Below are 72,089 nucleotides of genomic sequence, written 5' to 3' on the forward strand. Positions count from 1 at the left end.
AAACCTCTATAAATTTACTAATTAAAACTATACTCTTTGATCAAAGATTCAACTCAATCTTTCCTTTATCCTGATGGACAGCTGATGGACAGTTGGTTGATACTTTATCAATACCATTATAACACATGGCCACATTCCAAAAGCCACATTTTTATTTTTCCTTTGACAGAGCTTTATGATGGCTTGTTTTTTGCAGGATGAGCTGTAATCTTCATTTATCCAATTTTTGGGAACATATAACATTTTGATAATTTGTTTTTCCCTTTTTTATAGATGAAAAACCAAAGGGAAAAAAGAAAATTACCAGCGCTTCGATGTAACCAATATCGGAAAAGGTAGCAAGATGTAGCACTTACTTTACAGGGGTGCCGTATCACCTGGCACCCCTGAATCCCCGATAGCAAATAGTGTGGCAAGCGTGGCACAAAAAGAAGTTTTTTATTCATCCATAACATATAACATGCAACGCGTTTCGGCTTACATGAAGAGCCTTTCTCAAGCACGTTTTACTGTTTTTTTCTAGATGGAGGATAAACAAAATCTGCAATTCTGGCCTTTTTTTCTGTTTACGGTGTTAAACGTGCTGTTTAAGTAAAATGTTCAATTAATTCTATGGGTCAGTTGAATACCAAATTTACCAATTTATGTTAAGCAACTTTTTCATCCTTATTTTTTTTTAAATGTATTTTTTTCTATCGCTGCATTTCAAAGACTCCTAACATTTTTCTTTTTTCATTAACGGCGATGTATACTTTTTAATGGTACATTTTTAGTGATTTTGAAAATGTTATAAGATTCAAAACTGGAGATGAGCGAGCATACTCGCTAAGGCAAACTACTTGAGCGAGTAGTGCCTTATTCGAGTACCTGCCCGCTCGTCTCTAAAGATTTTAGGAGGAGTAGAAATATAAAAGGAGTAGAAATATAAAATACTGAAATGATTTGCCCGGTCTGTAGAAAGCATTATCCTAACCGTGTGGGCAATGATGTTAATCATCTACTTCTCTGGTTGCATAATGTGTTAACCCCACATTAGGGTACATTGTAACTGAGGAAACGCATCGATACTGATAGATACTGACACTAGGGTGTTGGGACCTGTCATTAGGATCCTGAACATCTAATACTGAGAGTTATAATACTCATCTCAGTTATCAATTAAATTAATTGACATTTTTGTCCACGATTGAATACTTTCAATTTTATTAGACAGACCATTATCCCTTGAGATACTACCATACATACTATGGGGGAGAATTGGTACGTGTAAACCACTATTGGAGCCACAGCAACAGGAGTGGAAATCATAAACATCCTGCTGGGAACATCTTAATCCTTATTCACTATACATATATATGAGCTTGGGAGGTGCCTCAATAGATAAAAGTGATCAATACACCCCCTGCTCAGTACTAAGATCTATAGTGATCTATTCATCATTAGCTTCCTAACAGGTAGCAACAATAAGCACTTTAGTAGCTTAATTCAATCTACCAGGTGTGTATGCATTACACCAGTATTTAATGTTTGTTTTGTCTTTGTCTTTAGTAGTGGGTCCTGTAATTTTAAATTTAATCAATAAAAGTTATATTTTAGTTAATGATTGGGTTCCACACAGTGAATTCTAAGCTTATTAAAGAACCTATCTGTGCCAGTGAATATTTTTTTGTGTGTATTATATTTTATATACAAATGCCACTTTCACACGGACGAGCATCTTATGCACAAATCTCACCCACAAATCTCGCACAAATATAAACCCCATTCTTTGAATAGGGGCATACACCGTCATACGAGTCCTATACTCGGGCTTGCCCACACATTGTTTTCAATGTGGCTGGCACAGCATTGCACTATGTGCTAAGTGCGATGCGAAGTTTCCCATTGTAAACAGTGGAAAGCACCCTGCGATCCTCCGTGGTCAGCCATATCGGAGGATCACTATTTCCCTGAAGTGATGCAAGACGTTTTTCATGCAAAAACACCTCGCATCTGTGAGGAAATCACACCTTAGTGAAATTAGGCTAAGTAGCGGAAAGGTGTGGTTTTAAATTTTATACTATTTTTTCATTTTTTGCTTTACTTTTGTCCTACTAGGGGACTTGAATTTCACCACTTTTGATTACGCGCTCAGTGCGATCTTTTTTACATGCGAATACACGCATGTAAAAATGCCCGTCTGACTGAGCCCTAAGTCTGCGCATGGACGGTGTATTCAGAGTGCGGGCTATGTCATCCACTGGTGTAACCATAGTGGATGCGGTTACATCCGGGCCCAGGAGCCTTAGGGAGCCCATAAGGCCTCTCTTCTCCATATCGGGAGCCCAGTACTATGAATAAAGCATTATAGTTGGGGGCCCTGTTACAGGTTTTGCATTAGGGCCCAAAAGCTTCAAGTTACGCCTCTGGTGTCATCAGACTCAAAACTACAGGTTGTGTTCCTGCGCTCCCTTAGGCTGGGTTCACATAGGGTGGGTTTGCCACAGAATTTCCCTGTGGCAAATCCGCCTGCGTTTGCTAATCCCAGGATTAGCCAACCATGTGGATGAGATTTGTCAAAAGTCTAGTCCACAAGGGGCAGACAATCCCTCCCGGCAAAGCCGGTGTTAGCCGGTGTTGTGGCGCGGATTCCTGGAACGCAGCATGTCATTTCTTTTTTTTTCAGGTGCCGCCTCATTCCTCTCTATGGGATTGCGGACCTCAATGGAAAAGCATGCGGCAAAGCTGCTCCAAAACCCACAGCCATTTGCCATGGGTTTTGAAGCTGCACTTATCCCGCAGAAATCTCGTCCTTTTTCGTTGCGGCAAAACCGCAGGATTTCCACAGTGAAACCGACCAGTGAAACCCAGCATTAGAGATCAATAGGAGCATACACACACAGCCTGCAGCTTTGAGTCTGATGACACAGTCCATGCGCTGACCTTTGAGAGCCACCCTGCAGGCACCCAGAAGGTGGATAGGTACAAAAAAAATACCTCCTAGGAACCTGCTCTATGATAACATAATCTAGATCATGATGCTCATAACTAGTGACAGGTTCCCTTTCAGATAACACAAAGCGGTGAGATAATATAAAACTGATATGGAAGAACACAAAATCGTAAGAAGTGTCAAAAGAATGCGATATTGTAATACAATAATCACCAAAAGGCAGTATAATGGCCCAAGCTATCAGCTCCACATAATACACTTTTCTTAAGTATCTAGAAGCTATAATCATTGAGAATTTGCAAAACTGTATTACACCGTACTATCTTTTTTATCTGTCTAACCCGAATATTTACCAAAGTATTTCAAATATACAGTGCATTCCCATTGAGAAAGTAGGTGGAACAAAATGTGTTTTTATATGATGTTCAGTACAAGTCTTCCCTATGGGATTGAAGTTTTCATCCTGCTGATCTCTTATGCCTTTTCAAATCTTTTTGACTGTCTGTTCAAGTTTCAGTTCTATCATTCTTGGATTCTCTTTAGTTTGTTGAGCCAATTTAGAACAACAGAGTAAAGAAATTTGTGACCCTGCTGCTCTGTTTAGGAAAGAAAGACGTCTTGTCTGCTATAAAGCCTGTTACACAAAGGCGTTTATAAAACATTCATTAGTTAAATGTTCAACAGAGCTCCTGAGGGCCAGAATGAAAGTAACAATGGAAGGAGCTTATTAAAAGACAAACTGAAAGGGCTAAAATAGAGACACAACAGGAACAAGACATCTGATACCTGCAAAGCTGGAATTTCATAGTAACCGGAGGAATAGAATTATGTTTTATACAATGAAGTGCATTTTTAATCAGGGATATTAAGCGTATTGCTTCAAGTACATTTGATTGGAAATCTATGCTGATTCTGCATGTGTAGTACTAATTTTATATTTCAGTTACAATTAAACTTTCAGTATTTTATCAAATGATGTTTATAGCTGGATATATGCTGAAGTCTACTGTGTCAAAAAACGAATCAAGACCTGCTGCTCGCTGTGATCTGTGGTTGTACAATCATGAAAAAGAAGGTCTGCACTGTAGCTTCAGTCTGTCATTCTCTCTAACCTTTAGTCATTGTCCTGGGCTACTGGCATTCCTGCGGTTTGTTATAGTTCCATTATATTTGTCTATTTAGAGGATCCTCTCTATCTTTAGTATTTACTCTATTGCCTAAGGCTTGTTTGCCAGATGTAAACCAGGGACATAGCTAGGAGGGCAGGAGGGGTATGTGCCCCGCCTGTAATAAGGAGAGGGGGTGGGGGTGACAGCTCAGCCTATTGTCAAAGGAGGGCACGCCAAAGTGAGGGAGACCATGGGGATTGCAAGATGGTTGTCACGGGTGGCCATGTAATCTCTCCTGACAGTGGCAGTAACTGTGCTCCACTTGGCAGTGGCACAAGTGACATATAAGAATATGTTTAAACTGAATGGGGGTTTTGTCACGTGACGCCAGTACTCCAGTCTGAACTCTGGTAGACGATGGTAAAATAATTAGAAACTAGTCCAGTTAGCTTTTTGTAGTAAACCAGAAGTACACAGTTTTATTTAAGCTTTTCAGTCAACAAAGGTTACGCTTCCACAATACTGCAGCAATACAGATGATATAGCAGGGTTAACGATGATGCTTTTAATGACCCCGATGAAAGTAATAAACTGGAAATAACATACAGTTTCTTCAATGCTCTCTGTCTATATTCCTAGAGAGTAATGATTCCCCACTGTCCTGGAGACCTAATGGGCTTATTGGAAGTGGGTTGGAAATTTAGAAGGCCTCTGAACTACTCCTGGCTTTGAGTTCACCGGGTTAGTTTTAACTCACTGTTTAGTGGAAGGATGACCTTCAGACTCTTTTCTCCTCACTGCTGATAAAGCTCTGGAAGCGGAAAGGACCTCACTTCCCTGAAAGCTTGATAAATCACTGTCTCCTTTGCTGCACTTCTGCCCCACGCCCTTCTCCTCTGACGACTCTTTGCTAACTCCTCCTCCACTTCCTCCTTTCTTCCCGCACTGTCTTTCCTCCCCCTCTGCATACTAGCTCTCTGGAGTGTTTTTTGCCCTGGGCTCTCCCACCAATCAGTGGATGCATGACATATAGCCAATAGGCAACCAGCTATTGGCAGCTCTAAGCTTCTAGCTTAGTAAAAAGGGGGGAAACAAGGTTTCTCAGATGTATGGCACATTCTATGCCTCCTGGAAGCACATATACAGGTGTGACAGGACAAATGAGTATTCTGGAGGACGGTCTGGGCCACTACATAATCAGCTGTCATTACTCCAGGACAGCAGAGGAAGGGCTTTAGGGCTAAAGGACCATTGATGTGATTAGCATGTGACCAGTGACATGTATAGGAGGGCTGCAGGACTGTTGATGATATCATGAGCATACGATCAATCACCTGTGTGAGTGGAGTTGGACTCCAGGCTGTGCTGTCAGGGGAGCTTTTTGCAATCTTTTTCTACAGTGCAAGAAATGAAGATCCTACTGAACAGGTAACATTGGTCTGTGGGGGCACATAGGAGGACACTATCACTGTAGAGGAGGCATAAAGGGGGGGTTATTACTGTGTGGGAGAAGGAGGGGGAACATAAGTCTTTGGGATTTTGCCCTTGATCTCCTAAAATCCCAGCATCATCCCTGGTTGCTAGTGCTGCTCTGACAAGTCACTTAATACCATATTTATATGGTGCCCTTCACCGCGCATTTGACATCCAATCTGCGCTAATTCCACATCAAATTCAAAGTCTTTTACTTGTATTAATGGGAATCGACTCTGTAGTGAATGTGGCATGGATCTTTTCAACCCACGTACTTGAAATCCATATGCGGAAGAAAAGGTTGTGACTTATCACTTCTTAAGGCCGGCTGTCCATGGGTGTTGCGAAGTCCCGCGGCAGATCTCCGCCGCGGGAGCCACCGCCGAATCTCAGCCGGTCAGCCCCATCTGATAGATAGGCTGGCCGTGGAGAATCGGGGCTATACTCCGCTCGTGGACAGGGACCGGCTCTTTCCATAGCAATGCTATGGATATTACTGCTGTGGACAGGGGGCCTAATGCAGGTTCTACCTTGAAAAAAAAAATTGCACACTGATTTTACCCAAGGACTGTGCCAAATCCACATTCAGATCTGTGACTCTAACAAATGAAAATCAGTATCTGTAATCTGTAGCAACCGTGTGGATTTCTGATCATAGAATCATAGAATGGTAAAGTTGGAAGGAACCTCCAGGTTCATCGAGTCCAACCCCCTGCTCAGTTCAGGATTTACATTTAAATGCACCCTCTATGAACAGCCTAAGAAACCCAGTGGTGCAGTGGAAAGTTACAGATGGAATGTTGTCAACACCCATCAAAAAGTAGTGCACGGCTGCCCAAGCTGAATTATTGCGCCAGGGTCTATGAGCATTTAGCTACACTCTTCTACTGCATTGAAGCATGTCGAAATAATGTTTGGCGCAATTTCAAATTTATTGTTAAATGGCTGCACAATTTGTAGGTAAACATTAGCTTTCCCTGCAAAACCTCACAGCCAATAACAAGCAACTCAAGAACTATGCCAACATGCTGTTCAGCTCATTTCTCATCTTGGTTGCCCAGAAGGCATACCGTGAAGGGGTTTACCCTCAGATGTCCAGTTATCAAACACGGTAGAAAAAGAAATTACTAAAAAGTCATGTTACATTGATTCATTAATTGGCTGGGATGGTGTGGAGCACCAAATTGTATCTTTACACCGGGTATAGGAAAGCCTAGTATTTACACCTGTGTACAATACTATGTCAATTAACTGTACTCATGGTGTCTGATGGAATATGCTACATTTTTTTTTTCATATTCATAAGGAATCTGACAGAAAAACCCTCTGTATGTCTCTGTCTGAAGTCAGCATGGCCCAAGAGTAGGGCCATATAGACGCTAAGGCCTTAGTCAGACGGGCGTTTTTTCGCGCGATTTGCGGATCGCATGACGGATGCGCATCCGCAAATCGCGTGACCGGTGCCCGAAAATCACCCGAAAATCTGCTCCTAGCCGCGTTTCATTAGAAACGGGCCGGAGCTGTCCAGCGCATTGCATTCAATGGAGCCGGCAATGCAGCGGCTCCATTGAAAGCAATGCACTGCGGGCGAGTGTGGGATGAATTGTCGGGAAGGGCTTAAATATATAAGCCCTTCCCTGCAATTCATCCAGAAAAGTGTTAAAATAAAAAATATATACATACTCACCTGCTCCCGGCAGTCGGAGTTCCAGGTCTGACTCACACCCCCTTCACACTCACTGCAGGCCGGCCGCGGGGAACTCCGACTGCCGGGAGCAGGTGAGTATGTATATATTTTTTATTTTAACACTTTTCTGGATGAATTGCAGGGAAGGGCTTATATATTTAAGCCCTTCCAGACAATTCATCCCACACTCGCCGGCAGCCCATTGCTTTCAATGGAGCCGGCTGTATTGCTGGCTCCATTGAATTCAATGGGCAAACATCGTTCTTCTCTGCCACAGCTGTTACAGCTGTGGCAGAGAAGAATGATTTGTCTTCTATATGTTCTCAATGGGGTCGGCGCTGCTGCCGCCGGCCCTATTGAGCGCATATAGAGAAGAGAACAGGAATCGCAGATCGCAGATAGGTGCGATTTGCGATTTCTGTTCTATAATTTATTGGACGAGCGCATAAAAAGCGCTCATGTGTCCGATACCATTGCAAAGCAATGGTTTTAAAAAATCGCCGGACGCATGCGCAAATCGCGCAAAAAAACGCTCGTCTGACTAAGGCCTAATAGTGTAGGTGCGCCTTGACCTGCATGCTATGCGCATGGTGCAACTGCTGTAATTCACTTTGAATGGCACATGCGCTATTCAAATAGCAGAGGCGCACTACATTATGGCAGTAGTGTGCCTCTGCTATTATCTTGGCACTTGCTATACCTGTATGAGTAGGGGTGATGGATGGTATAAAACATTATTGATGTGGGAATCTTTTTGGATTTAAATGTTGATATTCAGGCCTCCAAGAGTCTAAATTTCAGAAAAGACCTAACGTCCCTTTATTGATATTGCCTTGTTTATGTTTACACATAATTTATATTTGCAGGATATATTGGCATGTTTTGGGGAGGAAACAGACTGCGGTTTTTTTCCAGCTAAATTGATAAATTCCATCACTTTTTGTATTTTCAAACTACTGAGTAAGAACCTGACCTAGGGTCTGAAACACTTAGCATGGTTACTTTTTTCTACATGTATGCACATTTTTTGTCTGGGTTTAGCATGATGTACTCATAAAGTATGGTTTTTTAAGACGCTGAAGATTTGGTGCAGGAACGTTTTTGCATTACCTTATAACTGTATGAGTGCCATATTATGGCTTAGTACAGCTCAGAGGTCGTATGAAACTATAATATGCAAATGTATATATGGTAGTCACAGATGCTTTTTCTGCTGAATATATTGCCATGAATATTTGTTCGATATTTCAGTGGATAAACAATTAGTCAGATACACTCATTGTTAAAAAAATCAAGCACCTAGAACAAGTTGTTGGTAATTAAACAAAACTTTATACGTGTGATAGTAAGGTTGATATAAGTAAGTGATTACAAAATCAGAGCAAAAGGATCATTTATTGCGAAAAGCTAAACACTTGAAGGTAGGCTCTAGTACCCTTGGATGTAAGATGTGATACAGGCGGGCATGGAGGCATACAGGTTCTGTATGGAATCTTGATGCATATTGGTCCACAATTAATGTAACTGAGCCTCTAGATCATGTAAGCTGTTGAAGTTGGCATCCCAGATGGTCCCGTACATGTTCTATTGTTGATAAATCTGGCCATCCAACAGGCCATGGAAGTGGGATAATGTTGTGGAGGCATTCCTGTGACACCCTTCCGATGAGTATTATCCTGCTGGAAAATGCCTCTTGGAAGCCTCCATGAGAGGCAACATATATGGCTGCAGGATGTCCTGAACATACCGCTAAGCTATCATTATTCCTTGTACCACTACTAAGGTTGACTGACTGTCATATGTAGCAGACCCCCATACTATCATACCAGCAGCTGGGGAAGTGTGCTTCACAGCTGAGGAAGAATTGAGAAGCTCACCCCAAGTCTCCATGGTTATTGTATTGCCCAAACTAAACCTGGATTCATCGCTAAAGACAATCCGATTCCACTCCGTAGCAGTCAAGTTTTGTCGCTCATGACACCGCTGCAAATGGAGGTGATAGTTGGTGGGTGTCAAAGACAACACACGTAATGAGCACTGTGATACTAAACGCCCTTCATCCAAGTGCATGGAAATGGTTCAGATATACACAGGGGCCTGTAACGATGGTGCCATCTGTCTCTAGATGGCAGACAATGAAACAGTTGGAGCTGCTCATGCTTGTCAGATGATCAGATGATCTTTTCTACTAGTGGTCTGTCAAAGAAGTCCTCACGCACCCACTGGTTCCAACACCTAACAATCTTGTCAGAACAGCCCAGGTGGTTAGCAATTCGTTAATACAACCATCCACCTTTTCACATTTTAATAATGTACCCCCTCTCAAACTCTATTAACCAGGTGAAATCTTTTTAATTGCATCATACAGGCACGTAGTGATTAACAAGCTCTACACAAGTGGAAAAGAGGTCAACTACACACAAGTAACCTCTTTCTATAGGGCAAGGGTGGGACCATTTTAGGGCTTCAGATGGCAATATCGTTCATATAATCAGGCCATAACTCTAATCATTTGTGACTTCTAGGTTTGTGGGCTCTGTTCCATGGTGACATCACAGCATCGTCCCCAGACCACAAGACAAACTAGGTGGCACATGCCCAGTGTCATTCAGCTCTGGACACCAAGGGAATCACATGTCCCTTTGGTTCCAGTGCTGATAGGATGACTGGGCTGTCTATCTGTGCAGTCATCCTATTAGGTTAACTGAGTATATTTAAAGCGGCTCATTTTTCACTAAATATGCCAGTTATACTGCTTGTGTACTGGCCACACTGTGCCAGGTTATATTTAAGTCCTCTTTCATTCTAGCATTAAGCTGCAGTGTTTTAGTCACTTTAGTACATATGTATTACATAGAAAACATAGTATGCTAGGCTGAAAAAAGACATTCAGTTCAGCTTGGTTCCACCCCACCCCCCCTTGTTGATCTAGAGAAAGGCAAAAAAACAGAAGCCATTTTACCCCATTTGGGGGAAAAAAATCCTTCCAGACTCCATAATGGCAGTCAGAATTATCCCTGGATCGACATTTGAAAGTTCCTACCTGACTCCAAGACCAGCACTCAGAGGATACCCGGATCAACAACCCTTTTGATAATTTAATGTCTAAATCCTGTAATGTCGTAGTGCTCTAAAAAGATGTCTAGTCCCCTCTTAAACCCCTCTATCGATTTTGCCATCACCACATCCTCAGGTATAGAGTTCCACAGTCTCACTGATCTTACAGTAAAGAACTCCCTTCTATGTTGGTGATGAAACCTTCTTTCCTATAGATGTAGATGATGCCCTCTTGTTACTGTCATAGTCCTGGCAGTACTCCATTTAGTGTATATTGGTGATATCCATTTTTGGTGAGATCCATTTTCAGCCGTACATTATTCTCCGTTGTATTATCTTGCATAATTTTGCATCATCTGCAAATATTTATATTTTACTGTGCAGTCCCTCTATCAGGTCATTGATAAATATATTGAACAGCTTGGGGCCAAATACTGAACCCCGTGGTACCCCACTAGCAACGGTGACCCAATCAGAGTATGAACAATTTATTACCACCCTCTGCTTTTTATCTCCAAGCCAATTCTTTATCCAGCTACACATGTTATCACCCAGACCGAGCTGTCTCATTTTATATATTAAACTATTATGTTGCACGGTGTTTTAGAAAGATCCAGATATACAAGACCAATAGACTTTCCCAGGTCAAGCCTGGAACTTACTTTATTGTAGAAGTTGATCAAGTTGGTTTGACATGATCAACCCCTCATGAGGAGCTATACCGTTGTTTTCCTTGAGGTATTCCAGGATGACCTCTCTCAGAAATCCCTCAAATCTTTTTTCCAATTATTGAAGTGAGACTTACCAGCCTGTAGTTATCAGGCTCTCTTCTTGATCTCTTTTTATATATGGAAACCACATTGGCAATGCGCCAATTCAGTGGTACAATCCCAGTCTAAATAGAATCTCAAAATATATGAAATAGTGGTCTGTCTATCCCCATCACTTAATTCTCTTAGAACCCTTGTGTTACCATGCAGCAGTTGCTGGTCCTCCCGGGGCAGTGGTGAGCATGGTCCCGTGGTCAGGGCACTTCCCCCCGGCTTGTTGTCCGGCCGGCATGGTGCTGGTGGCGCGCGTGTGCACCTGTGAGTGCAGCTGCCATGCATGGGCTCCCTTTTATTATGTTCTGTTGGGAGTTGGCTGTCTCCCTCTCTCTGCCCCTGGGTGGAGGCTTTTGTTTAAAGGTCGGGCAGAGACTTGCAATCACTGCCAGTTATTGGTTTCCCTCAGTGTGCTAACTAGTCTGTCTCTGTTGGTCTCCTGCCTCTGTCATCTTGTCTGCTATACTTTGCTATTGTTCGCCTGGTTTTTCCATTTGCTTCAGTTCTGCTTAGTATTGTTCGTGTTAGTTAATTACATTTGCCTTTTCTGTCGGTATTCTACGCTTTCCATCCAGGTACACCAGCGTCCCTTTTCGGTCCCTAGTGAGAGTAAGGACCGCCACCCAGTTGTCCACCTGGGGTTAGCCAGGAGTGGAGGCAAGCAGGCAGGGGGGTTGTTGGTGAGATCTAGGGTACCCGGGCTGGCTGATCAAGAGTAGTATACCGTAACATAATAACTGGCCCTTAAAATCGCTCTCCAATGGAGGCCATGAGTACCCTCACAAGTCAGTTGCAGGATTTAGTGGTCATGATCCAAGACCTGTCTGGTCGTATGGTGGCCCAGGAGCAGCAGGAGTTAGTGCATGTTTCTACTGCCCCTTCTATTCCCAAGCCCAAGTGTCCTCTTCCTGAGGTATTTTCAGGGGAGAGGAGCAAGTTTTTTGTTTTTCAGCAGGCATGTAGATTGTATTTTCGGATGCGGCCTCACTCCTTCGGCTCAGAATCCCAGAAAGTTGGATTGATTATGTCCTTACTTTGGGTTCCACCCCAGACATGGGCCTACTCCTTGCCTGAGAGTTCGGCTTGCCTGCAGTCAGTTGATTTGTTTTTTCAGGAACTTGTAGGTATTTCTAATGAGGCGGACCATGCGGGGTTGGCAGTACCTCATCTCATGTCTCTACGTCAGGGGCTGCAGTGGGTTGAGGACTATGGATCTAAATTTAGACTGTATGCAGGTGAAACCTCTTGGAACAATAGCGCCCTTAAAGATGTGTTCTTGTTGGGTCTTTCTCACGCTGTCAATGATCTACTTATTTCTCATCCCGCTCCCGTGACACTCAATGATGCGATGGAATTGGCGATTAAAGCTGACAGGAGGCTAAGATCTAGAAAAGAGGAACATTAGGCCCGTAAGGCTAGGGAATCCCGTACACCAGCTCCCCCTTCTGCCATACCATCTTCTGGTGCCGAGCCTATGGAAGTGGATCAGCTAAGTCCCGAGGAACGGCGACGGTTCCGGATGACTCATTGCCTCTGCCTCTATTGTGGGAAAGCCGGACATTATGTAGCGACCTGTATTCAGAAGCGTCTCCAACATCAGTCTAAACCGGCGGAAAACTTCAGATCCTAGGCGATCTTTGGGAGCATCGCCTAGGATCACAGGTACTCCCTAAGTTGTTGGTGCCTTGTCAGATTGGCTTTCGGAATTTCACTCGGTCCAGTCAAGCTTTTATTGATTCTGGTGCTGCCGCCAATTTGATTAGTTTAAGTTTTGTCAGACCTCTGATGACTGAATTCTCGGCGTTAAAAATTCCCACATGCTTCACTAGTATTGATTCTACCCCTCTGTCTGCAGGGGTTGTACAATGGAGGACTTCTTATGTTACAGTTCACTGTGGGTGTTCTCCATTCTGAGAATCTGTCGTTCTTGGTAATGGAAAGGATGTCTGTTGATGTAGTGCTTGATATGCCATGGTTGGCACTGCACAATCCCTGATTTGATTGGTCCACTCGGGAATTGACACATTGGGGGTTGTCCTGTCATAGTCACTTAGCTACTATATCCCTGTGTTCAGCAGATACCATACGTATTCCTGAGTATTTGTCCGATTTTCATGATGTATTCCAAAAAACTGTCTGAGACTTTGCCTCCCCATAGGGAGTGGAACTGTGGTATTGATTTGATCCCCGACAGTCCCATCCCTAAGGGAGCCATTTTCAATTTGTCTGGGCGTGAGCACGAAGCCCTTAAGTCCTATATCTCAGAGTCTCTAGCCAAATGACATATCAGGCCGTCCAGTTCCCCTGCCGGGGCAGGTCTCTTCTTTGTAGAGAAGAAGGATTGGACATTGAGGCCTTGTGTGGATTATCGGGCTTTGAATAAAATTACAGTGAAGAGTGTTTCTTGCCCCTGATTCCTGATTTATTGAATCAGGTGGTAGGGGCCCACTGGTTTTCCAAATTGGACTTAAGGGGGGCTTACAATTTAATTCGCATCCGAAAGGGAGATGAGTGGAAGACCGCATTGAACACCTCGTTCAGACATTTTGAATGTCTATTCATACCCTTCAGACTTTGTAATGCCCCTGCTGTGTTCCAGGGATTTATGAACGCGGTCTTCCACGTCTTCCTGAGGGTATTTTTGGTCATATATCTCGATGACATTCTGGTGTACTCCCCAGACTGCGACTCACATGCGCGACACCTGAGGCTGGTTCTGACCCGTTTGCGTGAGTACCAACTTTTTGTCAAGTTGGAGAAATGCATTTTTGGTACTAAACAAGTGTCTTTCCTTGGTTATGTGATTTCACCCACGGAGATTCAAATGGAGTCTGATAAAATGGCAGCAATCTCCCAATGGGTCAGACCAGATAACCTGAAAGCTCTCCAGCGGTTTTTATGTTTCACAAATTTCTACCGTAGATTCATTAAGAATTATTCTGTTATTGCTCGACCCCTGACCGATCTTACCAAGAAGGGTGCCGACTTGGTAAGATGGTCGCCTGAAGCCCTAGAGGCTTTTAGTCATCTCAAAAGGGCATTTTCTGCTGCCCTGGTGCTAGCACAGCCTGACGCACGGCGACCGTTCTTCATTGAGGTCGATGCATCTGAGGTGGTGGCAGGGGCTGTATTGTCTCAGGAAGTCAGCAGGAGACCTGGGTATAGACCATGTGCGTTCTTCTCGTGGAAGTTTAGTTCAGCGGAACATAACTACGACGTGGGTAATCGTGAGTTATTGGCGATTAAGTGGTGTCACCATCTTGAGTGGATAAGGCATCCCATTACCGTGACTACTGATCATAAAAACTTGGTATATCTCGCCAATGCTAAGAGACTCATTGCTCGTCAGGCCAGGTGGGAGTTGTTTTTCGCCAGGTTTAATTTCGTCGTTACATATATTCCAGGGGAGGAGAACATGAAGGCAGACACCCTCTCAATGAGTTTTGGTTCGCCGGAAAGTGAGACAGTGGCTCCCGAGAATATCTTGGCACCTGGGGTGGTGGTGGCAGCTGTAGAATCTGATATCATTCCTCATCTACAAAATTGTCAGCAGGACGCTCCCTTGGGGGTGCTAGAGGGCAGATGGTTTGTGCCAGAGACCTTGCGTCTCAGAGTCATTGAAAAGTCTCACTCATCTGTTCTCATAAGCCATCCAGGGGCTCAGGGGACTCTGGATCTTTGTACTAGACTCTACTGGTGGTGAGGCATGTCTCGGGAGATCCGCGACTTTGTTAAGGGATGCTCTGTCTGTGCATGCTGTAAAAGTCAGTGGTGGCATCCGGAGGGGCCTCTGAGACCGTTACCAGTGCCTTTTCGTCTGTGGTCGCATTTATCGGTAGATTTTATTACCGATCTACCCGAGTCTCAGAAGTTCACCACTATCCTAGTTGTTGTAGACCGTTTCTCAAAGATTGCACATTTCGTAACGTTAAAGAAGCTACCTTCTGCGATAGAATTTTACAAGATTTTTGTAAAAGAAATTATTTGTATACATGGGGTTCCCGAGAACAATGTATCCTGGGAACGGCGCTTTCCTTCTGGTCAGCATTCCACCTGCAAACTAATGGTCAGACTGAGCGGAAGATCCAGGATTTTCTGCAATATTTACGGTTGTTTGCTAGTGAAGAGTGGGCAGTGGGCAGAATTGCTGCCATTGACAGAGTTTGCGCTAAACAACTGTACTTGTTCTTCCACTGGGGTATCTCCATTCCTTAGCGTATATGGTCAGCATCCTCACTTCCTTACAGCTATTTCTACTCCGTCTGCCTGTCCTACAGCTGATGTAGCCACAGATGCGCTGCAGGGGGTATGGAAAGAAGTACAGAAGAACCTGGAATCAATGGGGGTCCGTATGCAGTTGCGTAGTGGGAGGAGTCTGTCAGTATCTGAACCTTACAGGATGGGACAGAAGGGATATTTGTCTTCTAGAAATCTCAAATTAAAGGTTCCATCATTGAAACTGACGCCACATTACGTGGGTCCCTTTGTCATCACGCGGGTAGTAAATCCACTTGCTTATGAAATTGATTTGCCAGCTACATGGAGGGTTCATAGGGTTTTTTATAAGTCATTATTAAAACCTTTTGTCCCTTCGGTCAGTATTGGGTGTATCCATAGGCGTAGCGTCAGGGGGTGCTGGGGTTGCCATGGCGACCCGGCCCGTGAGCTCAGGGGGCCCCGGGGCCGCCCTCCCCCATACCCCCATGCACATTCAGTGCATTAATGGCTGGCTGTTCTTTCCCCCGCATGATGCGGCAGTCAGAACAGCCAGCCTGAGAGAAAAAGCAGGGAGGTACTCACATGGGCCGGCAGGGGAGGAGGGAGGAGGTCACATGGGACGGCAGGGGAGGAGGTCACATGGGACGGCAGGGCACAATGATCATGTGCTGCCCCCCCTGCTTCCTGCTGAACGGGGAAGCTTCTGAGTTTACCTCTCCTGCTGCTGCTGTCACATGGAGGAGAAGTGGACCGAGCCCTGGGGTAAGTGTATATATGTGTGTGTATCTGTCTGTCTCCCTCCTCTATCTATCTCATATCTACCTATCTCATATCTATTATTCTATTTATCTATCTATCTATCTATTTATCTATCTATCTATCTAGATTTACTGTATTTATTTGCACCCTTTACACGCAATTAAAAAACGCATCAAAACCGCATGCGGTTATTAATTGTGTCTGCAGCTCCTTTACGGTGACTACCCACTACATTTTTTTTTCACGGCGAAATTCGCAGCTTTTTTTTTTCCTCCAGGGGTCTATGGGACTTGTAATGTTAAAATAGTGATCGCGCAAAATCGCAATTTACCGCAAAATCACGGTTTTGCGCGATCGTGATTTTAACATTACAAGTCCCATAGACCCCTGCAGAAAAAAAACTGCTGCGAATTTCGCCGTGAAAAAAAAATGTAGTGGGCAGTCACCCTAATACCGTACGCGGTCTTTAAATACTGCATGCAGGTTTTTTATGTGTCTTAATTGTGGTTCTAAAGTACAACAAAAACATGACCCCCCTGAGGCCGCTCTCACACGTGTTCAGAAAACGCAGCTCAAAATCGTGGCATTTTTACCAGAATTTCGAGCAGCGTTTTTGAACACAGGTTACAGCATTTGACAGCACTCTTCAATGCACCCCATCATTGTGATGGGTGATGAGATGTGTTAAAAACCACAAAAATGCAGGAACAGAACAGACAGCTTTCGAAAATCACAGTGTTAGAAGCACCATGTTCGAGCACAAATTTGAGTAACCTCATTAAAATCTCTGGGAGTGTTGTACCGCGGTTAGTACGGCACTCGGGGCGCTGTGCTAATAGCGGTAAAAAGAGGTGTGTGTGTGTGAGAGTGGCCTGGGGGGCTACAAACAAATCTTCATGTAGTGCAGGAAATGCATCATGTTTGGAAAGATTAGGCCAAGGGACAGATCATGTATGCAGCACGATCTAGGTATGGGTACAGGGGCGTGTGGGGTGGAGGCTCGGGGTGGGGGGGCCCCGAGCTGAACTTTTGCACTCGGTCCCCTGAGCCTTTAGGTACGCCCCTGGGTGTATCCATCTCGACCTGGCGATTTGTCGATTTTAATCTTTTTTTAGCTAACTTTGCACTCCCTCCTGCATTAGGCAGGTGATATTTAGTGTGTGTGGGGGGGGGGGGGGGGGGGGTTCATTCTGTCCCCTTGCATCTCGTGTGACATTTCTTTTTCTCTCGTGAATATACTTTTTTGTTAAAGGGACAGTGCTTTTACTGCAAATCCTTTTACCGTTTATATAATTAAATAGTTTAGGGTTTCTGTTCGGAAATCATTCTCTCTTCCTCTTCTTTTGCAGTTTTTATCTTTTTCTTACATATTTTTTCTTCCTTATATGTTTTTAGCGCTTCTTCGCTGCCCTCTTGTTTTAGTAATTAACTTTCTTTTTTTCCCCTTTTTGCCCCACTTGCAGTTTTGTTGAGCCACATTGGTTTCCTTCTATTCATAGTTCTTTTGTTTTTGAAGGGTATGAACTGCTCACATGAGGTATTTAAGATGTTTTTTTAAGCTTCTCCCATTCGTCACTCATATTGCTTTTTTGAAGATGCTGTCCCATTTAATGTTACCAAGAGTAATTCTGAACTGATCAAATTTTGCTTTACTAAAGTCCAGGTTGTTTTGGCACTCCCTGCTATGGCTTACTACTGAATGACAACTGGAAATTAATTATGTTGTGGTCACAATTTCCCAAATGTCCCTCAACCTGCACTTCTGTGATTCTCTTCAGTCTGTTGGTTAATAAAAAGTCCTGAATGGCCCTCCCTCTACTTGGCTCTTGTACAAGTTGGGTAATGTAGTTATCTTCAATTATTCTCAAGAACTTATCGCCCTTGTGAGTTTCACAGGCTTCATTTTCCCATATTATTTCTAGATAATTAAAGTCACCTATAATAATTACTTCATTGCAGTTTGACACCTCTTCTATTTCTTAGTAATAAATTTTCAATTTCTTCTTGTATTTTTGATGGCTTATAAAAAACTCCTATCAGGATTTTATTAGTTTTCTCTCCCTGTATTTCTGCCCGTACATATTCCACATGTTGATCTCCTACACCTATATCTTATCATAGTCTCTGCATTAAGTAGGATTCAACAAACAGACATACCACCCCCCCTTTCGGGTTTCCACAGTCCCTTGTGAAGAGGTTGTAACCCTGTAAATTCAATGACCAGTCGTGCTTATTATCAAGCCATGTTTCCGTTATTCCCACTATATTGTAGTTTTCATTAGACATTCTTGCTTCAAGCTCACCCACTTTACTGATCAGACTTCTTGCATTCGTTACAATACACTTTATACAGTTGTATTTATTGTTTGTATTTATGCTACTTATGGTCCTATTAGCTGCTCCAGGTTCTTAGGTTTAGTAATTCTGGTAGTAAGCACCAGTTTTCTTGGACTGTATCCAATCTCTCTCCTATACTGGGGACGCACTTTTCAAAGTGGGTGCTTGAGGGGCCGGTCCAGTTTGGGTGGTTCAGACAAATAGACTTGTAGAGTTTTCTGTACTGGCTTATACGCTATTCTAGTACTTTCCGTCAATTCAAATTGACTTGTATTCTCAGCTATTAATACTTCTTCAGACGGCCATATGTGCAATTGTGCATGCTTAAGTGCAACATATATGTGCAATGAATGAGGTTTCATGAGATGTGGGGCCAATTCACATGTGCGCGACATACCTACTCCTTGATTTAAAAGGCTTTTTAGCTAAAAAAAGGTTCACATATGTTCTTTTCCCCAAGGCATTGTGCAGCGTACTGCACAATTACATGGGTATTGAGTGTGCATTTGCGCACCCCCCCCCCCATAGACTTCTATGGAGCCCTTGGTGTACAAATAGTGCAGGCACTATTTTTTTGCACATGTGAGAAACACGTGCTCAAAACACGCATATTCTACGCATGCAAAAACACACACAAATACAGTCATCTGAAGAAACCCTCAGTTGGATCCTGCCTGTTACTCTATAATTTGCCACCTCCAGTTGCACATACTTGCACGAGATGTGACATTATTACTCGTGTTCCAGAATCTGTGCAGAATCTCAGCCATGTGTACCTAACACTGAAAAGGCAGTCACCGTAAAAGTACAAGTACAAAATGTTTCACATAGAAGCTCTGGCTATGACATCTGAAATTACAGAAGAAAAATATAATCAGAAATGATAGCCACCTAAGAAATTGTTTCAGAATAGGAAAAATAGGAAAACCAACACAAATCGGAATTGTAGTTGAAAGTCAAATGAGAACAATATTCACAAGCATCTAAAGCGTTCTACTACACCAAAATATTCACTTTCTTATTGTTGCTCTTTGTTCAATGCAGATCAATTGTTTTTCTTTTTTTTTCTTAAATGTGCTTAAATTAAATGAGTACAATTAACAGATGTGCGGTAATGATCATTTATTTATATCCAGTTAAGCATTAACATTTAAAAGAATAGAGGATTTAAAACAAGATGTAAAAACTATGATTCTACAAACAAAATAACAAGCTAGAAGCAAGAAAGGGCATTTAGTTATAATTGATAAAGCTGTTTGACTTCGGGAACAATTACAAGTAATCCAAAAAATATAGGAACATAACTAAGCTAGAATGGCTCATTATTTGCAAGTGATAGGGCTTTCTTTTTGTAGAAAAGATGAAGAATAATGCATTTTATGTTTTACATTCCTAAAGCATATTTAAACCATTTCTAAACAATGAATCACTCTAGAGCCCAGTTTACCTCTCATTTTTAAAAGATTCTGCTATGCTCATGTTCAGGAACATTTAAACTATTAACCCTTTCCAAGCCACTGTCTGACGTCTAAAGACATTCTGATTGAAGCCTGTACAGCTTCTGATGTCGGAAGACGTCCGGCAGGGTATACACACTGTATATTACTGGCAGCTCTGTTGTCGGTGGCCTCTTCGGCATGTCACATGCTGCAGTACTGTCTCTAGCCAGCAGGTGGCGCCATTGTATAATGGCAGAAAGAGAAAAACCCCTAGGAAACCCTGAATCCAAAATTGGATTGCAAAGGGTTAATGGATTCTTAATAGAGTCTTGCATATTGTGATATGATACAGAAATTAAAACAGCTTCATTTTGTAGCAAGAGGGCAAAAGCAGATGACCCACATGTCCAGCGGGGTGTATGTAGCATACCATAAAATAAACTACTGAAACTACTATAGGATTCCAGTTTAGGTTGGACCCTATCTGTAGATTATGTGATGCCCTGTAAAGCTCTTCCTCTTAAATAGTAAACCTTTGCAATCAAAGTTTGAAAAAAAGTTGACTGATATAGATTTAAAGGGCTGGCCGGCATCTGACTTCTGCAGTTTCAAAAGGCAAATTAGCTGTCTGTACAAATTGGCAGAGCCACAGATTGCTGCAACAATAAGGCTGCTTTCACACGGGCACCAAAATCGTGTGGTTTTCTTGCGATGCGACAGTGCTACAAATTGCATGTATGTGAAGCCCATGCTTTCCAATAGGCTCCTTCACATCAGAGATATTTTGTAGGCTGCTACATTGCAAGAAAAAAAATTGTGGCATGCTGAATATTGCTGCACTGTAGCCCAAGTTTTCCTATGGAGTCTATCTTTGTGTTGCATCGCACAAAAACGCAGTTTTCACGCAGTGCAATGCAACTTTTACAGTAGGAAATCCTACTGCTTCCCCTAAAATAACCCCTAGCTGTATTTAAAAAAAAAAACACAATACATCACTATCAGGCGCTGTCTGCTCAGCTGCACTTCTTCTCACAGGTCCCCAGCACACTTGCTTGTAGTTTTCCCCCAGAGCTTCCTGGACCGGGGTTCAAAAACCCTGCCTCCAGGAAGCAATGCCTCTGATTAGTTCTGGAGCTCCGCGGCCTAGCCAGTCACTGCAGCACTGGATGAACGAATCACAGCCATTCAATGCGATGGCCAATCAGTGCCAGTGCTGGAGGTGGGGTTTTTGAACCTCTCACTAGAAGGCGTTGGCTGCAAACTACAAGCAAGTGTGTCGGGGACCTGCCAGAAGAAGTGCGTCTGAGCAGACAGTGCCTGATAGGTGATGTATTGTGGGTTTTTTGCCTTTTTTAAAAGGCAGATGGGGCTTATTTTCAAGGTAGGGCTTATCCCCCCACCCCGAAAATCCCAGCAAAAGAGTGCACAGAACACAGATGCAATACTGCTGCGATTTTCTTGCGGTGATTTCACTGTTGCCTGTATGAAAGAGGTCTAAAGCTGAACATTAGTTTCCACCATTATTCTTCAATAATTTTTTAAGTTTTATTGGGATTTGAAGAAAGAAATACAACCTCAGTGTCTTCTTTTCATGCAGTATACTAAATAGGAAATGTACAGTATATACTATAATACACGTTGTAACAGTGTAAAGTGGGCATAAAAAACATTCTCTAGGATTGTACATCCACTAAAATTTGGCAGGGTATAGTATGGTCATTTTTTACACAATTTGACTAAATAGTACTTTGGAGAAGCATCCCTGATAGTATGTACCCTGTTTCCCCAAAAATAAGACAGTGTCTTATATTAATTTTTCGCTTCAAATGATTTCACTTTTTTACATGTAGAACTGCCTGGACACTATTTAAATATACTTTTTTTTATTAACTACCTAGGGCTTAATTTTGAAGCAGGGCTTATAGTTTAAAGGGGTTGTCCCGAGGCAGCAAGTGGGTCTGTACACTTCTGCATGGCCATAATAATGCACTTTGTAATGTACATTGTGCATTAATTATGAGCCATGCAGAAGTTATAAAAAGTTTTATACTTACCTGTTCCGTTGCTGGCGTCCTCGTCTCCATGGTGCCGACTAATTTTCGCCCTCCGATGGCCAAATTAGCCGCGCTTGCGCAGTCCGGGTCTTCTGCAGTCTTCTATGGGGCTCCGTGTAGCTCCGTGTAGCTCCGCCCCGTCACGTGCCGATTCCAGCCAATCAGGAGGCTGGAATCGGCAATGGACCGCACAGAAGAGCTGCGGTCCACGGAGGAAGAGGCCATCTTCAGCGGTGAGTAGAGAAGTCACCGGAGCGCGGGGATTCAGGTAAGCGCTCCGGTGAGCTTTCTTTACCTCCCTGCATCGGGGTTGTCTCGCGCCGAACGGGGGGGGGGGTTGAAAAAAAAAAAAACCCGTTTCGGCGCGGGACAACCCCTTTAAGCATCCTCAAAAATCCTGAAAAATCATTCAGCATCCTCAAAAATCCTGAAAAATAATGCTAGGTCTTATTTTAGGGGTCGGTCTTACTTTCAGGGAAACAGGGTACTGATCAGAGCAGAAGAACTTAGTTGGCTAACCATAGATACTTGAAGTTTGAATCCATACTGCCTGTTATAGGATTGCAAAACCTCTGAACTCTTCCACACACCAGAGCTAGGGTGTGGGAAATAAAGAAAATGAAGAAGGCCAGGACTATCAATGACAGTTAGATAGACAACAAAAACCTATGCAAAGGCATGACCTTCCCAATATAGAATTAGAGACATGAAGGAGTGAAATCCAACTTCCCCTTTATTTAGTAGCCAGCAACAAAATGCATTTTGGAGCAGAAGACTGCTTCTTTAGTTAAGCTAGGGTAAGTACAGTGAGAATAAATGTGGCATTCAGCTGTGAATGCTTCTCTCATCAGATAACCAGACAGCACACTTAGCTTTTGATGGTTACTCTCTGTTCTCCATTCACCCTTACATGTACAGTCCAATCCCACTTTTATTCTGAGTATACATACCCCAATTTCACTGAAGGACCCTTGAGCCTCAAAACACATTTGAATAAAAGAAAAGTTAGATTTCACTCCTTCTTATCTCTAATTTTATCTGTGAAAATGTGTGCTTTTGCACCAGTTTTGTTGTTTTTCTACTTGTCTATCTCTTATGCCCTCTTGATCTTTTTCTTCCTTCTTCCTCCTCCTGTTTCTTCCCCTGGAGAAGATGGAAAAGGAGAAGAATATGATTTCCCATTCTCCCTCCCATCCTCTGGAGGAAGAAGCAAGAGGAGTAAGGAGGAAAAATGAGCAAGGGGAAGGAGAAGGAGGACAGACGAAAGAGCATGGTGGTTAAGTGGTTAACAGTGTTGCCTAGCAGTGCTGAGGTCCTCGGTTCAAATCCAATCAAGACAGCATTTGCATGTTCTATTTGTGTTTCTTCTTCTTTTCCTCCCCTGGAAAATAGCCGGATGGCTCAGTGGTTAGCACTGTTGCCTTGCAGAGCTTGCGTCCTAGGTTTAAATCTGAGGAAGGACAACATCTGCATGGAATTCTACAGAGAACCACAATGCTGCGAGCTGAAAGTACGAACCACTGAGTCACATCCATTGAAAAACCACCACCTCTTCAGGGCTTTTAGTGTCTAATACTAGTTTAAAGGGTTTTATGAACTTCCAGTTTGGCCAAAAGGAAATGTCTAAAATTTAGGTTCTTGCAAAGCACTTGTTTAGCAAAGGTCGACACAAAACATGGTTCTACTGGTTTGGTTTGCTCAACACTAGTTACTAACTTAGTTCCTCATTATGTACATAGGGCTACTCATGTGAGGCAGATGGGCTTATTAAAAAAGTTGACCACATTAGGGCATGTTCCCACATAGCATCCACCGAACAGCTGAGACTCAGCTTACAGCCCACATGGACATACATGGTTGCAAGGCTTTCAAATTGACTGTTTAACAATTCATTCTTAATTGATCATTAAGTGAGAGAGGCCACATCCCCGTAAATAAGCCAGCAATATGTTACTATATGAAGTAACAGCCACGTGCCCCTAGAAATAAGTTTTAATAAATCTGACTTATGTGGAAAGGAATGTAAAGGAAAGACAAAGTACACCAAATCAATACTTCACAAACCTACATTTACTATACATGGAGAGAATAGCAGCAAAAGGTAATGTGCTTGTCTTTTTATCTTGACTCAGGTATCATCCCATGCTATTTTATTGAACCAGAACAAATACTATATGCTAGCTTTGGTCAATAATACAAGAGTTTGGTTCCATATGTTATGTATTTTTTGCTTCTCTTTTAAAGAAGGCTTTCTCATAAATATAAATACATAACACTGTGATATAAACAATAATTAAGGCAAAAAACAGAGAACTTTAATGTGCATGAGTATTCACCACCTTAAAAATCAATACCTTGTGGAGCCACCATTTGTTGTAATTACAAATGCAAGTCTCCTGGGGCGTGTCTCTGACACTTTAATTTTTGCCTATTCTTCCAGGTACAATTGCTCTAACTCAAAGTTAGATAAGTTGCATAGGTGTGCAGTAGTCCTCAAGCAATGCCACAGATTCTCAGTTGCATTGAGGTCTGGACTTTGATTAGGTTATTCTAAGGCATTTCATGTTCCCCCTGAGATCCACTCAGTGTAGCTTTACCAGTATTTTTAATGTCATTCTTCTGCTGAAAGGTCAACCTCCATCCCAGTCTCAAATCTCTGGCAGACTGGTACAGATTTTCCTCAAAAATTGCCCTACATATACTATCATCCATCTGCCTTCAATCCTGACCAGTTTTCCCAGATAAAAAGCATTCACACAGCATAATGCTACCACCACCATACTGTTTTCACTGTGGGAATAGTGTTCTTGGGGTGATGGGAAGTCTTGAGTTTGTACCTCACATAGTGTTTCCCATGATGGCAAAAATGTCCAGTTTTAGTCTCTTTTGAAAAGAGAACCTTCTAACATGTGTTTGAGGAGTCCGCCACATGCTGTTTGGTGAACTTCAAATATGTGTTCTTATGTTTTTCTTCAAGCAATGGCTTTCTGTTTCATAAAGTCCCACTCTGGAATGTACAGCTTATTGTGTTCCTATGGGCAGATACAAATTCTTGCTGTGATCTTTGCCATTTTTTCAGATTTATCGTTGGTATCTTTGTTGAGCCTGCCCTTGCTTGGTCTGTGCATTTTGGTGGGCTCCTTCTCTTGTCAGATTTGTAGTTGTACCATGTTCTTTCCATTCTGTTATACTGGATTTAATGGTGCTCCTTCAGAATGTTCAAAGTTTGGAATAAATTTTTTTAGAACCCAACCGTGATCTATACTTCCCCATAACATTGCCTCTGGTCTGTTGTGGAGAGCTCCTTGGTTTCCATGTTGCTAGCTTAGGAGTTTTGCAGACTCGGGTATCAAACAGGTGTATTTATGCAGTCATCATGTGACAGATCATGTGACACTGTGATGGCACACAGAGGGACATTATTGAAATAATTATGTAACTTATGAAGATAATTTATTGGACCAGAGTTTATTTAGGGGCTCCCCAGCAAAAGGGTGAATGCATAACTACTCACAACTAGAGATGAGCGAGCGTACTCGGCCACGCCCCTTTTTTGCCCGAGTACCGCGATTTTCGAGTACTTCCGTACTCGGGTGAAAAGATTCGGGGGGCGCCGTGGGTGAGTGGGGGGTTGCAGCGGGGAGTGGGGGGAGAGGGAGAGAGAGAGGGCTCCCCCCTGTTCCCCGCTGCTACCCCCCGCGCTGCCACGCCTCCCCCGGCCCCCCGAATCTTTTCACCCGAGTACTGAAGTACTCGAAAATCGCGGTGCTCGATCGAGTAATTACTCGAAACGAGTAGGTTCGCTCATCTCTACTCACAACTGTTCAGTATTTTTTCATTCAACAATTTGGACTATTTTGTCACTTGCATTACATAAAATCTATTTAAATTTCACACTGTAATGCATAAAACAGGATAAATTACCAAGGAGGTGAATATTTTTGCAATGAATTGTACTGTATACTTTATAAAATGTAGGACACTGGAATGGAAAACTGAGTGGGACAGAGGACCAGATTGCAGAAAAAGCTTGTAAAATAAGAAAGAATTAACCCTCTTCAATCCACTGTCTGACATCCAAAGACAATCTGATTGAAGGCCGTACAGCTTCGATGTCGAAAGACGTCCGGCAGGGTATTCTTACTGTAGATTACTGGCTGTTCTGTTGTCAGGGGCCTCTCCAGCATGTCCCATACCGCAGCAATGCTCTAGCCAGCAGATGGCGCCATTGTATAATGGCAGAAAGAACCCCCTAGGAAACCCTAAATCCAAAATTGCATTGCAAAGGGTTAAATGTGTGCAGATAAATTTTTAATAAAGGGCCGACTTTCAGCTAAAGTACAGTTTAAGTATAAATATATAACATAATACAGTAATTTAAATTAAGAATTATATTGCAATATAATTAAACATTGTAATGCTAGAATATATAGTATTATTTATTATATCATATTTATTTATAAATATTAAATACATATGATATATTAAATTACAATGTATATTCTAAAAATATTTTTAATTATAAGCTACTTCTATCTATCTATCTATCTATCTATCTATCTATCTATCTATCTATCTATCTATCTATCTATCTATCTATCTATCTATCTATCATACCATTGTAAATAAATTGCATTACTTATTTTGCATGGGTCCCAAGTTGTATCGTGCGTAGACTTCATTAAATTCAGATGCATCTATGGTACATGCAGATTTCGAGCTGTACATCCGGGATCTGAAAACTATACAAACCCCAAACTTTTCACAGTTGAGAATTTGCTACACCTGTTTCCAGTCAAGGACTCCATGCTGATTACATTTTAATATTACATAGTAGAAAAATATCACAACAGAAGAAAGAATTTTGCTTACGGTACATTGCATTTACCTAATGTACCTTTACAGGGGGCAATTGTCCGGTGTATAAAGGCCCACTAGCCGTTCCACAGACTATCAATCCTGTGCTTTCCCACAGGAGCTATAGTCGTTCATAGAATGGAGGAAGAGCATGTCGAAGATCTTTCGGCCATCCGCCTCCATTCACTGCAAACAGGCAGTAGTTCATAGATGAAAAGCTGCCTGTTTACACGAACTGATATTGAACTGCTTTGTGTTTAAGTGAGCTAAATAACAAACGACTCCAAAAAGTGAGCGATTTCTCGCTTAAAGGGGTTCTGACATAAAAAAAAAAAAATTGTACTCACCTTGCCTGGCCTGGCCCGATCGCCAGGCATGTCCCCTCCAGCCGGCATCTTCTTCTGTGCCTTTAAAGCAGAGCAGGAGCGGTCAAAAAGACCGCTTCCTGCTCTGGTCCGTCCGTCAGGCACTTCCGAGGTGAACGGACGGACCGCCCACAGCAAGCACGTCACAAGCAGTGCTTGCTGTGGGCGGCCCGTCCGTCCGACTGAACTCCGGAGTGCTGCGCATGCGCAGTGGAGACGCAGCCCGTCCTGACTCCTGTCAGAGGGCACCTCTCCACTGCACATGCGCGCGATCCCGGAGAGGCGCGGCTCGTGCAGACAGAAGAAGAGGAGCAGCGCCTGCTGGGAGATGACCCCCCCGATGTCAACAACAACAGAAGAACAGGTAAGTATTATCTTTTTATGCTTTAGCAGCCATTAAACCATGGGTTCCCTGGGTCTATTAGGCAGACCAGGGAACAATGGCTGCTAAAGCATAAAACATTATTTGTGTCAGAACCCCTTTAATGGCCTGCTGTTGGCCGCATGTACATGAGACGACTATTGTCTGAATTCACTGTTTTCAGTGAACATTCGGGAAATAATCACTCCATGTAAAGGTACCTCTAGACTAATTACAATTGTAGCAAATTTTCATCTCTTTTTAGAATGACCCATTGATTTTCAAATGTAATAATATCATACAATGAGGACAATTCTGCAGATTCCTGTCTGTTAATATACCAGTTTGTATTGTAGTCTTTTACTATGAGAACTGCAAGGAAGTTACATTTCAGTTTTCTGTTCAACTGGCAAAGCAGAAGCAGCAAATGTCTGCAAATCCCACTGAATCAGCTCCAAATCTTGGCTATGCGTAGAGCTAATACCTGTATCTGAATCTGTATCGTTTTGTATATCCGTACTAGACAAAAGAGCCGAGATATCACGCACTGCTTTATTACTGCTTACATCTGAAGACATGTATTGTTGAGGAGTGTCACATAAGGAGCTGTCTGAATTGATGGCACATACTGATTTTAGCTCCTGCTTTAGGATTTCATATTCTTTTCTCTGTTGAAGCAATATTGAATTATTATACTGGATTTCTGTCTGAATATAACTGTTCAGACTGTGCAATCGTAATCCCACCTGAAGGCTTTCATCTATTCCCTGTTTAACACTTGTCTCCTTGTAACTGAGCTCTTCTTTTACAAAGTCTTCATCTTCTTGGATGCACATAGAAGACATCTCCATTTTAATTTCATCTGATAACTTTCTAATAAGTGTGAATTGATAATTCAACGTATCCTCAATGTGCGTTAGATTCTTTGTATCGTGTATTTCTGGAAGTCCGTCAACTGAATGGCATTCATCATCATCGGCTTTCATACAGCTCCCGACGTTTTCTTCATTGCACCCACAATTCTCCAGTTGCTGTTGGCATGAATCATATGCCTCTAGCTGGTTATCCACTTCTTTCATTCTGTCCATCTGCTGTTTCATAATGCTGTTTTGAGACATTATTACATGAATGAGCTGCTGTATATTGGTTTCTTTTGGGTAGTTTATATCTTTTTTCATTTTTTGCAGTTTTCTAAATGCTTTTCTTACAATTCTCTTCCTCATATCTAGTGGAAAATCCTGAACATGAAATACTACATTGTGCTGATTTTTGCAGTTGTTAAAGGGTGGAGTTATGCTATTTTGTGAAGTCCACCACATTGAGAATGGATACAATGTACATGGTTTAAACAGGAAAAACTTTACAGATATTTCTTCTGCCCCCCATGATTTCAAAAGCTTTAACATTTGTAATGAAGGAGGCAAAATACGTTTAAAGTCTTTCCAGCTTTCCAAAATGCAATATTCCTTGTGACTACCTAATCGAACATTGTTGTTTTCAGCTAAAACTTGGTATTCTTCAAGAAGTGCTTCCACCACATCTTCACAGGTTGTGTGCTTTGTGAGTCCAGAGATTACTTTTTCTTCTTGGCCGACCCAGACAACTATCTGCCTTTCTTCATTATCAATTTCTTCTTTTGGTACACTTAAAAAGAGAGCAAAGCTAAATGTTAAAAGGCAACAATGATACTAATGCTATTTTGTAATCTTAAAGGGGTTATCCCAAAATCTTTATGATCGGTGGGGGTCTTACTGCTGAGAACCCCATTGATCCTGAGAGCAGGAGTTCCATTTCTCTCTCTCTTCGTCACTGCAGGGATGCTTTTTACACTCATAGTGACGTCACAATGAATGAAGTGATGGCTGAGCATGTGTGGCCACCACTATATTCATTTCAATGACACTGACGGAAATTGCCAAGTGCTTGTACCTTGACTATCTTCAGCAGTGCCATTGAAAATGAATGGAATGGCACCAAACATTTGCAGCCATCACTCCATTCAATTTCCTTCTCACTGTGGGGGGTTCGGAACCCCCATTCTCAGGATTAGTGGGGGCCTTAGTGGTAAGATCCCCACAATTATAAAGTTATCTCCTATCATCTAGATAGGTGATAACTAGAGATGAGCGAGCATACTCGCTAAGGACAATTACTCGATCGAGCATTGTCCTTAGCGAGTATGTCTCCGCTTGGAAGAAAAGGTTCGGCTGCCGGTGCGGGCAAGAGGTGAGTTGCGGTAGTGAGCAGGGGGGAGCGGGGGGGAGAGAGAGATCTCCCCTCCGTTCCTCTTCGCTCTCCCCCACCGCTCCCCGCCCACCGCCAAAAGTCAAATCTTTTCTTTCGAGCGGGCAGGTACTCGCTAAGGGCAATGCTCGCTCGAGTAATTGCCCTTAGCGAGTATGCTCGCTCATCTCTAGTGATAACTTTAGATTTTGGAATAAAGATAACTCCTTTAAGCAAGTCTTTTTCTTACAATATTATTAATTTGTAAACTTTTGCTCTATGTTTATCAAATTTTCCAATAGAATGATTCATTTTAAAAAGGCAACAGTGGGTACAATGTCATCATTTGTTAAATCATACATTAGATTAGAAAGAGGTATAACATTTATTAGACTCACAGCTATGTTAATATATTTCCATCAGAGTTACATTTTCCTTTGATACATGCTGCACCAGTCTATTCAGTAAAGGAAAACAAAACCCCAAAAGAGCCATTATAAGTTTAGGGCAACTTTTGTAAACCTTGAACATCTGAAAAAATATTTTCATCCGTATTTAACCCATATTCACATTCCTACCTCAAGCAGCCGGGTGTAGGGATGGGTAAAACATATACAATTTTACATTCTATCTAGGATTTGTTGCCTGCTTTACCTGCCATTATGCCATGCATCTTAAAGGGGGTGTACCAGAATCACATATTATCCTCTATGTATAGTATAGGAGATAACTTGCTGCCCAGGTGGGGACTGACAGCTGGGGCCCCTACCGATCCTGAGAATGGGAGTCTCATGTCCCCTGTTCTCCTTACTGCAAGCTTAGGGTGCATTCAGACGAGCGTGTTTATGTGCATACATACGTGCGCACATAACCAGCGTCTATTAGAACCATTGGTTCCCTATGGTTTGTTCACATGTCCGTGTTCTACTGGTGTGCAAATGTGCGCACCTGTAAAAGATAGGACATGTGTGCACCACATAGGTCTGTGGTGCGTGTCAATATTCCCCTCGTGGAGTCCCCTCATCACTGAACACTGTGGCAGCACTGTCACAGTGTTCAGTGACAAGGGGACTCCCCGCGGCAGTAAAGAATCTCCTGTCACTGCTGTAGCAGAGGACCGCAAAGCTCTCTGATTGATTTCAATGGGGTTGCCGCTGCCTGCAGCCCCATTGAAAGCAATAGGATTTCGGTACCCCCGCAGTGATTTTTGGGGAAGGGCTTTAAATATAAGCCCTTCCCTGAAAATCAATCCTAGCTGTAGTAAAAAAAAAAAAAACATACTTACCTCTCCACCTCTGCCGGAGCTCAGACACATCTAGCCGCTTGTGTCCCGTCACTGTAATGAAGTTCTTTCAGCAGGTAGAGATTTAAAATCAGCCAGTCACAGGCAGCGCTCAGCCATTCATTGAATGACAGTTGAGCGCTGCCTGTGATTGGTCACAGTGCTCAGCCAATCACAGACAGCGCTCGGCCAGTCAATGAATTCAATGAATGGCCTAGCGCTGCCCATGAATGGCCGAGCGCTGCCTGTGATTGGCTGAGTGCTATGACCAATCATAGGCAGCGCTCAGTTGTCATTCAATGAATGGCTGAGCGCTGCCTGTGATTGGCTGAGCACTCAGCCAATCAGACGCAGCCCTTTCAGCCCTTTTTCCCTCAATCCCTCTAAATAAATTAATACAACTTTTTTGTACCCGAAAATGACGCCATTAAAAATACAGCTTGTTGCACAAAAACAAGCTATGTCCATTTAAAAGTTATGGCTCTAGGAATACGACAATGAAAAAAACTGAAAAATTAGTTAATCATTAAGGAGTAAACAGTCTTCATCACTAAGGGGTTAATAATATGCAACACTTTGGTGCATTTCATTGGATGAAGGGTGTTAAACATATGTAGCATACCTACATTAAATTGTGTTGCAATTAATGAGAAACTATTTTGCTCGGATGAACTAAATGCATGTTACTTATATTACTGTGATTTTGTTCAAGATTTACAAGAACCTTTCTAAGGCTAATAGTTGTAAGTTATAATTATCTCTTTTGGCAACACCTTAATTACTGTATCCTAAAATACAAGTTACATTTTTACTGCACATTACATGTAGTTATGTGCTTGACAACTAGACAGTGTTTTCTTGTATAGGTTACTGAGTAACAGATCATAGCACGATATAATAGGCGCCTTCTTCGCCGCACATAAAGTATCTACTGTACATACATCTCCACAACAAAGGAATTTGACTAACACCCCATTTACACTGATAGATGATTGCTCAAAAATCGCTCAAACAACAGTTTGAGTGACAGTTTTGAGCAATCATTTTTGTATAGTCTATAGTAGCTAATTAGCTACTAAAGAGCTATGCTGGTGGAGCCGGACAGAACAATACAGCTGTTTTGCATAAGCAAACAGCTACATTGTTCTCCGCGCTTACAGCTCGCGTCCCGCTGTGAACTACTGCTGAAAACTAGAATTGAGCGTGGAACGAATCGTGCACGAGAACTGCACGATGTCTGTGTGTTTAGACGCAATGGTTATCGCTCAAAAGATGTCTTTGAGCGAATTTAGAGCGAGAATCGTTCTGTCTAAATGGGCCTTTAGGCTAGTTTCACACAGGTGAGCACGATTTTGCTGCAAGAAAATTAAGGGCAATATCACGTCTTTGTTCCTGCAATTATTGGGTGTCAGCAGTGCTTTTAGTTTAGAATAATCTTGCATCACATTGTTGCCGCCTACGATTAGATCGCGTGATAAAAACATGGCGATTTTTTTAACACATAAGTCAATAAGACTTCTTAATGTTAAAATCACATTGCAACACAAGTTTATTGCATTGTGATGCGATAAAAAACAGGCTTCCTAGTGAAACATGGGAGATAAAAATTCGCACATCACATCAGTGAAAACACAGATGGAAAGGAAAGCATTGTAAATCATTGCTTTCATAATCTGCTTTTTTGCTGACTTTCGCATCACGCGAAAATTGCGTGATTTTCTTGCCCGTGTGAAACTACCCCTAGGGGTCTTTCACATGACCATAAGCGTTTTTACGTTCACCTGCAAAATCTCATGAATGTATAGTTGCTGTGATTGAGGTACAAACTTTAGCTGCATATTTTCTGCCATTTACACGGGCGGCTGCTGCGTATCGGCAAAAAAAATATGCAGAATCGCGAAAAACCATTGATCACAGTAAAATGCTTGGAATGACTACTAATGCTTACGTCGGGCCAGCTGTGTTCTTTTCCCAGCACTGTACGCGGTGTTACTCCCTTTCCCTCCCTTTTTTTTCTATGTGACCTTCCTGCATATCTCGGCAAAAGGTACGGCAAAACCTATCTTTTGGCATAGTGTATAAAATCGGCGACTGGAAATGGTCGCGTTTGTGCTATTTTTGTCAGTACAATTTTTTTTGTGTGCCCTGAATGAATACATTGGAATCCAATGTTTCGGAAGGTCGCGATTTTTGGGTAATTTTTTTTTTTAACACGGCTAAATACCAGTGTAAATATGGTTGTGTGAATAAGGCCTTAGAGGAGTATTCTCATTTCAGCTAATCATGTCTGAGGTTTAAATAGTCATCTTGAAGTTATGACCATCCACGACTGAGATCATGGAAATAGCTGAACTGGCTGTTCTATGAGGTTGCCATAACTCATATCCTTGTTCCTCTTGATGTGATATGTCATGTCAGGCCATCATAGCCTTTGGGCTGATCTGGTATCTCCTTAGTAAAGCTAAATGCAACTGACAGGAGACAAATGGGTGTAAAGTTGTGAAGAGTGTTGCAGCCCCTTTATTTTACTGATCACCCTAACGACTATTGATATGCTATAAATGAAAGTGATAGGAAACCCCCTTAGGCTCCTTTAGGCTTTCGGCTGAGACTCCACCCAACCATGGCCTCTAATGGAAGGGCGATCTTGTGCATTAGGTTCCCTAGCTTTCAGAAGTGCCACAATTCATCATTGCATAGATTCCACTAGGTGCTGAAATCCTTCTTCAGGAATATTGGCCCATGCAGACAGGATAGCTTCCTGCAATTATCACAAATTAGTCAGAGGAACTGACGTGCTCTTAACTGCTGACAGGAAGGGTTCATCGATTCACGCTGCTTGTGTTAAATTCTGGCCCTCCTGTCAGCATGGTCCAGCAGAAATTTGCATTCAGCTGACCTGCTGATGTGCCTGGAACTTGAAAAAGACCACTTGGGTCGAAACGTTGTTTCCTTAGCTTTTATGGAGGAATACATTTTGATTGTTTTTTGCATCCATAACTGCTGCCACTTGATCATGTATTTCCGGATTCTTGCGTTAAGGTTTTGGTCCAAAACCTATTCTGAGTGGCGCGCAGACCAACTGGAGTTAGGATTCCCTCACCCCTTCTGGGTTATTGCTGGTTGTTGCTGCTGCCCAAACTTGGTAATACTACATGTACTACAGGTTGCAGACGGAATTAAGAAAGTGCCAAGTCAAGTGCAAGCCGAGGTGAGACTCCAGATATAACAGGTATCAGAATACAAATCCAGACTACAAGTTCAAAGAAAAGCCCAGGAGCAAAGCAGAACTCAGAAACAGGTAATCACTCAGCTAAGTATAATAATGCAAGCTAGGAACAGCCGAAACCAGAGTTCAGATTAAACACTTAAGGCCTTATTAAAGGAGCATATGCGTTTTTAATCTCGTGGTATCGCGGTCAAAAAACACGGGAATGAATAATAGCCATGATCAAGTCCAATCTAAATTAGCATTTTTGCGTCCATTCACACAGGCGTTTCTGAGAAAAAATACGCTGCTACGCGGAAATCCCTCGGTAGGCAGAAAATCTCGGAATTACTATCAATTGTTAAATTGGGGCACCTGTCTTCTTTCCTCAATGTTGGATGTGCCTAAACTCCATCCCCCTCTCTCTTTTTCAGCTCCCATAAAAGTCAATGGGAGCCTCAAGCGTATCTCGGCTAAAGATAGGTCAGGACATCTTTTCATGCACCGTATGAAATTAGTTGTTGTTTTCGATCTCCGATGTCCTAATATTCCCGATGTGATGTATTTGCGTGGCTAAGAATCACTCATCTGAACAAGTACATTGGAAACCAATGCTTCAGATGGTCACGATTTTTTAACGCGGCTAAATTAGCTACACATATTCGCTCGTGTGAATGAGGCCTAAGGGTGGTTTCACACCTGCATTCGGGGTTCCGCTTTCCTGCTCTGTTCGGGGAGGAGAAAAGGGGAATCACTGCAGCCAAAGAGCTCAGTCTCAGAACAGAACCGAACAGCACTGAACGAACCCCATTGACTATAATGGAGTCCCATTGGTTTCTGCCCAACTGCCCGGCTTTTGGATAGAAGAAAAAGCACCGCGTGCAGCACTTTTTCTTTTGGTGTTTTGAGACGAATTTGTTGCAGAATCCTTGACCGGCCTATCTGACCCTGAACGAAACCGGCCTAACTGACCCTGAGTAAAGCACACTGAGGACTCATATACAGAGCCCAGCTCTGTGATTGGCAGAATCAGGAGAGTTCATATGATGAACTGGATTATCCTGCGCTTAGTTTTATAATGGTAACAGGCTATGTTAGAAATGGTACTCAAACTGGTTATCTGATGTTCGATTTGCTAAGTAACGATGATTTTTGCAATGAAGCATGTTAGCTAGGCCAACGGTACTGGATTTGGCTGCAATTTGCTTGACTGTGCACTGCCTGTTTGTTAGAGTGATTCTTGACATCCTCCTTCGATCCCCTTCATTGTTTACATCCACAGTATCCCCTTTCCCTTGATGTTTTTCTTCAGTCACACCATTCTCCTTATACTCTTGACAGCTTAGCACCCCCCCCCCCCACCACCACCTTACCCCCCCCCCCCCCCCCCCCACACACACACACACACAAGCTTGAAAGTTCTTGAAATACTGTCCCTGGCTATGGTACAATTAGGACCTTTTTCAGTTCAAAATATGTCAGTTTCCGGATGCATATGACTCTTTAATATGCTTTTTGATCAATAAAGGGTCATTTTTTAACATAAAGATGAGTGCTGGAAAAAATGTGTTGAAACGGGTTTATACATGGATTATCTTGTTAGTCTAACACCAATGTTGCCATTCTAATGTGGATTCATACTGAAACTGATCCACAGAAAAGCTACACTCTGGGGTCACAGGTCTATCATACAGGGAAGCTTAAATCGTGAAAAAACTGAAATCTCAGATAAAGTGGCAAATCGGTGTAGATTATCTATTATCGCCTGACATGACAGGCATTGTATGCTGAAGTATACCTTTATCCTATGATGACTGACTTGACAATAGCAAGTAATGTAATACATGCTGTACATAGTGGATAATGTCCAATATATAAAGTCAACCCAGGTGTCTCATTCTTCAAAAAAAAAAATGCTCTCTTAGAAATCTATTATGCGTGACCCAGAAAAACTTGGAAAAAAAAGAGAAAGTAAAGTAGACAGGTTAAGCAGACAATTACAGACATGTTGAGGGTGTGATAGTGCTGACTCAACTTTAATAGAGTACAAGCTGAATAACTTACATATTATTATGCTTTATTTGGTCTTAACTGTAGGAAAATATTAAAATTGTGCATTTGTGTTGTTGGTTTTAGTAGGCTAAACTATTAAAATATTTTTTTTTTTTTAGAGAAGCAGAGTTTTGGGTCAATGTAATGTGTGCTAATTAATATGCATGTTGGTTGTATGCATTTCATTTTCTATTACATGAGCTGAGAATTGAACGATTATTACTTTGATCATTTGTCCCCATAGGCCAGCAGTACATCTCCCTGTTCACATGGAAAGATGGACCATTGATCAGTGAGCATTTTAATGCTAGCTAAAACTGAAAGATCAGCTGATGAATAAGCATTTGGCTGATCATTAGTCCTTGTACATGGCCTGATTGCCAGGGCTCTTTCCCATGAGCGTAGGCGTTTTTACATGCGCGTGCTGGTGCCATAAAAACACGTAAAAGGGCGCACAAATCAAATTTTTGTGCGCCCGTTCAGACGGCATGGGGCCAGTGCATATACGCCAAGGCCTCAATGACATTCTTCCCCTACCCTCCTCTTCCCTCCCCCTTGCCAGCTCACCCCATCTCTCCTTCCCTCTGGCTGTTTGCAATTGGAGTGGGCGGGACGGGAGCTAAGCTCCGCCTCACCCCCTCCCAGTGCAAACAGCCGGAGGGGATGGGAGGAAAGAGGAGGCGAGAAGGGGGAGCGAGTTTAGCATCATGCTGGAGCCTATGCAGTGGCCAACGTATTCCGGGCACAAAGATAGTTCCTGGACTATCTTTGCCGCCTGGCATAAAAGCGCCCTGCGCTCTATTTGCCGACCGGGCGCTTTTATGCCATGGGAATATGCCTGTGTGTTCTGATGCATTGGAATCCAATGCATCAGATCGTAGCGTATGTCGGCCGTCTGTGAAACCTGTGGCCCATATACGCTGATGTGAATAAGCCCTCAGAGGAACACTTGGCCCTGAAAATCAGCCAATGTAAAAGAACCTTTAGGCTATGTACTAGCACTTAGTTTCTTTCTCGTGTCATGCTCTAATGTCTATATGACCTGCATGTTACATATGGGAGTCACATGTTCTGGATACTTCTCTATGAACCAAAGTGGAGAGCCATTTAGTGGATATTACCAGAGAAATGTAGTATTGCATAAAGCATGAAATAAGCAACTGCAGATAACTTTTCCTTGCAAAATTAACTGTTTGCACAGTGTCATGGGAACAAGGTCAGTAGGGTGGCCCAAAATACTCAACTTTCAACTACAAAGCAAGACACCCTCATTTTGTTTTCCTTTTAACAAACCTTTATTTGGGGCAGAGTTTTAGGTTCTTATGTCTACAACAAGGTTGTGCTCAAAGACTTTCAACGAAAATTGTCTTGAATGAATAGCTAAGCACTATCTGTAATTGGCTGAGCGCTCAGCCAATAGCTAAGCAATAGCTGTTATTGGCTGAGCGCTCAGCCAATCAGCACAGCCCTTTGCTGAAAGTGCTGGATAGCAGTGTCGGGGAGCCAGCCAGAGGATGCATGTGAGCGGCGGATAGGTGAGTACTTTTTAAAAAAACTTTTTTAACCACTTATTGATGATTTTCAGGGAAGGGCTTATATTTCAAGCCCTTCCCCGAAAATCATACTGCAGGGTTTGGCAAAAACCACTGCCTTTAATGGAACTGGCAGCAGCGCCAATCCCATTGAAAACACTGGGATAGCATGCTGCACTTCTGCCACAGCTATCACAGCTGCGACAGCTGTGGCAGAGGATTCCCTTATCCCTGCGGTCCCTGCGGGGATAAACGAAACGTCTGCCACAGCTGTGACAGCTATGGCAGAAGTCTGCGGTATTCTCCATATCTTTTCAATGGGTCTAGTGCTGCTGCCGCTGGCCCCATTGAAAAGATTGGCGATATCCCGGTCTCATTCTGGCGAAAATATCGCCAGTGGGTGTCCGCCCTAATAGAGATATGTGATCACCAAACAGATTAACATAATATACATCAGTTTTGAGCACCATCTTGAAATTAGAATTTAAAGCTAAAACTGTACCCTAACATTACTATTAGCAGATGTAACAAATTGGGAAGGTGTCTTGTTGTATAGCTGCCACTTTATTTTTTGCCATATCTCTATGGCCCACCCTAATGGTCAGTCTTAATTATATACAACTAAGCAGTATGCTATGCTTTATCTACTGCAATAGTTATCATTAAAGGGGATGTCCAGCTTTATACTGCTGATAGCCTATCTTAAGGATAGGCCATCAATAGTAGATCATCAGCAGTTCTCGGCCCAGATTAGGTGTTTGCCAGGCTGATGCGCTACTGCACGAAACATGCAGCTCCGTCCCCACTGCAGTTACCCAGGTTGGTATTAAAGGTAAAGTACCTAACTGAGCCAAAATTCCGTACATTAAACTTAATCTCTCCTAAAATATCTGTGCTTAAAAGATACGTAATTTCCAAATTCTGTTCACGCTCCTGATTTGTCAGTATAAGGCAACTTTTACAACCTAGGTTGTATAGTAGCATCCAAATGCACGCCACTAATTATTTATGTTCATTTTATATCTGCAGAAATAAGCAGAGCCTTTCAATAGAAAACAAAAGACCTCTCTCATGATAAACCCAGCCGACCCCTAATCTTGTATAATTCCTGCTCAATTTGCACTTATGGTTCTTATACTTTTTCTGATCATTTGATCTAACAACTGCAGAATGCTGAAATGATATTCACTCAGTGAGCGCATTTGTATATCATTCAACACTTAGCCTTTTCATTAAATCAATTTACTTGCCAGGAAAATATACCATTCGGTATGTGGAAGAAGAGAACTGAATAAATTTGCTTAAGGCTTAAATAAATTCTTCCAACTTCATTGCTAGTTCTTATATAATAGAAGCTATGAATAAATCATTTTTATTTTCTGTATGTTAAGTCTGGAGGAAAGTCTAGAATGGAATTCAAGTTTATTTACTTTCTTCATTTATTTCTACACTTCCTCATACTTTCATAATCCCTTTGTTTCCACGATCACTAGTCCTGCTGAGCTCTGCGTAAAAGGACATTATTTTCACACCACTTATCATTTAAACAGTGTTACAGTTTTTAATATGCATCACAATCTGTTGATGTTCTTCCCCCTGATACTATGATCTGGAAAATCAGTAAATCTGCCTTGTCTCAAAAGTCATTTATTTAGGATTTTGTTATCTAAACACTGAAGTTCAATGGTTGATTGTAACATTTGTTAAATAATCAATTATAAAGGTTTGATGGTGTTTTTTAAACATCTAGTATAAATAGAGGAGGTTGTTTTCTTTCATGCACTAAATATTATATGTCAATACAAAAGATTTTAAAATACCTGTAAACTATCTGTTAACAAAAGAAATTAGACCCCGATTATTAACAAAATAGTAAAAGTTATTTTCCTACAAAAGACCTGGAAGAAGGCCCTTTATGCCATTTTATGTGCTTTGTTTCCACAGCTTTTCGCAATCCTATTTGCCTAGAAATATACAATAGGCACTGTGCATATTTCCTGTTGCGTTGGCTACATAGACCCACAGGGAAGTTGTTATGTAAGGGGGAAACGGGGTCGGTCTGTACAATGCATAATTATCGTGATAACATGTTATATAGGGTACTGTTTCTTTAAGAGGTTTTAAGGGAAAGAGGAGTGATGCTGCTGTGATCACGTGTTCTCATGAGACAGTATATAAGTATTGCTCTTGTGAGTTTTTCCGGAAGTTTCAGTGCAGAGTGACATGCAGAGATTGTCCGGGTTGCTGCACCCCAGAGCCTTGCCTAAGCATTGCTACAGACGCAGGACCCAGTTATTGCTGAGCTACACAGAGTAGAGCACCCATTCCACTGAAAGTCATTGATCATTTCAGCCGGTTGGAGAGAAAGCAAGAGATTGACAGTTCGCACTTCCAACCCACATATGCTTTATTTGTGCCACCAGTCAGCTTAGTAATCCTCTGACAACAGCGCCCAATGTTCTCTACTATGGTGAAGGATGGAATCAGATGGTCCCTTCAGGACAGCCCCTGTTGTATCCCTGCCCTGCCACATACTGCCCTTTCTACTACCCCTGTCTGCCCGGCCTATCACTGGACTTTTCTTCAGCTACCTGAGCTCAAGCACATAACAAATGTTCAAACATGAATTTGTAAGGGGATCCCTTGATGGGTTAACCCTTTCCAATCCACTGTCTGACCTCTAAAAACATTATGATTTAAGGCTGTACAGCTCTGATGTTGGAAGACATCCGTCCGGGTTCTCTTACTGTATATTGCCAGCCTCTCTGCTCTCGGAGCCTATCCAACGAGTCAGCTCATGCAGCACTGGCTTTAGCCAGCAGATAGCACCATTGTATAACGACAGAAAAAGAGTAAGCCCTCCTAAGAAAACCAGGATACAAATTGGATTGGAAAGGGTTAAACAATTGCTGTAGTGACCAACTGTGAATTGCTAAATTGCCACATCAGAAACTGTTGCCAAATGTTGGCAAAATAATACTGAGAATGCTCTGTGAGGACTTGTAAGAGAGATGATGTCAGGACTATGTAAAGAATTGATTGCTACACCACAGGGGCAGAGCGCAGGGTCTTACAGTAGCAGATGGGCAGAGGTGCTGCCTGAAAACTCTGAAACCTGACAGCTTGCAGTGACAGCAAGCAAAGAGCTGCCAGAGAGACAAGGACGAGAGAGAGAGAGAGAGAGAGAGAGAGAGAGAGAGAGAGAGAGAGAGAGAGAACGAGAGAACGAGAGAGAGAGAGAGAACGAGAGAACGAACCACTGACAGCTATTTTATTGTAGGAGAGACCACTGGGGAGGCAAGACAGCAAACTTGAAGGAACAAAAAAGTGTGTAACTGCACTACAGGACAACAGGATCAGAGCCAAAAGAGGATATCTGGGAGTTCCCTGGCATCGAGTCATAAGTGAGGCTGGCCTCAGTAAAAGCCAACAAGTATGCACTCTAAAAGCACATAGTGGTAGAGGCCTGCTAGCAGAAATGGAGGCAATAGAATTTATTACCAGTTATGAGCGCTTGGACCCGACCTGAGAGACTATGTTATGTAAAAGGAACTTTGCCAGAGTATTGCATGAGAGACTTTTTAAGAAGACTGAGTTGATTGACCATCACAGGTTCAATTGAGTGTTGTCTTCTGTCATTCCCATGTTAGGTATCGCATGCTATTAACGTTTCTTCCTTAATAATGTAGTTATCACACTTCGAAAATTATACAGAGCTAAACTTGTTGCAAGAAGCTGTGTGTTGTTTTACACATTTTTTTGTTAATCGTTTTGTGGTCATTGCATCTTTGTATCTTAGTTAGCCGTAGCTAGCTGCAGAAACTTGTCACAGTAACCGTTTAACTGTTTATTCTCCATTGTTATATTTCTCCTCTGTAGTTCTTTGTTATTAAATATTTATTGTGTATTTTTGTAATGCCTTTGTCTGCATTGTATCCTGAACTTACGTTGTGATACCAGCTCCAACAACAAACTGCCACCCTGGTCCAAGATATAGAGGAAAGAGGCAGTGGATGAGTGACTTGCATTGGCTCCAGCAATGAGCTCACTTTTACCTCTCACTTCCTTCTCATCCTTCTGCAACCCAAGTCTCACCAAGCTCTTTACTGGATAGCACTTTTAATTGGCATGTTCCAAATTAAGCATGCATTTAAAGGCCCTTTTGCAGGAGCAACAATTAAGCACCAATGTCTGTATAAACATTCATTTGCCTTATCATCGGTCCATCTACATATACCCACCATCAGCCAACAAACGACCACTCATTCATCAATTGATTGGATCTGTCATGTTGGCATAAAAAAATGCTCATTTGTTGACAGAACATCACCCCATGTAAACAGAAGGGTGTGCTGACCAATGTTATCTGTATAGGGACGAGTTATCATAGTAACAATTGTTTATCCCCATACTAGTGATTATCTGCTCACCTGTTGTAGGACTCAGTTCAGGGTTTCTGTCTCTCTGCTCCAAACTGAAATATAATGAAGCAAAACAGATCCATTGCTTCCCCCATTGATTTCAATAGGGTTTAAAAAAAACAGAAAGCAAAAGGAGAGAGGCTTCAGTTTGCTTCTATTCCATTAGGTTTTCGTTTTTCTGGACATAAAAATGGCGCAGTCTGTCACGTTATTTCTCTATTTAAAAATTTGGAAACCTGATGGGATGGAAGCAAATCCAAAGCTTTTTCGTTTGCTTTCCTATTTTTTAAAACTCTATTAACATCAATGGGGGAAAAATGGAGCAGGGAGACAGAAACACAGAACTGACCCTAATGTAGCTGTGACAGCAGTTTTTAATGAGCGCCGATCGACATGCTATTTGTTCATTGGCACTTGTTACAACAGGCAAGAATCAGGCCTTATAGAAGGTTCCTTAATTATAAAAAATGAAACAATTTTTATACATTTTACGTATGAATTCTTCACTATTTTTTCAAGATCTCTGTTTGAAGTCTTTAAATAAAAAACACTAGTATAACTTTACATATTGATAAAGTGCATGGCAAAAATCTCTGCCAAACATTGGGCATCTTACGGATTTGAAAATGTTGTAAAACTCCAATCACTTGAATTGTATTATAATTAGTTTCGTATTCTGCATTGAAAATCCTAAACAAATCCACCTTGTCAGGTGTGACGATCTGCCCTGGTCCTATAACTATCACACAAGTACGTGGCTCATTGCAAGAAAGAACTCTAATTCTTGTATGCTAATTGTAACAACCCAAGTAGTTTGTGCAATCATCAAATGAACAGATAGATTGTGATACTCTAGAAGTAAACAAGGGAGGTTTCTATTCACTGACCACAAGCAGAGGTTTTGAAAATCGTGAGACCTTGAATTGCAGAGCTTATTTGAAAACCGCAAGGATTTTTGTTGTACGATGAGTATGTTTTATACCACTTTAAGAAAGGCATATTGCAAACGCTGTTTGCGGTTGATGGCTTAATAGGAATGTATTAATTTATTTATTTGTAGAAAGAGCTGCATACTAACCGGTTGGGTCAGTTTGCATCACAGTGATTTATATTGCTTACAGAGCAAATAACTACAACTCATACTTGTAAACTCAAGGTCTCGAGGACTTCAGTAGATGTTATAGGCTGGACCTCCACGTCGGCCAGTGTCAGACCAGCGTATTCTAACTCATCAGGATCTGTAAGACAGACATCTTACAGGCGAAGTTACAACCGTATGTCATCAGTATCTTCTCATTCTTTAGGGTGGATTCACATGAGTGTATGTGCAAAAACGCTCACCACAACGCAACGTACGTGCACATGAGCAAGGTTTGAAGAGGAAGATTTGCGTGTGTTTCTGTGCATATTACTGTACTTTTTGCTCACACATGGCCAGTGTACATGCACTTGGACGCACCATTTCCATATAATTAAAGGTTAATTTGCCTAATGAGGTCCAGATGTGTTCTTTTCCCTGCATTTTGCGCAGTGTTTCACGCTTCTCCTTGCGTATTTGCGTTTCTCCCATAGACTCCTATGAGACTTTTGCTGCGCAAAATGCAGAAAAATAGAGCAGGTCTGACTTTTTTCAGCGTGCACGAAATGTGTGAGTAAAGTGCACTTATGACAGAGATCCTATTGAAATCAATGAGTTCTATCCTCTGTGTTTTGTGCATGCAGATCTTGCATAACCGAAAACTCGCACCAAAACAGTCATGTGAGGCCTTTAATCCGGATGTGTCTGCTTCTTTGCTGTCATTGGTTTTATCTTCTATTGGGCAAATGCTGATCTGTTTTTGTCCAGTCGAAAATGAAACCGATGAGTGCAAATATGGAGCTAAATACATATCCAATAATAATGATATACAGAAGACATGCTGATGCATCACTTTCCATACGTTTTTTTTTCGCCAAACAGACTAAAGTTGTGCATGCTATGTTTTTGAAAATCGTCCATGAAAAATACGCCCATTTAATTAGATTATTAGATTTTTATTAGCTCAGTCTGCAAACCATGAACCGAATATGGAATAAAAATATGCGCATCATATATGTGTTTGTCTCAAACAAGTATCTAAATTTGAGCTGGAAGTCTATACACAGATATCTTGCTAAGATTGGCAGTTTTCACTGGTAACATCACATTCCATCTTCGCATAGAACTCCAGATCCCTGTATACTCCTACAGGTTGTATCATATCTCTATTTATTGACTAGTGAAGTAATAATGGAGGTTGACTGATGAAGCAGATTTGGATGAAATTAATTATACATTTCAGATACTATAACAGATGTTGGTTCTGGGGGGGGGGGGTGCTGCGATTATCATGAATGGATCTGCATTGTATCTTACACCAATTTCTATTGTAAACTAGCAGAATTACTGAGCTTCACATGGGTCTGTTTTGTGTAACTGTTTGTGTGTGTGATCAAAAACTTTGATTGCTACTGATATGAAGCCAACATTTCTGTAGCACCAAATTAGCCACTTGGGTAAATCAGATGCTTCGGAGTGTTTTAGATTGGGTTTTAACTTACGGTATATTTGCTTTTGTATTCTGATGTTTTGCACATATGTTGCAAACCGTAGGTCCTGTTGAGCCGAAGCCCAGTCTAAAACCCTCAGAAGTGCCTGATTTACCCAAGTGGCTAATTTGGTTTGGTACATTAATATATATGTATATATTTGTAGATAGATGGAGATTATGGTAAGTCTATTGGACCAGTGGTAACACCACGCATACCAGGCTAACCCTATTCACTTTTCTTGTCACTTTTCAAAAGTGGCAGGAGAAGCAAAAAGTTGCACATTTCAACGCAGATATGGTGTAAATTATTTAGTACATGCCTCCATTGGTTAAACAATTGCACTCCAATTTTCACATTTTTTACAATAAACATTTTGAGTCTTAATACCTAACAGCAGGAATTATAATGATGACTATAAGGCTAGGGCTATATGGTGACTAGGACCACAACATGGGTCACAAACCCCAAATCACTGTGTAATGCAGCGACCTTACACTGCCATGGAATTCAATTGGGTTGCAGTGTGAGTTGCTAGTTGCTGTGATTGTGATGTTGTGTTCACAAAATATCCAACCCAGTTGGGTTCTTTACTACCACAGTGTTGTGGTCATGGCAACCTGCGACTCCATTGAGTACAGTGTTGCTGCACTACACAGCGATTTTGTTCACACCACCCCCTTCATGGCCAAGATTGCCTTGCAGTCCTAAACTTAATTGGCTCAGTGCCATAGCTATAAAAGGTCAAACGTTCTAGAAGTAACTTGGCCCTACGATCTGCACTAACCCTCCTGCCATGTAAGGACAGCAATATAAATAACGAGTCTATAGGCATAATGGCATATTATGATATGTGCACAGTAATGTATTAACAGTACAAATGAAGAACTGGATAAAATATACATACTTAAGATGTGTAGCCATTTATTCTGTCATCACATGTGGTGCTTACAGATTGTGATACATATTACGCATCCGAGTACAAAAGCTTTACACCACGGCTGCCGAGACAACCCACATATCAGCTGTGGATTTCATCTGCACATTGTGGAAATTTCCCATGTGTATCGTGACCTATGCTGCAAATTTTGAAATCCTCAGCTCAGTTAAATCAGCTGCAAATCTGTAGCAAAATCCTTTGGATGTTGCTCCAGATCCAGTGTGGATTCCTTGCAGACAATTCACAGTAAATCAGCCCCGTGCACAAGTTCTGTACCCTACAGGTGCCCATATACCTTCAACAGCAGTTTCTACCGAACCCGCTCATACATATTCACACTCCTTCTGGCCAAGTTTGCATGTTTTCTGACTGGGGAGCGGGGAATAAAGCCACTGTGAGAAACCTCTGGTGTTGCCTCAGAACAAGAGGATTGACCATTGAAATTCAATATGTCTGATTCTTCTCTCCTCCATCCCCTGACATCTGTTGGAGAAGAGTCAGCATTCCCGTATGCATTAGACTTTTCTCCTATATGTATAGGCGCCTTAATGGGCAGTCACTTATGCATCTTGAATCCTTGCCAATAAGATCTCCTAGTTCTTTACAGCAGTAAAAAAAAGTATATTCTTGTCTTCAATATGTGGCTTATTTTCTGTGTTTTTTCTTTAGAAAATCAGATACATGAACTGATTCCTGCAAAACATGCCTGCGTTTTTTCAGCCTATTCTACTTTACGCGGTGAATACTGTGTATCAAGTATATAGAAACAAAGGTACAAAGGAACGATCAATTAATTAAACACCTAATGCAGGTTTATGGGCTATTTCCTTTTTTCGGTGCAATCATTTTCCTATTGCTATTGCAGAATATTAATAGGCATAAGCTTAGAAGTACATATGTGCTACAATCACTTAGTGATCATTTATAGTCAGGGTGTATTTCCTATAGACACATATAAAACTACATTTAGAGTAACAATTCCAACATAACCTGTAAAACACTATAATGTGAAGGAAGTTACTCTTTCTATAGTTCAGCATAATAGAGGTTTTCATTCTCTGAAGTAGAAAATGAAATACTGCTTAGTTCTGTACTCTTACAAAAACACAGAAAATCTATTAGTGCTTTGCTGTCATTAAAATTTAAGGTTACCTAGCTTTATGTCTTGTCTTCAACAGTTTTTTCTTGACATGATCCATAATGATGGCTGCAGAAGTGGAGCCGAGTGTAATGACTTGCTTGCTGAAGATGAGCTGATCGCTAAGCAGAAAAGAAGGAAGTTGAGCAACTTCAGCTGCCTTTGAACTAGTGTTCCTGTTACACCTTTGGAAAGCTGCCCAGCTTCTGAGTGCAGGAGTCATTAGCCTGCAAGACCAAATGGTGATCACATCATACTTTCTGTGTCTAAGTACAAAGTTATACAAAATACATATTTTCTTTCTTTCTCTCCTTTTTTTCTGTTCTTTCTTTCTGCAAAATACATATTTTCTTTCTTTCTTTCTTATAATATATAATCTATTTAGAATATTTTGTAAATATATATATCCAATTATCCATGGTATACTGTATAAGCTTATTCTAGGCAAAAATTGGGGGGAGCCCATAAAGAACTGTACAGGTGCAGAAGTCTATTCTTGAACTCTGGGTGTGTTAAAGGATACAGTTAGAGATGAGCGAGTATACTCGCTGAGGCTAACTACTCGAGCGAGTAGTGCCTTAGTCGAGTATCTGCCCGCTCGTGTCTAAAGATTCGGGTGCCGGCGGCGGTCAGGGAGAGGCGGGGGAAAGCGGGGAGGAACGGGAAGGGGAGATCTCTCTTTCCCTCTCCCCCCCCCCCCCCCCCGCTCCCCCCTCCTCACTCCTGCAACTCACCTGTCACCCGCACCGGCAGCCGAATCTTTAGAGACGAGCGGGAAGATACTCAACTAAGGAACTACTCGCTCGAGTAGCTAGCCTTAGCAAGTATGCTCGCTTATCTCTAGATACAGTCTCTCCCCAGATTGTAACTACATATTATGTATGCTATTGTATTGCTTACATACTACTGTATATCCAGTTTGTATTCTTTGATCTTATGTCTCTTTTGATGATATCCTCTGATATCTTTCATTTATTTTCATCTTGGATGAAAAGGGAGTAATTAACCAGAGCCAGCATGAGTTTGTAACAAACAGGTCATGCCGGACAAATCTAATTTCCTTCTATGACAAAATCACAGACTGGGTTGATCAGGGAAATGCGGTGGATATAGTTTATCTTGACTTTAGTAAAGCATTTGACAAAGTATTTCATACTATACATATTGAAAAAAATGACCAAATATGGGATTGACAAGGCAACTGTTGGGTGGATTCACAACTGGCTGAGTGATCGTACTCAAAGAGTGGTCATAAGTGGAAGAATGGTATCAAGTGGGGTACCACAAGGCTCTGTCCTAGGCCCAGTGTTGTTCAACATTTTTATAAATGATCTGGAGGAGGGAATTGATGGGAATCTGAACAAATTTGCCGAGGACACAAAGCTAGGAGTGATAGCTAACACTAGGGAAGAGAGAGAGTATTCAAAAAGATCTGGAAAAGCTTTCACAGTGGGGAGTGACTAACAGAATGGTATTTAACAAGATGAAATGCTAAGTCCTACATCTGGGCAAGAAAAATTAAGAAAGCACATACAGAATGGAAGAAATTGGGCTAAGCAGCAGCACATATGAAAAAGACTTGGGTATACTAATGGATCATAAACTGAACATGAGTCAACAATGTGATGCAGCAGCCAAAAAGGCAAACAATTCTGGGATGTATTAAGAGAAACATAGAGTCTAGATCACGTGAGGTCATTATCCCCCTCTACTCTTCCTTAGTCCGACCTCATCTGGAATACTGTGTCCAATTCTGGGTATCCCACTTTAAAAAAGACATAGACAAACTGGAGCAAATTCAAAGAGTGACCCAGATGGTGATCGGTCTGCAAATCATGTCCTATGAGGAACACTTAAAGGATCTGGGAATATTAAGCTTACAAAAAAGAAGGCTGTGAGGAGACTTAAAGGGGTTGTCCCGCGGCAGCAAGTGGGTCTATACACTTCTGTATGGCCATATTAATGCACTTTGTAATGTACATTGTGCATTAATTATGAGCCATACAGAAGTTATAAAAAGTTTTATACTTACCTGCTCCGTTGCTGGCGTCCTCGTTCCCATGGAGCCGACTAATTTTCGCCCTCCGATGGCCAAATTAGCCGCGCTTGCGCAGTCCGGGTCTTCTGCAGTCTTCTATGGGGCCGCTCGTGTAGAATGCCGGCTCCGTGTAGCTCTGCCCCGTCACGTGCCGATTCCAGCCAATCAGGAGGCTGGAATCGGCAATGGACCGCACAGAAGCCCTGCGGTCCACGGAGACAGAGGATCCCGGCGGCCATCTTCAGCAGGTAAGTATGAAGACGCCGGACCGCCGGGATTCAGGTAAGCGCTGTGCGGGTTGTTTTTTTAACCCCTGCATCGGGGTTGTCTCGCGCCGAACGGGGGGGGGGGGGGGGGGTTAAAAAAAAAAAAACCCGTTTCGGCGCGGGACAACCCCTTTAATAGCTGTCTACAAATATCTGAAGGGCTGTCATAGTGCAGAGGGATCAGCCCTATTCTCATTTGCACAGGGAAAGACTAGAAGCAATAGGATGAAACTGAAAGGGAGGAGACCCAGATTAGATATTAGAAAAAACTTTCTGACAGTGAGGGTGATCAATGAGTGGAACAGGTTACCACGGGAGGTGGTGAGTTCTCCTTCAATGGGAGTGTTCAAACAGACGCTGGACAAATATCTGTCTGGGATGATTTAGTAAATCCTGCACTGAGCAGGGGGTTGGACCCGATGACCCTGGAGGTCCCTACAAATCTATGATTCTCTGTTTCTCATATTTCTTGATATCTTGTATTGTTTTTTTCCCCACTTTTTATCACTTTAAGTAAACTTTATTAATGTGTTTCCTGTTCTTGTGTTTTAGAATCCACAGTAAAAAAAATTACTTCTTTTGTTCTCCTCTTATCTTGTTCAGGTTTCCCTTCCCTTTCATTGTCCATTATTGCTTTTTGCTCGTTATTATTTCTTGTCATTTTTGGTGGCTGCATTTTATGCCTGCTGCATACAGATTGTTTTTAACACCTGAACAAGCCCTTTGAGTGAGCACAGTGTATAGGCACTAATGGAGCAGTGTGTGGGAGTAATAATTTAGCACTGTATTGCAGCATACATGAGCTCTATACAGGGATATTCAATGAGCACTAAATGGTAGAAAACAGGTCTATTTTTAGGAATAAATGAATCATTGTTGGTGGCAATCGCTAATCTCATGTTGCGTCGCTGGAGATAATTTTGTGGCCAAGTCTGGAAAACCTAAGGATAATGACTATTACATGCAAAATATACTTCCGATCTGTGTTAATATGTAATGTGTTAGCAGTATTGAAATAAATTTAATTGGTAAATTGCAGTGGAAATAATTGGCTGCTGTACACACGCCAAGCATACCTTTCTTGGCCAAGTAGGGAACTTGTTTGTAGCAATTTGAATTACACCCACAGGCATCATCATTAGAGATGAGCGAGCACACTTGTCCGAGCTTGATGCTCGTTCAAATATTAGGGTACTCGAGATGCTTTATACTCAAGGCGAGCACCACGCGGTACTCGAGTCAATTGCATTTTCTTCCCCGCGTGTTTAGCAGCATTTTCTAGCCAATAGACATGCGGTGAAGGCATTACCACTTCCTGCTGTGACAATAACAGTGAGTGGCTGGGCTGGTCAGGTGACCGCCGAGTACTTAAAGTGGTCCCACCCGCAGCTCGCCTCAGACGCATGCTGGCAGAGCTTAGGGAAAGTGCTGCTCCTTATATAGGGAAAGTGTTAGAGTAGGATCCTGTGTTCAAGAACCCCAATGGTCCTTCTTAGAAGCTGCTCCTCATCGTGTACATTATAGTTGGTGCTGGCATCCAAGGCTGGGCCATTTCAGCTATACTGTTCTTTGCGTGCAGTGCATTACACAGAGTTTAGGGACAGAGCTGCTTATATAGGGAAAGTTATACAGTCCTCCTGATCCTCTGTACAAGAAACCCAACGGTCGTTTTTAGGGCTACTTCTCACCGTGCGCATTATAGTTGTGGCTGGCTGGGAGCAGTAGTTAATCAATTTTTTTATTATGCATCTAGGCCTCTTCCAAGCCTTTCACTTATAGCGTTCTCAGCCTGCAGTGCATTACACCGAGGTCTCACCGTGAAACTGCACTCTAATATTTTCTAGGCTACCGCAAAGTATTTCGGTTATAGCGTTCTCAGTCTGCAGTGCATTAGGCAGAGTTTAGGGACAGAGATGCTTATATATGGAACGTTTTACAGTTGTGATCCTGTCAACAAGAACCCCAACGGTCCTTTTTAGGGCTACTTCTCACCGTGTGCATTATAGTTGTGGCTGGCTGAGAGCAGTAGTGCATCAATTTTTTTATTAGGCATCTAGGCCTGTTCTCAGTCTTTCACCTATAGTGTTCTCAGCCTGCAGTGCATTACACCGAGGTCTCACCGTGAAACAGTACTCTAATATTTCCTAGGCTACTGCAAAGTATTTCAGTTATACCGTTCTCAGTCTGCAGTGCATCAGACAGAGGTCTCACCGCTAAACAGTACTGTAATATTTCCTGGGCCACTGCAAAGTATTTCAGCTCTGCGGCTGTGCAGAGCATCTCACAATACCTTTTCCTTATGGGGGGAGGGGTTGAGATAGCCGCAGTTCCCAGCACTATCCACTGGCTTTAGAATCTTCTCCCACTCCATACAGCCTCTATTATCTACAAGTCTCTGCGAGCGGTAAATCACCCCTAGGTATCAGCGCAAGACAGCGAGTTAATTTTTTCAAGTCACAGCATAGAGCCTCCGCTATCTACTGTGTGCGGTGAATTAGCCACAGTTGTCAGTGCTGTACAGTGGGGTAATTTATTTGGGCCCTGCTATATCCTTAATCCGCCATGATGAGGAGTAGAGGTAAGGGTCAAGGACCTGGACGAGGACGTGGGCGTCCAAGTGAGTGTGTGGGCAAAGGCCGAGTTCCTGAGCGGGGTGAATTACAGACGGCCGATCGTACCACCGTCATAGTGCAGCTGGGGGGATCAACATGGATAAGCGTACCCACCTGTCAACTGCCAGCGCCAACATGCTTACACTCATAAAGATGAACAAAGGCAGGATTTCCCCAGACTTCTCTACTGGTGGAAAGCAGCGGAACCTAATGATTCTTTACGCTGCAACAGAAGAAAAATGCATCCTCTATCACCACAAAAAAAGGAGGAATTAGCTTTGTCAATCACTCTCGGATATTATTACTCTTCCTCCTCCTACCCCTCCTACTAAAACAGCATGTCATCACTCTGAACTGCCAATTTTTCTGCGGCCCAAAAGGCTCTGTTTAAAAGTTTTTTACAATTATTAAAAGTTTCAAAAGTTTTTATACTTCAACTAAAACCAATTCTTTCGGAGGGCTGTATCTTTAAAAAGTGTTTATGGGTTTCACCTGCCCTCGGCGCTCAGCAATTTTTCACGGGTACACTTGTACTCTTGGTACACCAATTTTTTAGGCCATTGCCGATATTGTGAGCTAACTAATTTTTCCGGGCTTCGCCTATACTCTTGGTAAACAAGTTTTTACAGGTGTTCGCCTATACTATTGGTACACCAATGTTTCAGGGGTTCGTCTATACTCTTGCTACAGAAATGTTACAGGGGTCCACCTATACTCTTGCTACAGAAATGTTACAGGGGTCCGCCTACACTCTTGCTACAGAAATATTTCAGGGCTCCGCCTATACAGTTGCTACTGAAAGGTTTGAGGGGTTCGCCTATACTCTTGCTACAGAAATGTTACAGGGGTCTGCCTATACTCTTGCTACTGAAATGTTACAGGGATCCGCCTATACTCTTCCTACAGAAATGTTACTGGGGTCCGCCTATACTCTTGATACAGAAATGTTACTGGGGTCCGCCTATGCTGTGGGTGCACAAAGACTTCCCATTGTGGTGTTTTACCTGTCTGGCATAAATACACTGTCTAACTAGGGCAGAAATGTGGGCCGAGGCTCTTGGCGGGGTGAAACTCTGCCATGTTTGGGCACTCTGTTTTTCTCATGTGTAATACCATCTTTCAGTTCCTTGGGCTCGCCTATGCGGTGGGTGCACAAAGATGTCCCATCACAGTGTTTTATCTGTGTGGCACAAATACACTGACTGACTAGGGCAGAAATGTGGGCCAAGGCCGAGGTCCTTGGCTGGGTGAAACTCTGCCATGTTTGGGCACTCTGATTACTTCCTGTGTAATACCAGCTTTGTGCACCCACAGCATAGGCGAGCCCAAGGAACTCAAAGACTTCCAATTGCAGTGTTGAGCTATCTGACACCTACACAGAATGAATTGTGTGGGGACACATGGATTCCCCATTGCTATGTAACTCACGGCACCTTGGGTCACACAAACCACCACTGGATCGCTGGCTTCTCATTGTGTGCAAATACTCCCCACTTAGCGCTTCACACAGAAGTGAAGCTCTGAGCAAGAAACCCACATTCCAACAGTGCAGTTTGTCAGTGCAAACGCTCTGCACGAGCGCTGACGACTTTAGTGGTGATGCTGACGCTCGTGCAGTCATTTAGCCAACAGTCGGCCAGTGTAAAAGGGCCATAATTTTGCTCTGTCTTACTTTTAGATAGTATTAGTAAATAAGCCCCACTGTGCCTTCCAGTAGTTAATACTCATCTCATTCCAGAAGTAGCAGCAGCACTTGGAACTATACCCAAATCCGGGGAGGGAACCTCTGCAAAGCTGGTCGAGGATGGACTTCACTCCTCATATAAGACAGCCAAACGTAAAGATGATCAACAGCAGAGTCCTTCGATTATATAACACTTTATCTTTATTCCATCCTTAAAAGCAAGGGGTTACAAGCTCTGCTGCTGATCATCTTTACGTTTTCCAGTAGATAATAGACGTCTTATCAAATAAATAGCCATGTAGTATTGGTATCCCCATAATCAGTAGCAACATGTACTATAAGAAGTTCTACTTATTTTTCAATAAATGAGCTTTATATATAAGATTTGGAGAATAAAGATGTATTTTGCTTATTCCTACATAGTTAAGATATGAAAAGAAAAAAATATAAAAGTGAGCTTGAAAGCCAAAAATGGTGTTCCCCTAAAGGGGTTAATGCAGAAAAAGTAAGGTAGGCTTCAAAGAATTCCTGTTGATGTAGAGACATTAGAGGGACTCACTTCATTTTTGAGAATCTATAGAGCTCATTATGAGATTCTGGTAGAATTTTTGTAACGGAGTACGGGTCAATACATCTCTTTCAGTATCTATAACTATGGAACCAGAGAGGTTATTCCAGTTGTTAGAAAAGTTATTTCACAGCTACAGTTCTGAACATTAGCCTCACTGGATATCTCCCCCAGAATGATAAATGCTGTACGGCCCCATTCACATCTATTCACATTCATTTCAAAGAAGAAAAAAGGATATGTTTAAATTTAAGTTAACTTCTGTTTCTGTATTCCGTTTATGGAACACAGAGTCTGTTTCAGTGTTTTTTTCAAAATATGAAAAAAGGATGACATACTGAAGTAAAAAAAACTAATCGCACATATGAAAAAAAATGTTTTTTTGTGGCTTTAACTCAAGTATATACCTAGCCTAAAGAATACTTAGAATACTAAGTGATTGATGTTTTTTTTTTTTTTAATGCTGACTAAAATCTATGATTTTAGCCTGGCAATGACCAGAGATGTAATCGGGTGGCTTTCCACCATGTTGTAAGGATACATTTGTTTGCCATCATGCTCAATAGTGACTGTGTCATGTAAACCTTTAGGCCGGCTGCACACAGGCTTATTTGCATTGCGGAATCTGGAGCCGGCATCCAACTCCTGATTCCGTGGCAAAAACCACCCATAGCATGCTATGGAAAAGCGCTTTTTCCTACACATGAGCGGAAATCAATTTTCCGCTCACGGAGGAAAAATTGCAACATGCTCTATTATAGTGCAGTGTCCATTACAGTCAATTAACATTGCGGACAGATCATGGATCCCACGTCATCGGCTAGCGACAGGGTGGCAAAATCTGTACTGCACATGTCCAATAGTGAGTAGTCTAGACCATATGCATCACAGAAAAAAAGACAGGAGCGGGTTCTCCGGCCGGGCACAGTGTTGAATTTCATTGCGGAAACCTGCCGGCCTTTAACAAAGGGATCTGCCACCTGATCTCCCCTCTCCCCCGATAATGATACGATGTGAGTGGTTGTTACAGCAGTTTATACCTAACAATTATAGGCATAACACATTGTTTTGTAAAAGTACTAAAACATTACAAAAACTATATAAATTTGGCATTTTTATAATCATATAGACCCACAGAATAGGGTTAACATTTGATGTTTCCTGCACAGTGAATGTCTTAAAACAAATACGAGCAAAATTGCATTTTTGTTTCTATTCTACCCCATTTACCTTTTTTTTAACTTTTCCAATATATATATATATATATATATATATATATATATATATATATATATATATATATATATATATATATATTATATTTAATATATATATGTGTGAAAGCCCTCACTGACTGACTGACTGACTCGCCACTAATTCTCTAACTCTCCAGTGTTGTACAAGCATTAAATTTATAATGGCCATTCTTTAGGTCCTAAATGGGAAAAGTAAATGGGTCACAACTCGATTATTCAATGCTAATTGCAAAAATAAGTGCACCCCTATGTAATGTAACGTCCCGATGTCGTACAACTATCAAATTTGGTACGAGCATTCTTTAGGTCCTAAATGAGGAGAGTGAGAGGGTGACACAATCTGCAGAGGGATATCGGTACATGCAGCCTGAGGAGAATCTATTGAACCTCTATATGTACACATATTTTATTCCCCCGTTACTCCAAAGTAACCTTGACTTCATAAAATTTTCTGTGCAAACAACGCATAAACACCTGTATCAAATTAACTCGGACAAAGCTGGGTATATCAGCTAGTATATATATAAAGGCGAAAGCCTTCACTGACTGACTGACTCACCACTAATTCTCTAACTTCCTGGTGTCATACAAATGTGAAATTTGGCAGGAGCATTCTTTAGGTCCTGAATAGGAAAAGTAAAAGGATCACAACTTGAATATTCAATGCTAAGTGCAAAAGTAAGTACACCCCTACGTAATGTACCTAATCTAATTCTCTAACTTCCCGGTGTTTTGCTAACTTGGAATTTACTATTAATGGGGATTTTTTATGGAATATCATTCTATACTGTGTAATGTATTACAATTTTACTTATAATCTAATTTTTAGTGTATATATATATATATATATATATATATATATATATCCTACAGCATGAATTCTTATCGTAATAATTGTGATCTTTTTTCTAAACTTTGACTTTTTGTTTATAATGATATACTAATGTATTTACTATATTTGATGTGGTTAGATGTATTTTCTGTTTGCAAAAAGTAGTAATTATGGAGGTCTTCACTACCTATATATTTACCTAATGAACAACAATACTTAATGTTCCATAGGCAAACCATCTTGACTGCCTTTGGAACACATATGGAATGCTTGATGACACCAGACATGATGAGCATAGTGATGTATCTGTGTCATCGGTGTACTCCTCCCATGTGACCGATGCTGTGCACACATTGGAACGTATCACCGGCTCTTACGGTGACATGATATGTGCACCCCAAACGATGACTGACGTCAGAACTAGATGCCGCAAGTCCTCAGTGGGACACCGCGCCACTTATAAGTAAGTGAGGAACTTCTGTGTAATTAGGCTTGAGAAAAGGGTACGTTGTTAACCTCGAAACGTGTTGCCACCATCTGTATATTTGAGACATCTTTGATGCTGGATTGTAATAAAGAAATCAAGAAAAGAACGCCATGGCTACTACATCTGTTGAAGTAAACCTGGAGTGGGTGGAAATGGTGTCATCTAGATCCCCCTAGTGAAGTAAGTTTATTCCATCTTACTTCAGTACACTATTTATAAGTGTTCAAGTAGTGCTAAGGGGTTAAGCTTTTTTCCTCTTGTTTTTATATTGCTCATTACCGAGGTTGGATACCCAAGATCTCTACTCCCTGCTGCTTTTCTGACCTGTTTGGGATTGGACACCTGAGTGTGTATAAGGCTGAAGTGGACCCTTGGTGTGGAGTTCTGTTTTACGACGAACTCCATACCAGGCAAGTAACTCTACCTATACCTGGATATTCTATCTATCTATCTATCTATCTATCTCATATCTATCTCATATCTATCTATTTATCTATCATCTCTTCCTCTATACTTGGAGCGCAGATACCTCATTTTTTTATGTTTCTATTGGTGCTAAATAGGAAAAGTAAAGGGGTTGCAACTTAATTATTCAATTGTAAGTGATAAAGTAAGTGATCCCCTATGTAATGTAACTAATAACATACATCTGAATCTCACAAACATGAAATCTTTCACGTCCATTCTTTACATCCTAAATAAGGAAAGCAAAGGGGTCACAATTTCAATAATTGATTCTAAGCATGAAAAAAATCCACGTTACATGAGAGCTCTTTTCTCAGAAACCTTAAAGCCTAGGGAAATGATTTGTATCCTGAGGAGAATTTACCTCAACTCTGTGTGTACATACTAAGGAGGCTCTACCTCACCTCTATGTGTATATACTGAGGAGAATCTACCTCACCTCTATGTGTATATACTGAGGAGAATCTAACTGACCTCTGTGTGTGTATATACTGAGGAGAATCTACCTCACCTCTGTGTGTATACACTGAGGAAAATCTACCTCTCCTCTTTGTGTATATACTGAGGAGAATCTGCCTCACCTCTATGTGTATATACCGAGGAGAATCTAACTGACCTCTGTGTGTATATACTAAGGAGAATCTACCTTACCTCTGTGTGTATATACTGAGGAGAATCTACCTTACCTCTGTGTGTATATACTGAGGAGAATCTATCTTACCTCTGTGTGTATATACTGAGGAGAATCTAACTGACCTCTGTGTGTATATATACTAAGGAGAATCTAATTCTCATATTTGTGTATATACTAAAAAGAATCTTAAGTCCCCTTTGTGTGAATTTACGGAGCAGAAGAAAGTGGCCATGAACTGCAGGGATGGAGCATGCCTTTAAGGCTAAGAAGGGGTCACAACCGCCAGTCTAGGGGTAAATTTAAATAAAAAGGGGTATCACCTTTAAGGGTAAAAAGTGAGCAGAGTGGGAGGAGTGGCACATAACGCTCCTCTATGTGTATATTTTATTCCTCGGTTCCTCTGAAGTGACGATGACTTCATAAAATTTTCCGTGCGAACACCACCACCTGTATTAAATGAACTCTGGCGAAACCGGGTATATCAGCTGGTACATTATATGGTACCATTAAAAAATACAACTTGTCTTGCCAAAGACAACCGCCCATATGGCTATGTTGGTGAAAGAATAGAAAAATCTTTTGAAAGGAAAAATAAAAACTGGTTTCCTTGCCAAGGGAGAGGTTAAATCTCATCTAAATTATGCCTCATTACTGATACAATGAAGCCTACTGTTTGGTTAGCATTGTCAAATTTGAACACATTCCACAAAGCGTGAAAAACTTGGTGCAAATCAATCTGCACATATTTGTTTACTTAGAACATCTGGAGCTATGCCAGCAATTATGCAAAACCATATTCATTTACAATACAAATTCGACATGTCCTGAAGAATGCCTATCCTATTTAGATATGTCTCTAGATACACATTTTATCACAAGGAAGTAAACAACTTTATAAACATGTTTTACTTGCTAATCATTCTTATGCTCGATTATTTAATTGATGTTTCATTTTAGAATGATATCAACGTTAAGATAATTAATTTAGCTTTGCAGAAAATGAGGCTTATATTTTAAGTATTCTACTTTGCTCGACTTCATTTGCAATTTGATAGATTTGATGGGATCCCAAAACAATTCATTTAAAAGGTAGTGTGGGGGCTATTAGCAGTTTGGAAATGTTAATGGCATTTTATAAGTACATAATGATCGATTGTACAGATGCGTTTTAAAGCAACACTAGGTCATTTAGAGCCTTCTTAGAAGCATAGCACTAATTTTTAATACTTTTTATGATACCGTTTGGAGCAATTACACACACAAATTGTCAGGCAAGAGCCACTAAGCTTCTAGAACTTATTTGATTGGTATTTTACCATTTTTTTTGTACTATAAATGGGGTGATAAAAATTAAGAATATTCACAATTGCAGACTGATCTATTTTGTTTATGAACCGCGTACAAAGGTTTTTGACCTGCCAGTTCTGTATAACATATTACTGTCTTATTACAAGAGAGAAGTGCGCAATTGAAATTCAAGACATGTTAATCTGTGGCTCAAAAAATGATGGACTGTCTGTAAAACAAGGTGCTGTCCATAATTTAAAAAATGATGTGCATGTGGCTGATTGTAATCATTATTTTACAGTTCACAATAGATGCTGCTAATATTTTTAGATTAGTACTAGTAGAAAGTCTGTCCATGGACGATGACTGCAATCTAGATATATAAATATCCACGCTCAGGAAAATTATTCACTGGAAGTAGGAATAATAGTTACAATACAAAGGCATCAGCTACTTCAAATGTACGAGATATCAAGGGTAAACCAATGTGGAGGTTCCTTTGTTGTCTCATTCACTCTGCTCCCACAACTCATCCTTCCTCTTTGCTATTATATTTTCGGAAAATGTTAAATCAAGATTTTGCCACTTTATGAAACTGTCATTTATCGATGAAAAAGTGTACGTTTTATGATGTACAATTGTGTGTCTGATTGAGAGAGGTAGCTTTATGCCGCTTGTGTAACTGTAGATAGTTACATAGTATGTTAGGCTGACTGAAGACAATATCCATCTAGTTCAGCACGTTTTAATACCCCCTTTGTGGTCCAGAGGCAGGCAAATAAAAACCAGCAAGCCAATTAGCTTTCTGACTCCATAATGGCAGCCAGAGTAATCCCTGGATCAACATTTGAGATAAACAACCCTGCCGGTCACCTAATGTCTATATCCTGTAATATCGTAGCGCTCTAGAAAGACTTCTATTCCCCTCTTAAACTCTTCTATGGATTTTGCCATCACCACGTCCTCAGGCAGAGAGTTCCACAGTCTCACTGCTCTTACAGTAAACAACTCCCTTCTATGTTGGTGATGAAACCTTCTTTCTTCTAGCCGTAGCGGATGCCCTCTTCTTACCATTGCAGTCCTGCGTATAAACAGGTCATGGGAGAGATCCTTGTATTTACCCCTCATATATTTATACATAGTTATTTGGTCACCCCTTAACCATCTTTTTCCAGGGTAAATAATCCCAACTTTGATGGCCTCTCTGGGTATTCCAGTCCTCCCATTCCGTTTATCAATTTAGTTGCCCTTCTTTGAACCCCCTCAAATGATGTGAGGCATGAATTTTCTTGTAGATGGTATGGTGTTGATGAGTGAGAGGCATAGCATATGGTGGTACATAATGCATGCACATGAGGGCACCCCAAGAGATGAATATGTGTATGTTTAAATATTTATATTTCCTTTATGATATACTATGATATACAATGTCCACTGTACTTTAGGTATGAGGCTAAATTGCAAGGACTCATCTCTTGCCAAGATTTGAAATCCAGAATTGTTTAGTGTTTTGGATATGGAAGACTCATTTCCTCTCTGTATCTAATGCAATGGTTATTCTACAGTGCATTAATGGAGAAAGGTTAATCTAGACTCGGCTATAATCAAGCTGAATCATACACTGTATTGTGTTAAACTATGGGCCATATCTTTTGATGTTCTTGAAAGGGAAGATGTACTTACTCCCCTAATTGTATGGTGCCCTAATTGTCAAATCCTCTCTCAACTGTCACTTAGCTCTGGTTACCAAATGGATTGGGTATCTTTCTTTTGCTATGTTGCGGATTACATCTAAGGCCCCTTGCATATTCTGTTACCACAGACTCTGCTGGTCTTCTCTTATCATACTGGAATCCAATGGCTGTCACTACGCCTCTGACCAACATTTGTCGCCGGCCCTCTCTCTCTTTAAAGTATAGTGTCACCTCTTCTTCTTCCTTTCTTGCCCCTCTCCATGTGATGACTTTTATAGCCCAGTGCTAAAACATAGTGGTGATACCAAGATGTCGGCATGAAGATATGGCTTTTCAGAAAATATTGCTTAAGTCAATTTTTTATGTTAAATACCATATAATTACCATATACTGTATACATGTATATTCATTAGTTAAAAAGAACATTTTAACAAAACATTAGATAGAATAGCATATAAAAATATGTGGTGCTGCAGAAGATCTACTGTAAAACTTCATGTTATCAGTATGTTCATGACAATGCGTCTATATTTGTCTATATTTATTTTAAATAGTCATTCTAGCATTGTTTGTTTTACCTGGAAAAAAATTATATATACATACATACACACACACACCCTTAGGCCTCATCTCCACTGGACAATTCTATTTAGCAAATCCGCGTGAGTGTCCCGCACGCGTGATTCACGTCCACAGGGATACATTGGACACCCAAAGGTAAGTAAATACCTGCGGATTTCATTTTTCCCTGCCGTGCGAATTGCACGTGTGGGAAATCACCCGCAGCATGGTCCATTTTTTGCAGATTTCCCGCACGGACAGCTCCCACAGGCTTCCATTGAAGCCTATGCGAGCCGTCCGCTCCCGCGGCAAACCCGCAGCATAATTTCTGCTCTGCCGTGGAAGCGCGGGAGAGCAGAAGTTTAAAAAAAAAGAGTGCACTCTCCAGCCACACTGTTCCGAGTGAAGCAGCCTCCTCTGTGTCTCTCTTGGCCACTCAGAGGATCTTCTATATTCATCAGTATATTAAGCTTATGCCTACCGATGAGCTGACACTAGACATGTGATAAATCAGTAATTCTAGTACCGTGCCCCATTTTTTTGAGAAATCTCTTCCTACCAGTAGGCATCATCCTAACATTCCTCCTTGGTTCTTTGTCTGCAAAGAGCTAGCGATGGTCATTCAGCCTATACACCAAACACTGTATAGTAGTCTAATATAAGAAAACTTAACTGTCCTATTATAGGAGACAAGCTGAGTGGTTAGGATTCTGACTTTTGCAACCAACTTGTCTTCCAATAGGCACTAGTAAACCTGCGCATGCAACTCTGGCTATAATGTAACATCCCAAGATGTATGATGTGAGATGTTAAACAAACATATACATCCATTGGCTGCCTCAATGGATGCCATCAACCAGACATCTATCAGCCATCTGTAACCATATCTGCAACGTTTAGAAAAGTGTACATTTACTGTATACTGCACATTCTGTCTTGGTGAGAGAACGTATTAAACTGGTGGTATGGAAAGTTGTGTAATTTAACACAATTTAGGAAAAGTTAAAGCTGGACACAACAGTATGTAAAGAGAACCTTCCTTATTACTATTATAGGAAATGGCTACTCCTTAGTACTTTATTGTTACTTGAATCCTATCAGCTGTGTAGTTGCCTACAAATAGTATGTACTCTTCTAATATGTACTTGAAAAGGTTCAAAAGCTCTTCTCTTATAGCGCTAAATTTAAAAGAGCCCTGTCAATGCAGAAGCAGTGACATCAATACAAGGGAAAATTCATTTCATTCGAGGGTGAGATAAATGTATGTCAGTCTGACAATAAGCAATAGTTTATTTTTGTGCTTTGAAATTGACTCGCTCCTAGAAAGCAAGGCAAGTTGTACATTTTTACTAACAGTATTCTTTTTATCTGTGTCTTGTAACTTCTGATGACAAGGCTTTTGTTTTTAATTAGGATCACATTCAGTATTCTACTTATATACAATTAGATTAATTGCACGGCAGAGAAAAATTCAGAGGGAGACAATTTGAAAAAAAAACTTCACATTTAAACAAGAAACATGACATGCAAATATAATTAAGCAATATCAGCCAGCTATTTACAGTAAATGCCCTTTACAAAGATTTTTAAACAATTTCTAAAGTTTATTTAGTTGCATAGTATTCACAACAAGATAATGGCTGTCTAATTTAATTCACTATTTGCAGCAAGCATTGTAACTGAAACTACAAATAAGGGAGATGGAATAAATCCTCCACAGTGCCACCTATTGAAAGGCAGCATTCCTTCAAGTCAAAGTCAGACTTTTTATACAAGCCTTGTAACAATGACTGGGAATTAAAAGTAAAGCCAGACTCCATGTACAGACAGCTGTTTCAGGGTTTTTGCCCTTCATCAGTGTACAGTAGGAGTCTGGCTTTGCTAGTGAGAGGCCTGGGATGGGGGTCAGAAACACTATCATACTCCTTAGGGGGAGGAACTATATACGGTGAGTGAGGAGACTCAAATGGCCATGCACGCTCCTCTGGGTAATATGCAAATAAGGGAGATGGAATAAATCCATATACGACAACTGAAACTACTTAACACTGTTAGGGCTCATGTCCACGGATGTATGCGTAAAGCGCTGCATGTCAAAGCCTGTGTATATCTCCACCTCTGAGTATGTATGCGGTCCTTTTGCATAGGCATGGCTGCGAATGTAACAGCGTTTACATGCACGTGAAAAAAAAACTCAGGCTGGGAAATAAACACATACAGTGATTAATTAGCAATTGGTTGCGTAAGCTCTGCGTGTGCACACGCATCCATAGAGTTCAATGGGGGCTATATGTGCGTATTGCATGGTAAAATAGAGCATGCTGTGATTTTTTTTTCACGCTCGTATCGACACACAGTGTGCACGCGCTGGTGTGCATAGAAGAATGAAAGTCCATTGACTTTCACTGCCTCCATTCACCATGTGTATCACGCGCATATAATACACGATGAAAAAACGCCCATGGACATTAGCCCTTAAGCAGATAATAAGGATATTGGAAGAAAGAGGGGACATTTGGAAAAGCACGTGAGTTTACAGAATACCTTTTTTATATCTATTGGTTACTTTTAGTGGTTCAATGAAAATATTGTAGAACTCTGCATTAAAAGCTTGGTACATGATGCAAACTTCTAAAGAAACATTCTTCTAGCAGATTTGGTGAAGTTGAGTCTTTTATTCAAAAAACGCCAGCCCGGACTTCTATTTAGGTAAGCAAAATGGCTAGTCCCATATCGACCACAACCATACCGGCATCTACAGATCTGCAAACTATATTTGTGCCAGAAAACTCCTTCATCACCAGATTTGCTCCCTCCCCTTCAGCAGGAATGTGCTGATGAAGAGGTTCTTTTGCCTTGAAATTGCTGGCTTTATATGAATGAATAACACTCAACTTTACCAAATCTACTATAAGAATGTTTCTTTGCAGGTTTGCGCCATGTGCCAGGCCTTTTATCCAGTATTCTACAGTGCATCTCATTTCCCCTCCGGGTGAGGCATTCACCTGGTTGGCAGCACCCTCTACCCATTTCTACCTACACTTCCTTCTGCAGGCACCCACTTGGGTTTGCTCCACCCCTTTCTCTATCTGTTCTTCAATAAAAATATTGGGTTTGTAAATGTACTTCAAACATCTGGAATACATTATTGTGTAGGCCCATTGTTGGTGCTGAGATGTGTCTAATATATGAAGATTGGGAGGGGTATCATCACTCCATAGGGAGAGCAGCAAGAAGGTGAGTGAGGAGATTTATAAGGCCATCCATGCTCTTCTGGGTAATATGCAAATAAGGAATATGAAACAATTCCTCTGCAGCGTCACCTATTGGATGGCAATCCAATAGGTGGCGCTGCAGAGGTATTGTTCCATCTTCCTTATTTGCATAATATATGACGAGATATGTGTCTCTTCATATATTAAGTGCATCATGCACTGGGGAAAAAATATTATGACCGGCGTTTGAAATGCAGTCTTAATACATTTTCCCCTATGACTGTCATATGACGGTAGTAGATGGATTTATATTTTCTTTAACCTTACAAACTATGTTACTATGTCACCAGCTGTAGATGGCTGCATAGCTTTCACTACACTGCATGCTCCATTTGATGTCATACCTTAGATCATATTTTCCCCTCGGTGTGCTGAAGTTCAGTGCTTCTTGGAAAGAATGTAGTCTGATTTGTAGTATACAATATGGAACAATGCTGCTTTTATTCTGTACAGCAAGGAAGTATGATCTAAAATGTCAAACACGTGCCTAAAGAACACAGTCTTTGGTATAGTTTATCCATAGAAGCCTTAGGATATATCATCTATGTATCACTGTATATTTATACTCTTCTAGTCTACACACATGTAAAAATGGGATTTGTTAATATATCTAAACAAATAGATTTCCAGTATCGACCACTTTGAAGGGATTCGGTAGAGATGCTGTATTTGGCAGTGATCAGGCTAGTGATACAGACCAAAAAAAAAAAAACTCTATGCATGCAAAAATTCCCATATATATCCAGGAGGGCAGAATCATTAAATCATCTTAGCTGTGTGCATAGGTATTATGTACAGATATGTCCACCTTACCTCTGTTCGAATTTCATTAAGAACCCCAATTTCATGTGATACAAAAGTGATACATTCTTACACCATCCAGTAAAAAGAACTATATGTATTTTAAACATTTACTTATATTTTACCATTGAAGCTTATGGGCGACGGATGGTTGACAGATGGCATCCACTGGAGAAATCCATCATTACCATCTAGTCACTGTTAGCTCTAAGCTTTGCACTCTTGAAAGAAAAGAGGTAAAATAACATTAATGAGGATTAACGAGCTCAATAGCAGTTCTACCTGTCTGCAGAGTTTGAAACTTTTAACTCTATCAGGCCCAGAGCTCATAGCTTAGAGGAAACAGTGCAATTGGTTAAACATACAAGGGCTTATTTGCTAATACTATCTAAAGGTTAGACAGTGCAAACTTAGACTAGACAGTCTTAGGTCTCATTCACACAAGTGTAATTTAACGCTGGTACCACTTTGCAGACAAAAATCGCATAAAGCTGCCTATGGGGGCTCGCTTGAACAGTAGGCAACAACTAACAGAATGGTATTTAACAAGGAGAAGGTCCTACATTTGGGCAAGAAAAATGAAAAAGCACATACAGAATGGGAGGGATTGAGCTAAGCAGCAGCACATGTGAACAAAACTTGGGAATACTAATAGATCAGAGACTGAACATGAGTCAACAGTGTGATGCAGCAGCCAAAAAGGCAAACACAATTCTGGGATGTATTTAGAGAAGCATAGAGTCTAGATCACATGAGGTAATTATCCCCCTCTACTCTTCCTTAGTCAGACCTCATCTGGAATACTGTGTCCAGTTCTGGGTACCCCAATTTAAAAATGATATAGATAAACTGGAACAAGTTCAGAGAAGAGCTACCAGGATGATGAGTGGGCTGCAAACTATGTCCTATGAGGATTAGTTAAAGGATCTGGGAATGTTTAGTTTGCAAAAAGAAGGCTGAGAGGAGACTTAATAGCTGTCTACAAATAGAGGGATCTGTCACAGTGCAGAGGGATCAGCCCTATTCTCATTTGCACAAAAAAAGACCAGAAGCAATGGGATGAAACTGAAAGGGAAGAGATATAGATGAGATATTAGACAGTGAGGGTGAGGAATTAGTGGAACAGGTTACCACGGGAGGTGGTGACTTCTTCTTCAATGGCAGGCTTTATAAATAGGCCGGACAGACATCTGTCAAGGATGATTTAGTGAATCCTGCATTGAGCGGGGGGTTTGTCCAGATGACCCTGGAGGTCCCTTCCAACTCTACCATTCTAGGATTCTAAATCCTATTCAGACAAATGGGACAGTCACAGAAATTTCTGCAGCATACTTACTAAATGTGTATTTAGCCTAAAGGAGATGATTAGACCATATACTAATTTGCATATGTTGGAAGGGTATTATGCAGAGCTATGTGTTTCCATAGTTACAGACTAAGAAAAAAAAATCCAGAGTTCTCTGACCTTGCATTCATGTGTTACTCCTTTCCAGGTTCAGACTACACACAGTTTGTTTGTAGACTGTAACCATAGAAGAACAGAGATCTACATAGGTGCTATGTAAATAGGAGAAATGCTGTACTTGTATTTAATTTGTAGTGTGAAAAGATAGAATAGAAAAAAGGCTGCTGAAGTGCATCGTTTAAACGCATTATTTCCTTTTGCTATTGTGGTGTTGACCCAAAGTTGAACTTTTTTTGCAGTTTTTACCAATATAGTACATGTTATGCCTAGTAGTAATTTACTGGACCTATTAAATGATAATTGTAATTAAACTACATGAGAACACCGAGTACACATCGGAAAAGTATCTGAAATGTTTATGTGCATTGCAGTGCACAAGAGACAGAAGTGCTGAGTTATTTGAGTTAGTTATCGTCAGTTGTAATCCTTATAATTATAAGAGGTTGTAGACTTACTGTATGTAATGTAATAGTAGTGCTGACAGATATGGAAAAATTACAGGTAGGTGTGCTGTATAAAAGCTGGAAAACTACAAGTTGTGTCTTTGCTCAAACAAGGAGACATTAAGAAGATTGTCTGTGAACTAAAGCTATTTATGTAGAGATGAAAACACCATAAAAATCCCGGCACGCCCTGGTGTAGACCAACAAAATGATATAAAATTTCCTTTTTAAACTATAGGAAGCTATGCTAGTGTGCTGTGTTTTTTATTTCAGAGTAATGTGGTACACAAAAGTTGTCTTAAAGCCCACCCACATTCAGATGACTTTTTAGAATAAGGCGATATGTGTGTGCATACTATGAAGATCACTATCCTGTGCATATCCTGTGTTTTTCTCCAGTTTTCCCCTTCTGCAGATTGCATCTTTCACTCTCAGTTCTTTCTGAGCTGGTGAGTGTAGACTAGCTGCTATGATATCTTCTATACACTGCACATAGAGAAAACAGCAGACTCTGCTCCCTAACACTCTGCAGCACATACAGAGACATATCATCATGGAGGACAGTGTACAGCAGGACTAAGGAGTTTAAATCTGATTTCCCTAGCTGTGACACAGTAAACACTATTATCTGCAGCAGCATGTCTGTGTAAGTTTCTTTGCTTCTCTATAACTCTGCAGAAGCTTCTCCCTCCCTCTCTCCTTTCCATGGACTATGGATTAATAACTATCTCTCTAATAGGCAGATAGCTGTCAATCAGTGGCAGGATAGTAGGGTGGCTGAGGCTAGCCTGAAGCTCATGAATAACAAGGACTATTTCTTGTAGTCCTGCATGTATGTGATGCTCCTGATAAAATGTAATTTTCTTACCAACTACTTCACAGATACATAAGACAGATATATTTCTATGTGCCTGTCACTACCTTATGCTGTTAAAAGATCACCTACAGACTCCTTTTTAAATGGATGCCATTATAGCCTATGGGTAATGGATGCCACTGTTTGGCTTTCGTCACAGGCATTCATCTCCCATAGGCTAGGATAACATCCATTTCACAAATAAGTCATGGAAAGTCCTGAAAAGCTCATGACATATATGTTCAATGGATGTCTGTGATGGATACAATACATTAATCACCCATAGGCTTTCATGTAGAAAACAAATGCATCTTACTTTTTTTTTTTTACTGGACCGCATGTGAAAGAATAGCATAGTCTACCACACTATTCGGTACCTTTTTTCATTTTTATATAAGCAAATTCTTTTGGCTCTGTCTGACTAGAGGAGCCATGTAGACATGTTTTGTTTGTGTTTCGGAGCATTTCAGTCATACATGCTAAATGTAATAAAAAAATATTACACATGTGACACATTTTACCTTGATTGTTATGTCATGGTGGTAATAATAATAATAGTCTTTATTTGTATAGCGACAACTTATTACGCAGAGTGGTTTTCAGATTTGCGCTGGGAATTCTACTTTACTTCCGTTCGGGGAGCAGGAAAGGGGAATCCCTGTGGCCAAACATTTTCATCTCTGGTTGGAACCAAACAGCGCTGTGAGGACCACATTGAGTATAATGGGATCTGCTTACTCTCTGCCCCGCTGCCTGGTTTTGGATGGAAGAACAAGTGCTGCATGCAGCACTTTTTCTTCTGGTGTTTGCAGCCGAATTTGCATTCGAACCTGCGGTGGGAGGCTCCGATGCAGATGTGAAAACACCCTTATCTTAACCCATTAAAAACCCATTCTAAAGCCATTCAAAGTGTAAAAACAGCACCCTGATAGCATGGCACACCATGTTAAGAATCAAGCTAAAGAATAACCCATCAGTATGTGAACAGGCCCTAATGTGTTGCACCAGATGACATGCAGTCAGGCGTATGAATGCATGCACCCCTGAGAAGAGGTAGAGTGAGCTGCAGTCTAAGCTGAGTGCAGGCGGAAACTGAAAGGAGCTTGCACTCTCCCTCCTGCAAAGAGTTCAACCCTAAGGCTGGGTTCACACGGGGCAGAATTGCAGCAGAATTTCCACGCAGACTTTCTGCACGGAAATTCCGCTGGCAATTTTTATCCCGGGATAAAGCAGCAAAGTGGATGAGATTTGCAAAAATCTCATGCACACACTGCGGAGAAGCTGTTGTGGCCAAGCCGCGATGAAACTGACATGCCGCACGGCTTCTCTCCTTTCTATGGGGAGAGATAGGTGCAGTGGAATATAGGCAGCGAAGCCGCTTCAAAACCCGCAGCAAACAGCTCGACTTTTAAAGCTGCATTTCTGCTGTGGAAATCTCGCAGTATTTCTGTACGGTCCTCCTGCGGTCATTCTGCAAGCTTTCCACGGGATTTACGCCCCTTGTGACTGCAGCCTACAAGAAACTGTAGGGCAACATGGAGAACTGAAAGGAAGGTCTGGCAGTGACAATCCCCCTTCCCCACTCACCTCCTCCTGGCTATAGGGTATACTGCAGTATATTTAATTACTACAATATTATGTATAGAGTGTGACTGTAGATGTATAATAATGCCATACTTGCACAAGGCACTGTAGCAACTAGCAGTTAAAAAAACTGGTATGTGCAATACAGTGTGACAGGACATAGCAGAAACATTGTATGTTGTCAATAAAATGTGATAATCGCGCTGTGTTTTGAAGATGTAACACACAGTACTATATGATTATTTATAACTACACAGTACCTAGTGTATATAGCATAATATACAATAGGAATGCGATTCACATACAGCACACCTTTGAGTACCATTCACTGTCAATAAAACAATTGGAATCCTGATGAACAGTCGGGTGCTGTACAAATTATGTGCTGCCAAATGTATAATAGTAACTTTGCAGTCTGACCTTAGAGGAAAATATTTAATTCGTGAGCTAATAAACTATTGAATAAATTCTAGAGTAATTAGATGTAAACTTTGTTATTTTTTCTTTTGCAGTATAATAATGTTTACCCAAACACATTTATATCGCAAAATCATCCCCTACACTATAAAGTTAAAAAAAATTGGTAGCTTCCTCCCTTTAGCCCAGTGCCATTTTTTGTAAATTCTTTAATTACCAAATAGAAACATAAGTGTGGAAATAAACATTTGATAAGAAACAGGACAAATGTTGAAGATACAATTCCCACATATAAGTAAATAGCTGTTTTAATAAACAAGTAATAGGGTGGGGGGAGAAGAATAACATAGGAGGGGAAGATGGGGGGACTTGGTGGCAGTGCCTAATTTTTTGTTTCCACTCCAAGGGTCATCAGCATTAATACCTTAGTACAGTGATCCCCAACTCCAGTCCTCAGGGACCGCCAACAGGTTATGTTTTCAGGATCTCCTCAGTATTGCACAGGTGATGTAATTATTGTCAGGGCCTCAGACATTGCCACAGGGGTTCTTGCCATAGGATATCCTGAAAACATGACCTGTTGGTGGTCCTTGAGGACTGGAGTTGGGGAACACTGCCTTAGTAGACCCAGTGCACAGATGCCATATGTGGGCTCCCCCTGGTGCTGGTGCCCCAGAAACTTTTATGTGCTTTAAAAACATAATAAAAGTCATACTCTCCTAACCCAGCAGACTGCACTCCATGTGGTTTCCACAATCTCTGCTCACTTTTGAGTCGAGAGGTCACATGCATATCTAAATGCGTGATCACTGCAGCTCATTGCTGGCATAAGCAGTCCTGATACTGTTAATTGGCTGCAGCAGTCACATACTTAGACCGGCATATGACTGCTCGACCCGGAAGTAAGCGGAGATCCCAGCAACCGGAGTGGCAGGGAATGCAAACAATGAGTGTATCTTGGTTTGCTAAAGCGATCTTACAGGGAGCTGATGGCTTCCTGGTCCTCAATAATTTTCAACTTCGTCGATATCCTGAGGATGCAGATACAGTGGAAAGTGGTGCAGCCTAAAAGATCAATGATGTGGAAAGAGGCTGGCATAATGGGCACTGACAACCTATGTGTTCATGAGACGCACTTAAATAAGGAGGATGTTTTTAGACTAACAAACAATTTTTTTCAGATTTTTTCTTCCCCAGCAGCACATAAAAAATGCAGAGTATCTATAGCCATTAAAGATACAGACTAGAGATGACCGAGTATACTCGCTAAGGCACATTACTCGAGCGAGTAGTGCCTTAGCCGAGTATCTCCCCGCTCGTCTCTAAAGATTCGGGGGCTGGCGCCGGTGACAGGTGAGTTGCGGCAGGGAGCGGGGGGGGGGGGGAGAGGGAGAGAGAGATCTCCCCTCCGTTCCTCCCCGCCCCCCCCCCCCCCCCCCCCCGCCGGCCCCCGAATCTTTAGAGACGAGCGGGGAGATACTCGGCTAAGGCACTACTCGCTCGAGTAATGTGCCTTAGCGAGTATACTTGCTCATCTCTAATACAGATGAATTGTCCCTTGTAAAAGAAATTATAGATGATCCTGGGTGATATGTCATTCTGATTTGCTCCATTAACCATGCTAATTTTACTATAGTCTCCAAAATCCAGATAACATACACTTATTAAAAAAGTTATTACAATCATAAATCGACCTAGAATAGGTTCCTTATTGCTAACAGGGGATTTTAATGAAACTCATTGGACCTCGATGGACCAAACCTATTAGTCAACCAACATCTACGTATTGTCTCTCTCTTTAATGGCAATAATTTATTTGACATTTGGTGACTACAACACCCAACTGAGTGCGACAAAAAAATTGACTTTTTTTAGTAAATAAAACGTAGAGATGAGCGAGCACACTCGGATAAGGCAGTTAGTTGAGCGAGCATCTGTCAGAACCAGCAATTCTTGGGGCCGCCGTGCCCGCACCACCGGTCCTGCCACCCGGGTTACAGGAGTGCGGCGTAGGGGAGCCCCGGTTCT

General features: G+C 41.5%; 1 protein-coding gene across 1 annotated transcript; it reads right to left on the bottom strand.

Annotated features, from left to right (window-relative positions):
* Positions 1-27,411: 27,411 nt before the first annotated feature.
* RASSF9 (Ras association domain family member 9) lies at positions 27,412-46,951 on the bottom strand. The gene is made up of 2 exons (XM_066589862.1): positions 46,851-46,951; positions 27,412-29,116 (listed from the first exon to the last, which is right to left on the bottom strand). The coding sequence occupies exons 1-2, from the start codon at positions 46,895-46,897 to the stop codon at positions 27,856-27,858; spliced, it is 1,308 nt and encodes a 435-aa protein (XP_066445959.1). The 5' UTR covers positions 46,898-46,951; the 3' UTR covers positions 27,412-27,855.
* Positions 46,952-72,089: the final 25,138 nt, after the last annotated feature.

The sequence above is a fragment of the Eleutherodactylus coqui genome, chromosome 2 (genome assembly GCF_035609145.1).
Source record: "Eleutherodactylus coqui strain aEleCoq1 chromosome 2, aEleCoq1.hap1, whole genome shotgun sequence".
NCBI classification, from domain to species: domain Eukaryota; kingdom Metazoa; phylum Chordata; class Amphibia; order Anura; family Eleutherodactylidae; genus Eleutherodactylus; species Eleutherodactylus coqui.

Excerpts from the sequence above, each read along its gene's own strand:
- RASSF9 (XM_066589862.1), bottom strand. The coding sequence starts at position 46,897 with ATGGATCATGTCAAGAAAAAACTGTTGAAGACAAGACATAAAGCTAG. Across the intron at positions 29,117-46,850 it reads AAGACAAGACATAAAGCTAG|TGTACCAAAAGAAGAAATTG; the intron begins GTAACCTTAAAT and ends TCTCTTTTTAAG.